The sequence below is a fragment of the Eschrichtius robustus genome, chromosome 3 (assembly GCF_028021215.1).
Source record: "Eschrichtius robustus isolate mEscRob2 chromosome 3, mEscRob2.pri, whole genome shotgun sequence".
Taxonomy (NCBI): Eukaryota; Metazoa; Chordata; class Mammalia; order Artiodactyla; family Eschrichtiidae; genus Eschrichtius; species Eschrichtius robustus.
Genome location: NC_090826.1, coordinates 128,772,268 through 128,842,893, shown reverse-complemented (window position 1 = coordinate 128,842,893; position 70,626 = coordinate 128,772,268). Strand labels below are relative to the sequence as shown.

The following is a 70,626-nucleotide window of genomic DNA, read 5'->3' as shown; positions in this document are numbered from 1 at the left end:
CACAAAAAAAGGAAAAGGGGAAAAATTAATATATCCTGCTCCCAAAGTCCACCTCCTGAATTTGGGATGATTCGTTGTCTATTCAGGTATTCAACAGATGCAGGCACATCAAGTTGTTTGTGGAGCTTTAATCCGCTGCTTCTGAGGCTGCTGGGAGAGATTTCCCTTTCTCTTCTTTGTTCGTACAGCTCACAGGGTTCAGCTTTGGATTTCGACCCGCCTCTGCATGTAGGTCGCCTGAGGGTGTCTGTTCCCCGCCCAGACAGAACGGGGTTAAATGAGCAGCTGCTTCGGGGGCTCTGGCTCCCTCAGGCCGGGGGGAGGGAGGGGTATGGAGTGCCGGGCGAGCCTGCGGCGGCAGAGGCTGGCGTGACGTTGCAGCAGCCTGAGGCGCGCCGTGCGTTCTCCCGGGGAAGTTGTCCCCGGATCACAGGAGCCTGGCAGTGGCGGGCTGCACCGGCTCCCGGGAGGGGCGGTGTGGAGAGTGACCTGTGCTCGCACACAGGCTTCTTGGTGGCGGCAGCAGCAGCCTTAGCATCTCACGCCCGTCTCTGGGGTCCGTGCTGATAGCCGTGGCTCGTGCCCGTCTCTGGAGCTCGTTTAGGCGGCGCTCTGAATCCCCTCTCCTTGCGTGCCGCGAAACAAAGAGGCAAGAAAAAGTCTCTTGCCTCTTTGGCAGCTGCAGACTTTTTCCCAGACTCCCTCCCGGCTAGCACCGAAGCCCGAGCCTCAGCTCCCAGCCCCCGCCCGTCCCGGCGGGTGAGCAGACAAGCCTCTCGGGCTGGTGAGTGCTGCTCGGCACCGATCCTCCGTGCGGGAATCTCTCTGCTTTGCCCTCTGCACCCCTGTGGCTGTGCTCTCCTCCATGGCTCCAAAGCTTCCCCCCTCTGCCCCCCGCAGTCTCCGCCCGCGAAGGGGCTTCCTAGTGTGTGGACTAGGTCCCGTCCCTATTCTTTTGTCTCTGTTATTTCTTTTTTCTTTTGCCCTACCCAAGTACGTGGGGATTTTCTTGCCTTTTGGGAGGTCTGACGTCTTCTGCCAGCGTTCAGTGGGTGTTCTGTAGGAGCAGTTCCACGTGTAGATGTATTTCTACTGTATCTGCGGGAAGGAAGGTGATCTCCCGCGTCTTACTCTTCTGCCATCTTGCCCCTCCCCCCGATGCCTTCTTTATGGTAGCTATCATCAGGGTGGGGAAGTAAGATTTGAAAATAGATACAATATTCTGTGTCAAGTGCTCACACAGAGATATGTCTCATGTACACTTTGCAGTAAAGCATGAAGAAAGAGGTGCTAATTCTGACTTTGGGATGGTAGGAAGGCAACACAGAGGTATACTATTTGCTCCAGGTTTTTTTTTTTTTTAAATCACTCATTTTATGTATTTATTTATTTTTAATTAATTAATTAATTATTTTATTTTTGGCTGCGTTGTGTCTTCATTGCTGCGTGTGGGCCTTCTCTAGTTGCAGCGAGAGGTGGCTACTCTTTTTTTTTTTAACATCTTTATTGGAGTATAATTGCTTTACAATGGTGTGTTAGTTTCTGCTTTATAACAAAGTGAATCAGCTATACATATACACATATCCCCATATCTCTTCCCTCTTGCGTCTCCCTCCCTCCCATCCTCCCTATCCCACCCCTCTAGGTGGTCACAAAGCACCGAACTGATCTCTGTGCTATGCAGCTGCTTCCCACTAGCTATCAGTTTTACATTTGGTAGTGTATATATGTCCATGCCACTCTCTCACTTTGTCCCAGCTTGCCCTTCCCCCTCCCCGTGTCTTCAAGTCCATTCTCTAGTAGGTCTGCGTCTTTATATCCGTCCTGCCCCTAAGTTCTTCATGACCACTTTTTTTTTCCTTAGATTCCATATATATGTGTTAGCATATGGTATTTGTTTTTCTCTTTCTGAGTTACTTCACTCTGTATGACTGACTCTAGGTCCATCCACCTCACTACAAATAACTCAATTTCATTTCTTTTTATGGTTGAGTAATATTCCATTGTATATATGTGCCACATCTTCTTTATCCATTCATCTGTCGAGGAACACTTAGTTTGTTTCCATGTCCTGGTTATTGTAAATAGAGCTGCAATGAACACTGTGGTACATGACTCTTTTTGAATTATGGTTTTCTCAGGGTATATGCCCAGTAGTGGGATTGCTGGGTCGTATGGTAGTTCTATTTTTAGTTTTTTAAGGAACCTCCATACTGTTCTCCATAGTGGCTGTATCAATTTACATTCCCACTAGCAGTGCAAGAGGGTTCCCTTTTCTCCACACCCTCTGCAGCATGTATTGTTTGTAGATTTTTTGATGATGGCCATTCTGAATGGTGTGAGGTGATACCTCATTGTAGGTTTGATTTGCATTTCTCTAATGATTAATGATGTTGAGCATTCTTTCATGTGTTTGTTGGCAATCTGTATATCTTCTTTGGAGAAATGTCTATTTAGGTCTTCTGCCCATTTTTGTACTGGGTTGTTTGTTTTTTTGATATTGAGCTGCATGAGCTGCTTGTAAATTTTGGAGATTAATCCTCTGTCAGTTGCTTCATTTGCAAATATTTTCTCCCATTCTGAGGGTTGTCTTTTCATCTTGTTTATGGTTTCCTTTGCTGTGCAAAAGCTTTTAAGTTTCATTAGGTCCCGTTTGTTTATTTTTGTTTTTATTTCCATTTCTGTAGGAGGTGGGTCAAAAAGGATCTTGCTGTGATTTATGTCATAGAGTGTTCTGGCCAGGCAGATTCTTAACCACTGTGCCACCAGGGAAGTCCTTTGCTCCAGGTTTTGAAGGATGAAAAGGACTCCAGTGGGCAGAGGAGTGGAGGAAGTGCGGTTGAAAGGGAGGAAACTGAGAGGGTCCTTATAAGGGCCAGAGATGGTCCATAGAGGCATCATGACAGCTTGACTCCAAGGAGGGCTTGCTATTCTTTTGCCTCCTAGAGAAAATAGCATGTTCCCCACATGAGGGGACTGCATTACAGTGTCGATTCACTGGATCATATGACCTACATGTTTCCCCACAATAGGTCATTTTCTTTGATTTGTCTCTTATTTTCTCATAGCTCCTAGCTTCATGCTTGGTCTGTACTAGCAGTTGCATAAATATTTGGCAAAGGATTGATTTCCTGTTAGATAAAATGAATTAATTAATCACCTTATATCTTTTTAATTAAAAAAATAATTGAGCAAATATCTTCTGGGTCAGAGATTCCTTCCTCAAAATGACTTTCTATGAAATGTACAACAAATAGAAATTCTCTCCTCAGGTCACCACTGTTACTCAGTGTGGGCCGGATGCAGCCAGCCTTCTCTGAGAAGTAAACACCCCTGGGGCTTTTCATGGGACAGTGGGGTGTTTGTGAGTCAGAGACCTGAGTTTGAAGTTCAGTGTTGGCTAATTGCCAGAAGTATGATGTTACACAAGTAATTTGTTTCTGTGCCTCAGTTTCCTTCTCTCTAAAATGAAGCTAGATGTAGAACCTGTTGTAAGAATCAACTAATGTATAAAAAGCATTTACCACAGTGCTTGGGACATTCTCATTTCCAAATAGATGTTGCTATGTTATTTTTACATCTTCATGAGATTTTTCTTTAATTTGATATTTTTGTGGCTATCTGCCTTGACAATTTTGGGTATATTTATTTGGACTCAGAGTCACTGGGGCAACCAGACATGTATAGCTAAAGGTTGTCTTCTAGCAAGTGAAGGAAATGAGTAGGGAAATGTAAGAATGATGGTGAAAGGGAAAGAGAGAAAAAGAAAAAAGGAGAAAAATAGGTCTCAAAGTCACGCTTAAGGACTTTTTCTTTATTTCTTTAAGTTTTTGCTTCAGATCTATTTGGTGTGTCACCATAGTCTCATTTGAATTGTTCCCCTGTTTGGAAAAGCAAACAGAATACATGAGCACATATACGCTCAAATACTGCCTTCAATGATGATAAAAATTAATGCTTCCAATCACTCATTCAAGTATTGATAATTATATGAAACCAAAATGATTGAAAAATTAATAAGTGCTTTTTAGGAAAAGTATTATCTGCTTTTATTATTTCCTTTAACTAAAAATCATTTCCAGTCAGTGACTGCTGTACTTTAGGCAGAGCGATTGAAAACATAGTAGGAAATGTTATTAGGGTGAAAAGTACACTAATGCCACTGATTATTGGAGTGCTATTTCACATGCTAATGCAAAACTAATATTAAAAATGCTATTCCCCCTTATGTGAATATTCAAAAAAATTTGGCCATTCCTTTGTTGGAGGTTTTAAAAGCAGTGTAACATCATCATCATTATTTTAATGAAGAAAGCCTCCTCAAAGCTGACTAAATATGAAAGAAATAAGTAATAAAAATAAAAAAAAATATGACTAAATTGTTAAAGTGTCACTGGATGAAAGTGAGTTTATAAAAAACATCAAGCAAAATAACTTAAGCAACACAAAATTACTAAATGAGTTGAGAAATCACTGTCAGTTGCATCAAAGTTACCGATTTTTAACCATGGGGTTACAAACTACTGTTCTTTTCCTGGGCCTTTTATGTTGCTGCCTCTACTTCAAAGAAGTAAGATGCAAATATCTAATGTATTGAAGTCAGTTTGAGTGCCCACTTCGGTTTATTAGGATAATATAGGGGGTTAGAACACGAGGCTAGGGCTGTCATTCCCAAAATTGTGTGTAGAGGAACTGAGTTATTTTAAAAATTTGAGGAAAGCACAGTAATACTCCATGTCTGTTGAACACGGAACAAAGCGTTAGCTGGAGGTAGTTCACAGTTTTTATATCAGATAAGACTGTGTTCTATTTGATGATGCGACATGTTTGCAAAGCTGGGTTTTTGACCATTTCAATGTTAAAAAGCGAGTAGTGCACCAAACTTGGTTGAGGTAGAACAGGAAATGAAGGGACGATGTGCGGTCTGATTCCAAGGGTTGAGCAGTGCAGCGCATAGCAGGCATATACACCTCATTATTAAGTAATTGTGGTTATTCAAGAATGAAATAAAAATACTATTTTCCTTTCAATTTGTGTATTATTTTTTTAAACAACTACAAGGTTATTTGAAAAAGAACAAAAATACAAATACAGAGAACAGAAATACATAAGTTGTTTGGACCTGACTACTTAATAAGAGGAACTATAGCTTGGAGGCCCCGTGAAAAAATTACTTACGCACTAAAGATTTCCTTGAACCTGGGAAGTTTGGGAACCTCTGGGTTATAGCCTTTCCTTCTGAGTATATTTTTAATTGATCAGGACACCTTATCTATTGGTGTCAGGAAATGCAAATTATCCTATTTCTAGTGCAGCAGTGTATCGATTAACCAGCGCTTCTTGACTGTTTCTAGTGTGACTCATCTATGCATTTCAAAGGAAACCATCTTCACTGATGTGCTATCAGGCTTGTAGCCAGTCCTTTATTTGTACATTACCCACCCCTCTCTCTTCCTTTTCCTTTCTCTCTCTGTCTCTCTGTCCTATGTTCTCTGTGTCTCTCTGTCTCTCTCTCACACACACACACACACACACACACTTTCTTAGCACACGGATACTGGCACGGACTGCACAATGATACAATATCCTGAAGTGAGCTGTGCATTTCAGGAGTGATCAGAGATAGTAGATTTAGTTGAATGCAGTTAGGGGTGAGTGAGGGTGCCCACTTAGCCCTTGGGAACAAACGAGCACAAACTGGTAAGAAACTCGGGTTAGAGCAGGGCCATGCTCTGGGATTTCAATCTTCCAGCAGCCGTTCCCCACCTCCTCAAGCCTATTCCTAAACACAACCACCTGATAAGAAAAATTCTGCCTGGCTCTGAATTCACCGTACCAGTTACAAGGCCATAGATATTCCCTAGGCTGGAGGGGAAACTAGGAAATAACAAAGGACAGACTTAGTTTCTCCATCTGTAAATCAGATGGCATTCAACTGGATATCTACAAGAGGTTTTTGAAACCCTTAAAGTTTGTAATCTTGTGAATTCAGCTGTGAGTGGAATTAGCAAAAAGAACTGACAACAGTAGGAGAATCAAGAAATTTTGTCATAATGAGTAGAATGGAGCACTTTTAACAACAGGAAAAAAGACATCATGCCGACTCAAAGTAGTCAGATTTGAAAGTGTGGATTGCCTCTCTCTCCCAGCTTGTGTCAGATGCCAACATTTGGTAGGCAAACCCCCAAAGCATTGTCAGACACCATGTCAGAAGCTATTAGTGGAAGCACTTAAGAAAAATGACTGATTTCCCTTTGCATTAGGAATCCAAGTTTTCCCTTTTGATTAACCACTTAGTAGTCTGACCAGCAATGTACTTACCAGTGTACACAGAAGACTTGATAATATCTGACTTTACTGTCCCGTTACAAGTACTCAAGCATTTACCGCTGTCTTTGTACTTTGGGGCAGGGAGTGGCTTTATAGCTCCTCCACAGACTAAGAGAGTGGCGTTCTGGTGAGGTGATTCTGTCCTGAAGCATAATAACAAAACAGGAAAAATCTGGCCCCCACCTCCCTAATCCAAAGGAATCAGAGATTATATCTTATTTACTTTATGTACTTGAAATTCCTGGTGCCAAGTCCTGGCCACAGTTAGGACTCGAGCTTGCAGAAATCTAAATGGATAATCCTGAGCCAGTGTTGGCCTAGGAGTCCCCAGTATACAGGATGAACCCTGTCTAGGAGATAAGGAATGTTACGCAGAATTTGGAACCTAAGGTTAGCCGTTGTTTATATTTTAACTTGATTAATTGCAACAGTGACATGCTACGAGAAACACTGGTGATATGTACTTTAGACTTACTCTTCTCCCTGCCAAACAGAAATTATTTTAAGCAGTCACAGCAGCATCTTCAATATTCATAGATTTCATTCTTCAAAGGGGAGGGAATAAATAAAATAAAGTAATCATGACAACAGCTGCTACACCAAAGATTCACTTTTAAGTGTTTTGATCCATTTCTCATTTAGAGACAATCATTATTATTTTAAAATCATATATCACCTACATTATTAAATTCAATTTTTTCTGTTCATTTTTATTCTTATTGTTTTTTTAAATTAATTTTTATTGGAGTATAGTTGATTTACAATGTTGTGTTAGTTTCTGCTGTACAGCAAAGTGAATCATTTATACATATACATATATCCACTCCTTTTAAGATTCTTTTCCCATATAGGTCATTACAGAGTATTCAGTAGAGTGCCCTGTGCTATACAGTAGATCCCCATTAGTTATCGATTTTACATATAGTAGCATGTCTATATCAATCCCAATCTCCCAATTTTTAAAGCCTTCTTGAGCACAGATGATTGCCCAGGCACTTGGGAAATATGACAAATATATGGGAGGAGCATAGCCTTTGGAGTCACAAGACTGGGGTTTAAATAATGTTTTCACCAGTTACTTTTAATCTCGGGAAAATTATGATAAGCATAACCTCAATTTAAGATAAGCATAATAATACTTGCCTCAGATGATTGTGGTAGGGACTAGATGAGATAATCTCTGTAGAGCTTCTTGTACATAGTACACACTCTGCAAGTGGCTGCAATGGCGATGATGGTGATGGTGATGCCACTGCCAGACCAGATAAGCTGTCTTGATTATTGATTTAGCTCTATACTGGGGGTTGTAGGTCGGTAGCAACATCTTCCAGAATGAAAGACTAGTTATAAGGAAGAATCCTCCTTTGCCATCCTCATTATAATGTGAATGCTGGATTCTACCTCAGTTAAGCTTTTAAAATCTTTATTACTTGAAATTTTGTTACATATCATGGTCCAAGAGTTTTATTTAAAAAAATCTTTATCTTTCTGTAAAGAACAAATGTGAAACATTTGGCTTTGGGAATAGAAAATCAAGGAGCTATCATCTAGAAAAGGAGAGTTAAAATAAAATTTAGTGAAAGGGAACCATCACAGGGAGAAGTTTTGCAAGAAGATGGTAGCTAGCTAAGAGCCTTTACAGGAGAAGAACAAACATTGTACAGCAAGAAACACTAAGGCTAAACCTAAGGAGGAATTTGGCCCTGAGGTGTGGAAAAAGTCATGGACTAATCTCTGAAAGCAGCGGGGTTTTTTTGCAGAAGACTCAAACCAATGGTTCCTAAATTTAATGTGCACAAGAATCCTCCAGGGAACTTATCAAGACTATAGATTCCAGCAGAGATTCTGATTCAGCAGGTCTGAATTATCATTACATCTTATTCAGGAATCTGCACTTCTGTGAACTCCCTGAGATACTCTGATGCAGAGAATATCTCTGTGGATCACAGTTTGGAACAAGCTATCCTAGATGGTTAGTCTAGGATAGTTTCATGTTTCAGGATGTATGGAGGCAAAGGAATAGACTTGAATGAGTCTTCCTTAGTCAATCTCAGACTCTGGAAATGAACTATTTATGTTTTAAAAAGATATCAGAATACTTGGAATGATTTCAAGGGATCATCTCCTTTCTAAAATTTTTCAAGGATATAAATTTAGTAACAATTTTGTCCTAATGGTGCTAGTTTTTCCCCACTGATTCAGCCTCAACCTGACAATTGATTCTCAATCTTCCACTGTAGAAATAGGATAACAACCATAGTTATTTCACCAGGTAGTGGTAATGATGAATGAGTTATGAAAAAACAACTAGGACAATGCTTTGCACATTACAAAGCAGGGATTGGCAAACTTTCCGTAAAGGACCAGATAGTAAAAATTTTAGGCTTTGTTGAGCCATACTGTTTCTTTTGCAACTACTCAGTTCTGCCATTGTAGCTTGAAAGCAGCCACAGACAATAAAAGAATAGGTGTGGATGTGTTCCAGTAAAACTTTATTTACAGATATAGGTAGTGGGCTGGTTTTGACCTATAGGCAGTAGTTTGCCTACTTTTGCTATAAAGTCTTGATAAATTCTATTATTATTATTAATAATATAATGGCTTGCAGATAATCTTTAATAATTAGAAAAGTAATCAGTTTTTAACGAATAACTAAGTATATATGCCCTCTGCAACTTTTTTCAAAGGAATCTGCTTATAGGAGCAATGAAAAAAAAATCTTGTATTTAAATGCCGGTGTCATTTCAAAGGCCTCTTTTTTTTTTTTTTTAAATCGTTTTTTGGAGAATCTGTATTGATAAGTATGCTCCCTTCCAGACTGCCTGCCCCAGTAAATTTTACTTCTTTCACAACTCTCTCTTCTCATCCCTCATGGAATCTACCAAGAGTAGATATGCTTTTTTTTTTTTTAATTGCTATTATTTTATTTTATTTATTTATTTATTTATTTTTGGCTGTGTTGGGTCTTCGTTTCTGTGCGAGGGCTTTCTCTAGTTGTGGCAAGCGGGGGCCACTCTTCATCGCGGTGCGCGGGCCTCTCACTATCGCGGCCTCTCTTGTTGCGGAGCACAGGCTCCAGACGCGCAGGCTCAGTAGTCGTGGCTCACTGGCCTAGTTGCTCCGCGGCATGTGGGATCCTCCCAGACCAGGGCTCGAACCCGTGTCCCCTGCATTAGCAGGCAGATTCTCAACCACTGCGCCACCAGGGAAGCCCCTCAATGGCCTTTTAAAGAGTTTCCACTGACAGGGATTGCCATCACATAGTTCTAGGCACTTGAGAGAGAAATCCAGGCCAATGGGAAGAGTGATGACCACAAAGCCTTTGGAGGAATAAGCGGAGAAATTTGTCTAAATCTTGAGTCTGAGATTTTCCCTCTCTTTGAAGGTCTTGTTCTGGGCTTATGGCACAGTTTAATCTCCCAAAGCACAATTTGTGTAAAGAATGGCTGTAGCGATTGCTTTATAACCAGATGTTTATTATGTTGCTCAATGTCTATTGACATTGAATTGCTTGTGACATTTTTAAAGTTCAGTTTTTTTTTTTTAAAGTTCAGTTTTAAGCAAATGTTTGTCTCTCGTAACAAGCCGGCATGCTTTCTTTTATCAGATGACAAAGATTAAATATTGTTTTGCTTTTTGCCTTGGTTATTTGTATGGTTAGAGCTAAATACAAGGTCCAATCAATCATTACAATACTTTTCATCTACTTGGGAGATACACTTTTCTTCCTCGACATTTGTTTTTTGAAAATGTCAATGATTGTCCTAAATGTTATTATATAGGAGTTTTTATTGTAAATTCCTTCAAACGAATTTTAGATCTAGCTGAAATGTAACCCAAATATTATAAATAAACCTAATCAGATCTTATTTGTAAGAAGAGTGTTGTATTCTATGTAAAGGTCCTCCAAAAGTAACATATATGTGATCATAAATAAACTGTTATTAAGTACTTGATTAATAATGGAGGTTTTTGTAAAAAAGTATATTATGGGGCAAGTCTTCATTTTTAAAGTCAAGCAAACCTGAGTTCCAATTCCAGCTCCATCACAAGATCAGCTGTCTGGTCCTGGGCATGTTACCTAACTCTCTGAGTCTCAGTTTCATCATCTGTAAAATGGGTGTAAGAGCTGCACCCATCTCACAGAATTGTCATGAGAATTAAATGAAATAATACATGCAATGTGCAAATTGTCTGGTCCTTGATAAGTACTCTCTATATATACTGTACATACATATATCTATCTCTTATGGCATGTTTATTTTTATTTTTACAGCAGTGTTTCTGTCAAAATATAAGACAAATATAAGAAATGTGTCTACTTGCTCAGCTTTCAATGTGAGGCCCTAAAAGTCTGTCTGAGCATTGCCATGTTCTAAGTCTATCCTCTCATTTTTTTCTCCAGTACCTTTGAGTGATTCCCCATGAAGCAAATGGCACATGACCTAACATCTGAGAACTTTGTTACCAAATAGAGTCTGGATAAGAAGACTATCAAAAACAACACACAGGAATTTTAATATTTGCCCACACTTAAAATTTTCCAATGATTTAAACCATGGGTGCTTTTCGTTCTGTGTAATTCTGCTATTTTTCCACATGACTCTCCTTTACCAGGGCTTGGCAACACTGTTTAGCCAGTGTTATTTTATTGTCTATTTTGGAGAGTCTAGTGAATTTGAGGGAAGGGTAGAATGGCAAAGAAATTTCATGACACAATTTCAGTTTTACACATAGACCTAAGTCTTCTAACTAACTCTCCACAATTACCTCTCTCACTCTGTTTTTCTCAACTCTAAAATTTAGACTTTAGATTTAATATTTTTTCTTTTAGTCTTTTTTTTTTCTCTTTAAGAGGTACTGACTGATGTGAAAGCCAAAAGCATTATGCTGACATATTAGAACCACTGAAGTTGGAAAAAAAAGGCCACCACAACAGCAAGAAGCCCCAGGATTTTCAACAGGAAGGAAACTTGGAAATTAGATGAAGTTTTTAGAGCCCGTGTCTTTAAAGGCTTCAATATCCTTTGTTTCTGGGTGAAGATGGCACTCCTGGCTCCATTCCATTGCCCAGGTCCAACCAGGCGATACTGATAAGAGTTGTAGGGCCCAAAATAAAGTTTCACAGCCAGTTTAGGCTCTTTTAGCAAGAGAGAGAGGAGGTCTGGCTTTGCACCTATCTCTAAGGCAAGCTCGTCCAAGTAGTCGATGTAACTGGTCTGCAGTATCTGGCTGTTGCTCTCTCCAAACCTTAATGAAGAAAGAATAAAGGACAGATTCACAAAATGTGCTAAGTTATATAAGAACATTAGGTATTCATTAGCTATTGAAAGAATGAAGGAATGAATGAATGAATAAATGAGTTTTGAATAACTCTCCAAGTCTCCTAGCAAGTAAACCTAGTCAGGATTGCTGCAAAGATTCACAAGATAACACAGATGAAAGCATAGCTCAGTGTTTTGCACAGAAGAGACACTTAATATTTGCTTGTTAAATTATTAAAGTACCTTGCACTCTGGCTGGCATATAGTAGATGAATTAGAATTTGAACGTGAGATAACCCCTACACGTGATATAAGGCCCCCAAGTCTACTTTCCTATGTACTTGATCTCTATTGAACTCCATTCCACTTCATCACAAAATGTAAATCCTTGACCTTCACTTCACACCAACTCCTTTCTAATTTGCTTTGATGGGAGTTCCTCCAGCTAACTTTCCAGAGATGCTTAGGCTACTGTCACCACCATTGCCCCCATCCCACTTCCTCTTTACCACAGAGTGTGAGAGGATACAGAATCTAACATGGGCAACATATAAAACAAATAAATTTAGGTCAAGGATAAATGTTCTTGTTTGGTGAAATTACTATTTTTAAGTAGTTGGATCCTAAAGTAGCATGTATAAGAATTTGCTTTTTTAGAAGCAGCTAGGTGGTTCTTGTGAGTAGTTAGATCACTATACTTGGAGAAACACTGTTCTATGTAAAGAATTTTTTAAAATTCTTACAAGTCAATTATTTTTTTATTCCTCTTGATAATGTCTGCCATCATAGTTCTCTCCGAGGGCAAGGTACACAAGCCTAGAAAATAAAAGGTTGGTTGAGTAGTGGGTTTGATTCAATTTCATTGCTTTATCTAGTTGATTGATTCCTACAATCCACTGATTCCTCCAATCAATTGATTCCTACAATTAAATTTTGGCCATTTACCCATGAGATACCGGTCAGGGCTGCTGTGTCGTTGAACTCCAGGGTGCGCCACTCGCATTGAGTTCTATGTGATGTTGCCCAGGGATCTCCAGGCTACAGCGTGGACTCTGAGGTGGGAGTGGGGGGTTAGAGAAGAAGGTGGAGAGGGAAGGTGAGCCTGAGAAGTTGGGAAGCCGTGCCAGATGGCTTGAGCTCCATTCTGAAAGTGGTGGGAAGCCGTGGGGGACAAGATCAGATTTGCCTTTTGGAAAGATTCTTTGAGGTGCTGAATTTTGGAAAATAGGCTCCAGGGAGGTCAGTTTAAAGGCAGCAAGACCAGGGGGAGGGGTAAGATGTGACAGGGTGAGAGAGTGGCATGGACATATATACACTACCAAATGCAAAATAGATAGCTAGTGGGAAGCAGCCGCATAGCACAGGGAGATCAGCTCAGTGCTTTGTGACCACCTAGAGGGGTGGGAGAGGGAGGGTGGGAGGGAGAGAGACGCAACAGGGAAGAGATATGGGAACATATGTATATGTATAACTGATTCACTTTGTTATAAAGCAGAAACTAACACACCATTGTAAAGCAATTATACTCCAATAAAGATGTTTAAAAAAAAAAAAAAAAAAGGCAGCAAGACCAGTTAAGAGGCTGTTGAAGTAAACCAGGTGAGGGAAGGGGTGGCACAAACTGAGGTAGGGCAGTGGGGATAGAGAAAGATTGACGTCAGTTATCCCTGTGGGCTTGTGATTCCGTCCCCTGTCACAGGTGTCCCTGGAACTTCTGACATGCTGAAGAATGGTCAGCGTCCCTGGATATGGCTAGTCATCAGACATCTCAGATTCAATGAGTCCCAAACTGAGCTCATCACTGAAGTCCTCCCGCTCAGACCTGCCTCCTCTTCCATATGCTCCCTCTGGCCCCAGCACTGCTCCCCACCCAGTTTCCACCACCTGAGATCCGCCTTGATCAAGTCACCCTTGAGTCTGCTCTTTTCCTCTAATTTTCCTACATGGAGCCAAGCATTACGTCCTGCTGGTTTGATTCTTAACTATCTCTCTTCTCCACTTTGTTTCTTTGCCTGGCTGAGGTTGTATCACATTTTAGTATAGACGATTACAGCAGCCTTCTCACTGGTCTCTGAGACTCTATTCCTTTCGCCTTTCAAATCTATCTTCCACACTAATATTGAAATAATCTATCAAAAGTGAAAATCTGATCATGTCTGGTCCTTGCTTCACCTTTCATTGGGTCTTCTGGCAGAAGAGCTTTCTTAAATGGAGCCACTAGGTCCTCAGGCAGACTTAATCAGGGTCCCTAAGAGTCCGTCAGATGGTTTATATGTGTAGCTAAATTTGGGAAGAGCTGATATACATTTTATATTCAAGCTCCTTAGCATGTCTTAAAAGGTTCCTGTGTCTTGGTCCCTTCCTCTCTAAGAATAATCTCTCACCCCTCTCTGCCTCACACCTCATGTTCTAGGAATGTCAAGTATCTTGTAATAATTCCTCATCTGCATCACACCTCTGTGCTCTGATTCCCTTTTCTGCACCTGGGAAACCCAGTTATCTAGGAAGTTTTCCTTGACCACATGCCCTTCCTTTATCCAAACTCTGCTGTTGCTAAGCACCCTTTCTCTTTTTCCACACACTCCATGCAGTCCTCTGACAAAGCACATGTCTTATTATCTTAAAATGATCCATTTAAATCTCTCTCTATCCTACCAAGTTCCAGCACAGGGTTACATATTCATTAAGTTTTTGTTGAGCTGAATTGAGCCCTGGATCAGGGAGATAGTAACAGCCTTCTGAGAAGTGCAAAGTGCTACACAATGCTCAGAGAGAAATATTTTAATGATTTTATAGCTTTGTAGGGATCTGTGAGGTTGAGCTGCTTAGGTATTAAGAGTTAATTTGGAGTTAAGTATGGAGTAGGCCCTAGGTCTCTTGATTTGCACATATTCTGAGGAATTTATAAACATCTTACAGGTAAAACTAGGAGTCACAGATGTCTTCCTTCCTTCTGTTCTCTCATTAGTTCAAGAAAAAATAATATTTACTTAACATTATGCCAACTGAAATTCTCTGAATTTTCTAATATTTTAAAGGAATGATTGCAGATATTTATTTTTATCGTATCCCAGTATTGGTTATTTTGTGAATTCTCTGCTAACTTTTTAGGATGTCAGGCTTGTGAGAGCAGCCAAGGTTGGCAACCTCCTTGTTGGCAACCTCCTTTTCTAAACTTGTTATTGAGCAAAATCCACCAGGTGTGAAACACTCAGCCATTCACTTGCCCACTCACTTACCTTTGAAAACTCTTGTTACCCAACGAGCTTGAAGTTCAACAGTTGGGAAAATGGAACCTAGAGGCTGGATAAGACCAATGCATGCAAGGGTTGACTTCTCCAGGTGAGGAGGGAACATGTATTTGTACAGGGAGACCATATTATTCTCTACTTTAACAAGTGGATCTTCGAGGAAGGGAAAAGAGAAGGTATATCCTGTTGCAAAGACAATGACGTCAATGTCCTCCTCCACTGTTCCATCCTCAAAGAGGGCAGAAGTTTCTGTGAGCTCTTTCACTCTTGATTTCACCTTGATGGCTCCGTAGAGTATACGACTTGGAAGATCGTCACTTAGTATAGGCTCTTTCATAAGGTATCTGAAACATGCGGAAGAAAACACTCAAAGAGTATTTAATGAGGGGTCTTGAACTCTCTTGATATTTTATGGGCTTGGCTCTGGGAATAAAGAGGTTTCTCCAATATCCATAAAACTTTCTAACTTGACTAGTTGGGCTACCCCAAGCCTTACTCTCTGACTTTATTCTCATGTCACATATCTCTTCCCTCAACAGATAAGGAAAAACACGTAGATGATGTGGGCAAAACACATTTCAAAAAAAAGAGGCATTCCTAAGGGCTTAGACAAAATGCTTAGACAAGAATTGCCTATGGTCAGTTCCTGAGCATTCCAGTTGTTATTATCCCACTGATATTTCTGTTGTTTTATGTTATCTACCGTTAATTATCTTGATGTTCCATTTAATTTCTATCTGATCATAAGTAAGTAAGGAAAACTTTGTTAAATTCCCATTAGTTTTGAAACTTATTAAGGGATCAGTGTGAAAATTAATGCATAGAATTAAGTTGGGGGATATTTCTTGATCCCAAATATACGTGGAGTCTCTGTATGTATCTGATAGCATGAATGGTGGAGCAAAGTCTGGTTGTATTTCTGGAATTTCCTTTTTTGTAGATTTGAGAACCATCTTGTTAAAAAAATAAGGATACATGGTACATGTATCAGATCTCAGAATATAGCAGCCACGTTGCATTTGTTGAAAGATTGCAAACCTCTTCTGTGTTTTTTTTTTTTTTTAAGGGAAGGAGCCTGTTATCAAAGAAAAATAAACATCCATATTGTTTGCTTGTGTTTATAAGATCAGTGATGTATAACAGATTAATAGGCAGTGAGTATGCTCTCAAAAGCTACCCACAGGAAGAACTCTTATGGTGTACAGAGTTAGCAAAGTATGAATTAGCAGATGTAGAATTTGGATCAGTTTTCCCACCCACCCTCTGAAAGGAAGGTCACAGTCTCTTAAAACAGCCTTTTCCAATGTTGGACAGCTCTGGGTATTAGGAAGTCCTTCCCATGATCCTAGTTCTACTTACTGGAGCAGCTCATAATATTTATACTTCATCTTCTTAAATATTTACTTTTTAAAAGGCATACAGAACAAATTTGGAATTCAAAATCCAGGAGCTACATGATACCCATACTGTTAGGTTGTAGTTTGAACTACCATGTTAGCAATTTGTCTCTTTGCAAAAAGAAACCCCTCTGACATCCTTGATTACCAATGAGTATACCATAAAAAAGCAAAGTAACTCTACTTGTTTTGAGGCATAAGGCCATAATTTTCATGGTTGAACCACCGATTCATCTGTTGTTCCATCACCCATTTTACAACTCTTCGTGGCAGGACATTTCGGAGCATGGAGCTAAAACAGGTGTGGAACACCATGTCCCAGGGATAGCCATCTTCAGAGATACGGCCCATGACCCAGGAACCATGTCTGGTGCTGATAAACACCTGGTGAGCAAAAAAAGGATGCAGTTTAAACTAGGGCATCATCTCTTTTGGGAGGAACCCACTGTGTAGATAATACATCGCATGTATGGCCCCAGAATTTGCTGAAATGCTTTGTTTTAAAGATGATTGACCTCAAAGTGAAGTACCTTCTAGTTTTCACAGCTCTGGGGCAGCTTTATCATGCAAGTGGGAACCAGTAGTACTTATGCTGATAGAGGAAGACTACCATAGTCTTGAGAACTTCATGGAAACATGAGAAAATCTTTGGGCTAAACCAATCATAAAACCCACAAATTTTTGCCATGTTTGAGGTTGTGGTTCAATGCTCCTTCCCTCCTCTTACCTTTTCCATCCACCACAAGTTGTTTATATAGGGAAGGTATACAATTATAGTCCTAGGAAATGTATGATTACAGCCTAATGTCTAGATAGGCACAAATATATGGATCTGTATATCCCCAGAGAGGGAATAACAAGGGAAATCAGCTTCTTCCCATACTTGAAAGAACACTGTTATGTTCTTTTATATATTTTATATATTTATATATTTTATATATTATAACATTTTATATATTTTAAAAGTTAAAAATACTGACTATACTGCTGAACTGAATGAATAAGCATTTTCAGAACTCTAATGGAACACTGATGAACTCATAAAAGTGCTAACAAAACATCAGGATGAAAAAAAAAATTAATTACGTGGGACTGTGTTAACCAATGAGGATGATTATAATTTTTGTGACTTTCTGTTTGAATAATAAAAAAAAAAATCCCACAAGGACTCAGAGGCAAAAAATATACAAATCAATTTTCACTGCAAAGTAAAGGAGCTGTTACAGTGGAGGATTACTGGACTGAATGTCAGTATTATGACATAGTATGAGTGTGTTTCGTGTTTGGTAATTGCAATCATTGTTGCTTTTGTTGTAGTCATCCATTTACAATGCTTGGTGTCAGTTTATTTATCTCTTGTAAAAATAAAATACAGTGTGTGTGTGTGTGTGTGTGTGTGTGAAAAAAAAAATTTCTGAACTTATACTGTGATTCCCATTCTCTTCAAGTGCACTTCTGAATCCCCTTTCAGATGTACTCTTTTTTTTTTTAATGTAGCATTATTTTATTAACTACTGCATAAATTCTAAAAGCATATATGTTATGATTCCTTCCATCAGTTTCTAGATCTTGATTGAGTTATCAGATTTTTAACTTTGAATTTATTTTAAAAATTCAGAGTTTAAAAATCTAACATTTGGGCTTCCCTGGTGGCGCAGTGGTTGAGAATCTGCCTGCCAATGCAGGGGACACGGGTTCGGGCCCCGGTCTGGGAAGATCCCACATGCCGCGGAGCAACTGGGCCTGTGAGCCACAACTGCTGAGCCTGCGCTTCTGGAGCCTGTGCCCCGCAACGGGAGGGACCGTGATAGTGAGAGGCCCGCGCACCGCGATGAAGAGTGGCCCCCGCTTGCCGCAACTAGAGAAAGCCCTCGCACGAAACGAAGACCCAACACAGCTAAAAATAAATAAATAAATAAATAAATAGAGTAGCTATTAATTAAAAAAAAAAATCTAACATTTACTATTCATAGATATTACTTTACATGGAAGTTAATATAGAAGGTAATCAGTTATACATATATATATATCTATTCTTTTTCAGATTCTTTTTCCATATAGGTTATTACAGAGTATTGAGTGGAGTTAGTTCCCTGTGCTATACAGTAGTTCCTTGTTGATGACCTATTTTGTATATAGTAGTGTGTATATGTCAGATGTATTCTTTACCTTGTACACTTATATTTCCCTAGTTTTCAAGGTGTGCATTTATATCTCTTTTCAAATATATATTTTACCTTGTTTACTGTTACTCCCCCATTGACCAAATGCATATTTGACTTGCTTCTTAAAATTTTATATGCCAGTACTTTTACATGCCAGAACTCTATGAGTTCTGCTGTACAAGGCTGTCCTTGATAAACACATAAGATTCACTTACAAGGAAACTGATTCACTTAGGAGTTTAAGATCATGGATTCTAGATCTAGGACTCTGGATCCAGACTGCCTGGGTTTGACTCTCAGTCCCACTACTTGCAAGCTGTGTTGCCTTGGGTGAGTTACTTTAACCTCTCTGTGCCTCCATTTCTCCCTCTCTGTAAAATAGTACCTGCTTCATAGAATTATTGTACAGATTAAATGAGATAATACATATAAAGTACTGAAAATATTGCCTGGCAAGTGATAAGTACTGCTAGGTATTATTATTTTGTAAAATTAGCCTGGAGGAGAGGAGTTTCATATAGTGCCACATATCTGGAGTGAGCCAGAATTTGGAGACAAGTTTTGCTGGGACCTCAACTCCTTAGCTTGTGAAGTAGCACTTACATAAAATGGTATAATGGTATTGAATTGTTGGTCTGTGTGTGGTAATACGCTTATATCCTGATTTTCTCCTGCTGTTTCCCTTTTGTTGACTTGGCAATACTTTGGTTACATATTAGATGATATACTTCAAATATTTCCATGAATGTCTCTTTCCATTACTTATTGTCTGCCCTTCTTCCTTAGGATCAATCCATGTTTCACATTGGAAGCTCTGCCTATTTTATTCATTCTCTTTCTGCTGTCACCGTCTTTACAGCAGGGGAGTCTAATCTGGCTAGCTGTACTAGCTGCAACAGTGTGATATGTCTCAGGATTTAGGATCAGGCTTCTTTCCCTGAGATGCATACTTCAGGCCAAGGGTCAGAGATCTGGTTTTTGGTGAGAGAGTGTGTGGATGACTCAGCACCATCCCATAGTATTTTGAGTGGTGCTTTTGGACTGTGGTAGAGTATGCCATATACTTGTGAACATGAACCTCCTTTAACAGAAGCAGGGCACACTCAGGACTAAGGTGAGTTTAGGCTATAATTTTAAGCTTTGCAGATGCACCTGGTTCTATCCCTTACATACATAGCTCCTATGTATCTCTTCTCACAGAAGGGTTGAGAGTGCATTACTCTGTGTAAGACATTTTATCATAATTATCAATTATGTTATTAATCCAATAAATATTGAAGAGACAGCCTATTTAAAGATTAATGAGGTGAAAGGCACACGAATATAGCAAAGGTGGTTTCTTAATATTGAATCTGGTATGACTGACAGGCTTTTACATGGCAAGGCCCATATAAGGAAATAGACTCTTGCAATCTAAGATTTGATATCTTTGGATCATCTTTTCTAAGTCCAAATCACTGACCTGTAACATGTAGTGGTCTAGTACGGAGCTTTCCTTGGTTGACAGTTAAAAGTCAGCTCCTTTTATCATACTCCCTTCCGCAAGCTTGGCAGGCATTCCCAACAGGAAAGAGACTGGACCTTGTGCCTCCCTACCTGAGTCGGCTCTTCTCCAAGACTTTACAGTTACTGCCTCCTCACTTGTTCTTCACACTGAGGTCTTTTTTTTTTTCTTTTAACATGTTTATTGGAGTATAATTGCTTTACAATGTTGTGTTAGTTTCTGCTGTATAACAAAGTGAATCAGCTATACATATACATATATCCCCATATCCCCTCCCTCTTGTGTCTCCCTCCCACCCTCCCTATCCCACCCCTCTAGGTGGTCAGAAAGCGGGAGCTGATCTCCCTGTGCTATGTGGCTGCTTTCCACTAGCTATCTATGTTACATTTGGTAGTGTATATATGTCCATGCCACTCTCTCACTTCGTCCCAGCTTACCCTTCTGCCTCTCCATGTCCTCAAGTCCATTCTCTACGTCTGCATCTTTATTCCTGTCTCCTGCCCCTAGGTTCTTCATGACCATTTTTTTCTTTTTTCTTTTTTTTTTTAGATTCCATATATATGTGTTAGCATACGGTATTTGTTTTTCTCTTTCTGACTTACTTCGCTCTGTATGACAGACTCTAGGTCCATCCACCTCACACTGAGGTCTTAAAGCTTTGAAAAGTGAAAAGTGGTTTCTTTTCACGAAAAAAGGTGAGGACCTCCTGGGTCTAGTAAATCTCTTTCTGGTGTTAGTGACCTGCTCTGTCCCCAGGGTGGTAATTCTGACAGGTCCCAGTGGAACCCCTTCATCAACCTGCTGGGGAGGCACTATGTTCTTTTATCACATTTGCTACTGGGCATCTTGAGCACTGACAGTGTGAGTCTCAGGACTGGACCGTTTTGCTGGTTGTAGACATGGCCACTGCAAGTCCTGTGTAGCCAGAAGATGCTGGGCTACATCAGAGTGATAGGGCCCCTGGGTCCAGGCCCTGTTGAGAGGGGATGCTTTGGGGAGAGGAACCTTAGCTATTTTCCCATCTTTGCCTAGGTCTGTCCTTCTAAAAGGGTTTTATTTTCTGCCATTCCCAACCACCTCTGTCAGCATTATCTGTATCTTGTAATGTTTGACTCTGGAAGCTAAGCTGTGTCATTCCTGAGCAGGTGCAAAGATAACAGTGGTTGGAAGGCCTCAGGGAGCACCTAAATATCTGTGATTATGGTTGGGAGTCTTACTGTCTATTTAATCTTTCTTTTAATGATTCTTGGAAACTAAGGATTATTTACGTTTCAAATAGAATTCAAATATGCACTAAATTTCTAAAAGGCACTCCCCCAAAGATGAACAGATCAACTCATAAAGCCCCCTGGGTAGAAACAAGGCCTCCTGTGCTGAAAGTCATCTGGTCCAAACTTAAGTGAGGGAACCATAGCCCAGAGAAGTAAAATGACTCACTCTAGGTTACGAGGCTGATTAGTGGCAAAGCTGGGAGATAAACTCTGGCTTCTTGATTTCCAGATTTTCTATGATACCACACTGGGCAACCGAACAACTAATCAACCAATTAATGAGTAATGGAGCCTTAGTTACATGGCTGGGATTTTCCTCTCCTCCACCGTACAAGGTAATCAGGGAACATCTTACCTGAGCAGCCTTCTTACTCAACTCAACTGCAATATCTGAGGCTGAGTTTCCTATTCCAATCACCAAAATGCGTTTTCTTTCAAATCCCTCTGGGTGCTTGTATTGGCGGCTATGGAAATACTGGCCTTTGAACTTCTGGATACCTTTAGGGGGAAGAAAAGAGAAATCCATGAACTATGTCAAGTTAAGTTCAATAAAACTGCACCGTCAGCTTTTCCTTTCTGGGGAAAATCATTTGTTTCATCTCTTCCCCTCTTAGGGAAGTTACAGTATCAAGACCAACTGGCAAACTCAAAGTATGAACCACATAAGAAATGTTAGGTTAAGCATATGGTACAGGACCAAAAGAGTTGATTTCAGAGGCTGCAGCTTAGATATTTATTAGAGAGCAAACAATTGGTTTTGATGAATAGAGCAGAGTGTTGGTTTCCAGCTACCCATTATCCTATTTTGGACTGTACAATGATACTTTATTATCACATAGCATATATTCTTTTAAATGTTTCTTAAACACATTATGAAGTACTATTATCGCAATTGTGTAATAATTAGAATAACATTCATCATTCTTATTTTGTGAAAGCAAACAAAAACTAAAATAAACTAAAAACAAGGCACATTATAAGGTGAAGGATAGTTTCCACTTTGCAGTAAGTCAGCAACTTACTGGACAAGCCTTTTTGAAGATAAGCATCTCTTTGTCTTTTCCCAGGAAAACATGACTTTGTTAAAGTATTTGTGTTTGATGGTGGGTTGCTTGAAAGAGCCTTTTGATCATTAGTTCTCAAAGTGTGGTCCCTTGGCCAGCAGTTTTAGCATTACCTGGGAACTTGTTAGAGAGGCAAATTCTCAGCCTCATACTAGACCTACAGAGTTGGAAATGCTAGGGGTGGAGACGAGCAAGTTGTGGTTTTAAAAGCCCTCCAGGTGATTCTGATTGAGATTTCCATTGCCTTAGATCAGTAAGCCTCAATCCCAGCTGAATATTGAAATCACCTGAGTAGCCCTTAATTGACGGAGGCCTACCCTAGACCAATTGAATCGTTGAAGGTCATTAGAACTTTAAAAGCCCCTCAGGTGGTTTGAATAATGTGGGGATTGGACTGAACCACCGTATCAGATGTTTTCCTGAAGGCCTTGGGAAGGAGATACGCTCTCTGAGGGAAGGGCCTGGGAGGTACCGTCTTTCCCTGTGCTCCCTGAAACCTCACTGTCCTGTAGGAGCACTTATTTCCAGAAACTCTCCCCAGTAACCCTGGCTGTGGGCGTGGCTCTGTGGAAGTCTCCAAAGATGTAGCAAAGTCACAAGGTAAGCACATGGCTGAAAGGACCTCTCCAACAGAGAACCAATTTGGGTGAGAATTCTCTGAAATACTGAGTAATTAGTGACTTTGAGGGAGGCTGGCTGATAATGAAGACCCAAAGAGCTCAATAGAAACAGAGGTGGTGTTTGGAGTCTCTCATCTTTCTAGCTCTATCCTGATCTTAATATTATGCCAAGTTGCAGTAGCTAGGTAATTTTGCCTGACAATCCAACCTGAATATAAAATACCTGGACACCTACTCCCCAAAGCTGGGGATCCCCACAGGCCTCACCTGGAAATGACTCCAGTGGGAGGTGAGGGAGTATGTGATGACCACTGCAGACCATGACTGCGTCAAAGACAGCACTTTGCTCCTTGCCGTTGCTCTCGGTAACAACCACCCATTGGCCAGTGGATGAGAAATCCGGGCATTTTTTCACACTGAGGACGGTTGTCTTGAACCGAACACAGAGAAGGCATCATTGAGAATTACTCTGGTATAACAGGGACCCTGTCCAGTGCCCTGGGAGTGGAGATGGGTAGAGTGCAATGTCTGATTCCATTTAGGTCCCGTCTGAATCCATTTCAAGCCACTTAAGGCAAAGACTGCTAAGTGCGCCCAGCTGCTTCTTCCTTGGCAGGTGCTACCAAGGATGTGCTTTGTGCGAGAAGCCTGACTCAGCAGTAGTTACCAGTGTCAAGGACTGAATAAGGACTTGAGAGAGACCCAGAAAAAGCAAGACAGCGTCTGGGCAAGATACAAAATACATGTTCATCATTCAGGTGATTACGCAATCAGTATTTATCAAGAAGCTTTAAAAGTGTTGACCTCCGTGTAGACTATTAGAGAAGATATTCCATGTGAAGCAATTTGCATAGCGCCTGGCACAGTGACATCACTCCATGAATGGTAAGTTCATATTTATTATTTTTAAAACATCATGCTAGCAGTATACTTCATGATCTCATTTGGATGAAATAATTTATCAGTTCATGATTTTTTAGAATGCCATTTGCTCTCTGGAGGGTTATGAATTTTTAAAAGTGTACATAAATGTGTGTGTCTGCTGTATTTAAGAAGCAGTGTCAAAGGAAACAAAGCTTTTCTCACTTCTAGAGGAATGGCATGCTTCTCCTCTTGTTGGCAAGTGTTTGAGTCCCTTATACATACATTTCAAATTTTCATATATTTTTCAAAATGCTGGGTTGGCAGTGTTTGAAGCTGTTCCAATTAAAAAATGTATATGGAATATTAGTATAAAGCTTATGAAAAGGCTATAAAATGTCTGGGCATTTTCAGTTGAAAGATTCAGATTTGAAGTTCTGGGTAGTATATTCTCTAAAGTACTGTGGATTCTTGCTATTTAAAATGTGGGTTGAGGACCAACCTTCAGTATCACTGGGGAAGTTATTAGAAATGTGACTGACCTGAGCCAGTTCACCCCTCCTCAGGCGACCTGGTGGTTTTCCCCTCCCGGGAGGTCACCATATTGATACAGAACTCAGTGAGGACACCTCCTTTTATAGTTTGAGTTGAGTTCCATCATCTTATGGCTGTACTAACTCAGAGGCCAATAAACAGAAGTGAGTTTTCCTAAGCCCTCTCCAACCTCCAGAAAACAACCTCAGTAAAATCATAAACAAGAGAAATGGAAACTGGGGAAAAACTACATTAGATAGAATGTGATATTTTAATGGTATTTACATATATTGATGTCTATCAAATCAACTATTACAAATTAATGTACTACAAATCTGGAACAAAACTAAAGTTACTGGGAAAATGAGCTGTGTTAAAAAAAATAAGTTCCACTAACAGTTATTTATTCAAGGCTATAATTTAAATTTTATTTCCTAGGCACAGTTACTAGTTTTCAGAGTGTAGGTTACTGATAAAAATTCAGGATGTTTAATGAGAATATTGTTTTTTATCTTGTTGATTATTTGTTTTCAAGGAAACACAGGAAAGGTAGTTATAATTGTATTTCAAAATGGTCTGGTTATTCTTTTGTTGCTAAAGAATGCATCAAAAAATTAGCCAAAATTGTTTCTACAGGCTTCTGAGATGAATGGAGAGCTGTGAGTTTATTTAGTACATTTTTCTAAGAAATTTCATTTTTATGGGGACGGTAAGAAAATGAAATAACAATGTGGTATTGTTTTTCATATATCCTTTCAAAGGAAATGAGGCTAGGAGTCCGCAGTGGTTATAGGTATTAAATGCAGTTTCACCGTCAATGTAATCATTCAAGTCATTAATTTTAACGGATGTTTTTCTTCTGTTAATGTATATAATCTATAATATCAGGGGTAATGACACTACTTTTTGGGTTTTCTACTGTGCTGTTGTTTTTCAGAAAATAATTGAATTAGAATGCTTTGTTTTATTCCCAATTTCTTTCATTATCAGAGTAACTTCTCTATTTCAATGTGAGCTAAACCAATGTAGAGAAAATCATTCTTTCCCCAAAATACAATACCTGGAACTGAATATATTTTAGTAGATCAAACTTTTTGACAAAAATCCTGAAGTATTCCAGGAGCTTAGAATTGTGCAGGAACTTTGGAAAATCTTCAGGCATTGGAAAGTCACTGAAACAGGACATTTCTTTGCTGGTGTTGGTGATGACAGATTGATAGATACTCGCTAGGCCATCTTCAATATCTTCCTATTGAAATAAAAGAGTGATAATCCTGTATTAAAAAAAAAAATCCCTTGGTTTCCTACTCTTCTTCCAAATCTAACCCCTGCGTGACATGAACCTCTTTCATTGCTGTAGCATGACTGAAATGTCTGCCTGATGAGGTGCAGCATATGTACTTCATCATCCTGTGCGATATGACCTGGCTGGGGCCTTCCAGTGTTGTTCACTGGAGGGGCTATTGCCATTGGTGGGATCGGGAGTGGGGGCGGTCCTTCTTCTGACACGTTGCAGGATATTTAGCATCCCAGAGCTCTACCTGTTTAATGTCAATCATTGTGACAACCAGCCCTCTTCTGAAATTCCCCTTGGGGAGGCCATACCCATCTTCCACCTCTTTAGGAACCAATAAACCCTGGGACACTGGTCAGAGACTACAATGGAGAATTTCCATTAAAATGAGTACTTTGGGGGGCAGGAAGGTTTTGCATCTTAATTTGAATCCTCCCCCGCCTTTATTTTATGCTTTATGTGAATCAACCTTCCTCAGGTGACAAAGGTAAGTAGTATGAATGCCAATCAAATCTTAAACTTGATTCTAAAGGTTATCGAGTATGCTTTGGTAAATCAGGAGGCAGCACATGCTATGGTTGAGTTTATAATTCCCTCTGCAAAAGTGCTCTGCGTAATGATTTAACGTTAAATCATACAAGAGCCAAGTACGGTGATTCAGTGTCTGTGAAATCAGCATGTTATCAAAGAAGGTTTTATAAGGAATTTAAATAATGTCACCCAAGAACTCCTCAATAGATGCTTCTGCATATGCAGAGACTAAGCATAATCCAGGCAAACAGTAGTTGCTGTTATGACTCAGTACCAGGGTAGGAGGTAAAGAAATGGAAAGGTTGTAGGAACTCATAAGTTAATTGAAATAAGTTACTTCATCTTATATAAATGGCATTATAGCCTCTTTCACAGAATAGTGAATAAAGGAAAGTAAATATTCAACTCTGATCCCACCACTGCAATAAATCAGTTGTATAGGTTGCTTTCTCATCATTATTCATAGAAAATCATTACTTTCCTGCCAAATCTTTAGATCAAGACTCCTTACATTTTTGCAACACTTGAAAGAGGCAGCTTGGACTGGCAGAAGGAGCCTGGTCTTTGAAGTTAGACAAAGTTAGGTTTGAGTTCATCTCTTTCAGACTGTGTGAGCCTGGACCCGTCAGTACCCCTGAGCTTCAGTCCTCTCATCTGTAAACTAGGGAGGTACTAGGTGCTCAGTAGTATTGCTTATGGTGACTGAGGAAGCTATAAGCTTCAGCAAAGCTGTCGGTTACACCTCCCTGCTCACCACAGTAGAAGAAAGGCAACGAGGCAGCTGCTCTGACACCAAAGGAAGTGATACAAGTACACTCACCATCACATCTGAGTTTTCTGATATTTCCTTTACAAGAGGCTGTACTCAGTTTCAAAGAGTTAAAAAAGATTAAACTGTGGGATCTTGTGTCTGTTATCAACAAATCTCCTTATATGTACTGGGCTTCGCTGTGTCCAAATTTCAGAGATTACCCGTACTAACATGAGTTACCACAGCTAAGATAATGCTTACTCTCAGATCATGCCATTTAAGAGCAATAAAAAGTCCAAGTTTGTAAAGATCCTTCCTCATACATTTCACACGCTCTCTTTCTTCCTCATTCATTCATGCATTCGTTCCCTCATGTCTGCCGTAGGCCAGGAGTCAGATGCCTTTTTTCCATGAGCAAGGTGTTTAACCTTCCTAGTCCAGAATCAAGGCTTAGATGATAACTTTGTTACAGCTTTAAGTGGCTTGGTAAACATTAGTCAGATTAGGGTATGCCAGCTTTCTGGGTGATTAATTTGGTGTGGTGTTATTATTAACTGTATGTACATATTAGAAGGCAAAGGGGGTTTGTATTCGAATCTGAAGTGCTTTCTGTCTCATATACGAGGATACAATGATCTGAACTCTGGATGAATAAATCATAGTATTTTTATTTTCAAACACTAGCTTCAAATTGCATAATACAATTGTCCCTTAATATTCACAGGGGATTAGTTCCAGGAACCCTTGTGGATACCCACATCCACGGATGCTCAAGTCCATTATATAAAATGGTGTAGTACTTGCACAGAACCTATGCAAGTTACGTAAGGCAGAATCCTCATTTTCTCCTGTAAAATGGGGTTCTTCAGTTGTTTCAACATTAAACAATCATTATGAAGCTTTGATGAGATTAAAGTGCTTATTAGCACAATGCCTGACTCTAAATAACTGCTCCATCCATGTTTGCCTCTATTGCCATTATTACCGGTCACTAGAGTTAGTCTTACTAAACCCGTCATAGTTTCAAAACAGCTAAACTAAGATCGACTAGAGCCAACATGTTAGTTTTTTCAAGTGCTTTAAATTGGCTTTAAAATGTGGTTGGCTCCTCTGTCAGGTCAATCTTAAGGGGATTTCGAGTGATGAGAACTGGTTTGATGTCTCAGCCCCTATGGTAATTTCAGAGCCAGGGCAAGGCTCTCCTTTGGGGATTTTACTTGTGTAATTTGACACAATTGATGATGACATCACAATTCTTCTTCTGAAGATCAAGTAATAATCTTTATCATTGGGTTGATTGGTATACAGCTGTGAAAAAAAAAAAAGCTTTGTGCTCATGTGTTCTTCTTCCTGTGTTGGCTGAAGTAGATGTCTATATGTTTAGACAAATCTGGGTAAAATTGAGTTTGCCCAGGGTTATAAAGGGAAGATGATTCTTATTAATAAACAAATGTATATCAACTATATCTCCTGTTCAGGCCCTGAGCTTGGAGTTAGGCATAAGATGTAACCAGGACACACAGCTTCTATCTTTATGGAGCTTACTGTTATATTGAATTAAAATCAATTTGGACTTTGAAGATGGAAAGTGGAGACAGAATAAGATGAGAGGCTTTGCTCAGCCAAGTCAAGGACAGGAGACATAGCTTTCAAAACAAATAAATTTAACTCACATATTTACTTAAAATACAAGCACTGCCTAAAAATGACAGTTAAGCACAAATACAGATAAATAGCCTGAATTTCCTAGCAAATAGAGTTTGCTACAATTTGCTTGTTTAAGATAAATGGTCATATGATAAGCATTTTCTTAATATAAATTTTTCTGAAGGTCAGAAGACTATATAGCAAAGCCAAGTTAGTTCAGACAATACTGATTTGGAATTTATGATCTTTTGATTGTAGGCTGGACTGAAGTTTATCTTTGACTCTATAAAAATAAAAAGTTGTAAAAACTAAATTAAGTTTAAGAAAGATTATAAGGCTAATATTTAATCTACTAGAGGGAGCAACTTACAAAGCAAAAATATTCACTTATTATAAATGTAAATACAAAATCTTATAAATCTTAGTCTTTTTCATTATGAAACATAATTATATTGACCTCTACCAATCAATAGTTTGTTCTCACGGCTAGTTACTCTAACCAGTTTGGAAATAAAATTTATTTCTTTGAAAATATTCTCTCATTCCATATTTTCACTCTTTCAGGTGGACTTTATAACTATCTGCTCCATTGTTTGTAATAAGTGTAATTGAAACTCTTTTTACTTCCTTGTCCTACAGTTAGAGGCAAAATTGTCATTCCCACATGCTAGTCTAGTTGCATTAGAAGAATTCAGGGGAGATTTGAAAAATATAAAGTGTGAGTAGGTCTGGTTTGGGCCCAGACATCCGTATTTTACAAGCGCTTCCCAGCTGATTCTTATGCACAATGAACATTGGGAAACACCATCTTTATTAGGGTGTCACTGCATTCTGCCATCTCTCCATTAGGTTGGTACTTCCCTGATCTCTGGCCTTGATCACTGATAGAGCCCCCTAATTAAACTCCCTGACTCAGATATTGCCCACTTTCTTCACTGACTTCAGGGTAAACAGTACACTTGTTGGCATGGGACACAAGGTCCTCACAGTGAGACCCTGGCTATTCTCGCCAGCCTCATCAGTTATCACTCAGCCACTTTCATCCTTCTTTCCAGCCACATCACACAACTTTCTATTCTCTAAGTGTATCCGGTTTCACAAGCTTCCATACCTTTGCACATGCCATTTGCTCTGCCTAGAACACTTTCTCCATATTCATGTATCTGATCTCTGAACATTGTCAAGACAAATAAAAGCATCACACCCTTTAGGAAGCTTGCCCTATTCTCTGCTGAGTGAGATTGCATGCTTTCCATAACATTTAGTGTATCAGCCCTTACACATTTGCACTCTGTAGATTTGCTTTAGTTCTACCCCGCCAGCCCCCCACCGACACCCCACTGAAAAATGAGCCCTTTGATGGCAGGGATGGTGCATTTGGGTCTTTTTAGTAGCTAGTACATGCCTGGTGCGTAGTATGCAATCAGGTAATATGTTTGTTGAATGAGTGAAAGAAGTAATGTTAACTGGAAGCTTTTTTCCCTCATTGCAAACAGGACTTAATGATACTAAAATGGACGTTTGGAATAAGTAAATGGTTTTGCTGATAGTATGCTATAAACTTTGTTTTGTTTTATACATGAAAATGTTATGATTTTGCTAATATTATGCTATAAACTTTATTCTGTTCATGCAAACATTACATCTTTAAAAATACTAGGGAAAACTAACCAAAGTATGTCTTAAACAGCTGGAGAAGAGGCTTAAGAACCATGGTATTTTATATTTGGTTGTCTGGAGAGTTACAAATATCTAACATGTTAAATTTAGTTCTATTAAATGGGTAGCAGTGTACAAAAACTTATATTGAATTATGCTGTGATAGATTCTTTGGATAAATTTATCTAAGGGAACTTCTGAAAGTAAAACAAGGGTAAGGTGGTTATCTTTTCCGGGAAGGAAATGGCTCTTTGTTCTAAGCTAGTTCTATATGATGTTAAACTGAACATGCCAGTTGAAACAGAAGAAAGGCTGTGAGGCATAGAAAAAAATAGATGAACTACATGTTAAGTCAGTGTGGAAATGGCACCATATGGGAAATTCCATTTGGTGATATCCCACGTGCCTTCTTCACAGTCTTATCTTTCTATTATCAACATTTAAATCAATGACTTTGATGGAGACAAATACAGGTGATCAAAGTTGTATATACCCAAAGCATGGAGGCATAGAAACTTAACACAGGATTGAAACTTCAAATAAATGCTTAAAATGAAGTATAGTTGATTTGCAATATTATATTACTTTCTGGTGTACAACATAGTGATTCAATATTTTTATAGATTATACTCCATTTAAAGTTATTACAAAATAATGGCTATGTTTCCCTGTGCTGTACAGTATATCCTTGTTGCTTATTTATTTTATACATGGTAGTTTGTGTCTCTTAGTCCCATACCCCTATCCTGTCCTTCCCTGTTTCCTCTCCCCACTGGTAACAACTAGTTTGTTCTCTACATCTGTGAGTCTGTTTCTGTTTTGTTATATACATTTGTCTGTTTTATTTTTCAGAATCCACATATAAGTGATAACAGAGTATTTGTCTTTCTCTGATTTATTTCACTAAGCATAATACTATCTACGTCCATCCAGGTTGTTGCAAATGCCAGAATTTCATTCTTTTTTATGGCCAAGTAGTATTCCATTGTGTATATATACCACATCTTTATCCATTCATCTCTTGATGGACACTTTGGTTGCTTCCATATTTTGGCTATTGTAAATAATGCTGCTATATACATTGGGGTGCATGTGTCTTTTTGAATTAGTGGTTTTTGTTTCTTTGAATATATACGCAGGAGTGTAATTGCTCAATCATATGGTAGTTTTATTTTTAATTTTTTGAGGAACCTCCATACTGTTTTCCACAGTGGCTGTACTAGTATACATTCCTACCAGCACTATACAAGGGTTCCCTTTTTTCCACATCCTTGCCAACATTTGTTATTTGTGTTCTTTTTGATAATAGCCATTCTGACTGGTGTGAGGTAATATCTCACTGTGGTTTTAATTTGCACTTCTCTGTAGATTAGTGATGTTAAGCATCTTCTCATGTGCCTGTTGACCATCTGTGTGTCTCCTTTGGAAAAATATTTATTCAGGTCTTCTGCCCATTTTTTAATTGGGTTCTCTTGAGTTGTATGAGCTGTTTATATATTTTGGATATTAACCCCTTATCAATCATATCATTTGTAAGTATTTTCTCCCATCCAGTAGGTGTCTTTTTGTTTTGCTGATGGTTTCCTTTGCTGTGCAAAAGCTTTTACGTTTTATTAGGTCCCATTTGTTTATTTTTCCTTTTGTTTCTTTTGCCTTAGGGGACAGATCCAAAAAAATATTGCTGTGATTCATGTCAAAGAGTGTTCTGCCTTATGTTCTTTTTCTAGGACTTTTATGGTTTCAGGTCTTACATCCATTTTGAGTTTATTTTTGTATATGGTGTGGGGAAATGTTCTAATATTCTTTTACATAGCAAACTTGACAGAAGGTTGAAACTTCAAATAAACACTCTTTGACTAAAGATAAAACCAACTGAATAATGTTTAACATGCACAAATGTGAATTCCTACAAATAGGATTAAAGAATTAGTTGCACAAAGATAGTGACCCAAGTCATCACTGATTCAAATGAAAAACACCCAGGGGTTTTAATTGATCCCAAGCTTAGTATAAATCATTAGAATTATGTGAGACAAAGTGTGATGGTAAACCAACATAAGTTTAATCTCACTATTTTGGCTGGTTCTAAGACCTACCATCTACCACTTATTAGTCACTATAGGCAAACCACTTACCTTTGGCTTTCTCACTTTTCAGTTGGAATTAATAATAACTAATGTCGGAGAGTACTGTGAGTATAGAATGAGATAATTCATATGAAAATAATTATATAAATGATAGCTTTAATTTTGCGAATACTGAAAAAGCTGGTGCAACAGTAAACTGTTTTAGCAGAGGTGTAGCATTCAAACCAAGGGAAGCATAAGCTATAGTGGGAATGTGTCAAACGAATTGATTATAAATTTTTTGAGAGCAGTGATTATGTCTGATTCACTCTCCATTGTCTAAAGCAGTGCTAAACACCTCTTTGGTTCTGAAAAAAGTATATGTTGTGGAGATAAACTGGTTTGGAAGATTGGATCTTGGGGGAGTCACATTTTAAGAGAGAAAGTGATATTTCAGATTGAATCTAGAGGAAGAAAACCAAGATGAAGAGACGTTTAGAGACTATTACACGAGAAGTAATTAAAATAACTGAGTATATGTAGCTGGGATAAAGACATATTTATATCCAAATGTAAAAAGGAAAGAAAAAACTATGTATATTGGTAAGTTCTGTATGAGCATAGGTATCAGGAACAGTAAAGGAAGCAGAGCAGGTTAGAGGCTGAAGGAAGAACATGCTTTCCTCTCTCAATACCTCAGTAAGGTTATTAAGTGTGAGGGCTCAGGAATCCTACAGACCTTCACTTTTATTCTTTTCCTACTACCTACGTTCCCTTGTGCAAGTTGTTTATCCCAAACGTTAGTTTTGTCTTCATGTGTAAGTGACGATAATCATAACACCTACGTCCTAGGACTACTGTGAAGAAAAATGAGATGAAGCATGGCAAGTGCTTCCCATTGCTGGAGAAATTGCTAAAATATATGTTAATTACCCACCCTTCCCATGTTCCAAGGCGGCCACTAGGGGGTGTCAGAGAACTGGTAACCACTAGTTTGTTCTCTATATCTGTGAGTCTATTTCTTTTTTGTTATATCCACTAGTTTGTTTTGTTTTTTAGATTCCACATATAAGTGATATCATACAGTATTTGTTTTTCTCTCTCTGACTAATTTCACTTAGCACAATACTCTCCAAATCCATCCATATTTTTGCAAATGGCAAAATTTTATTCTGTTTTTATGGCTGAAGAGTATTCCATTGTATATATATACCACATCTTCTTTATCCATTCGTCTGTTGGTGGATACTTAGGTTGCTTCCATATCTTGGCAATTGTAAATAATGCTGCTATGAACAGTGGGGTGCATGTATCTTTATTGAATTAGTGTTTTTGATTTTTTCAGATAAATACCCGGGAATGGAATTGCTGGGTTATATGGTAGTTCTAGTTTTAGTTTCTTGAGACACCTCCCTACTGTTTTTCATAGTGGCTGTACCAATTTACATTCCCACTAACAGTGTATGAGGGTCCCCTTTTCTCCACATCCTTGCCAACATTTATTATTTGTGCGTGTGTGTGCACGTGTGTCTGTGTGTGTTTAATGATAGACATTCTGACAGATGTCTGTATCCTTCCCCAGGTTAGGGTAGTTTTCAACCATTATTTCTTATTTATTTATTTATATTATTATTTTTTAATATTAGGTTTTTTTAAACATCTTTATTGGAGTATGATTGCTTTACAATGGTGTGTTAGTTTCTGCTTTATAACAAAGTGAAACAGCTATACATATACATGTATCCCCATATCTCTTTCCTCTTGTGTCTCCCTCTCACCCTCCTTTTCCCACCCTCTAGGTGGACACAAAGCACCTAGCTAATCTCCCTGTGCTATGCGGCTGCTTCCCACTAGCTATTTATTTTACATTTGGTAGTGTACATATGTCAATGCCACTCTTTCACTTCATCCCAGCTTACCCTTGCTCCTCCCCCTGTTCTCAAGTCCATTCTCTACGTCTGGGTCTTTATTCCTGTCTCCTGCCCCTATTTTCTTCAGAACCATTTTTTTCTTAGATTCCATATATATGTGTTAACATATAGTATTTGTTTTTCTCTTTCTGACTTACTTCACTCTGTATGACAGTCTCTAGGTCCATCCACCTCACTAAAAATAACTCAATTTCACTTCTTTTTATGGCTGAGTAATATTCCATTGAATATATGTGCCACATCTTCTTTATGCATTCATCTGCCAATGGACACTTAGGTTGTTTCAGTGTCCTGGCTATTGTAAATAGAGCTGCAATGAACATTGTGGTACATGACTATTTTTGAATTATGGTGTTCTCAGGGAATATGCCCAGTAGGGGGATTGCTGGGTCATATGGTAGTTCAATTTTTAGTTTTTAAGGAACCTCCATACTGTTCTCCATAGTGGCTGAATCAATTTACATTCCCACCAACAGTGCAAGAGGGTTCCCTTTTCTACTCACCTGCTCCAGCATGTATTGTTTGTAGATTTTTTGATGATGGCCATTCTGACTGGTGTGAGGTGATAACTCATTGTAGTTTTGATTTGCATTTCTCTAATAATTAATGATGTTGAGCATCCTTTCCTGTGTTTGTTGCCATCTGTATATCTTCTTTGGAGAAATGTGTGTTTAGGTCTTCTGTGCATTTTTGGATTGGGTTGTTTATCTTTTTGATATTGAGCTGCATGAGCTGCTTGTATATTTTGGAGATTAATCCTTTGTCTGTTGCTTCATTTGCAAATATTTTCTCCCATTCTGAGGGTTGTCTTTTCATCTTGTTTATGGTTTCCTTTGTTGTGCAAAAGCTTTTAAGTTTCATTAGGTTCCATTTGTTTATTTTTGTTTTTATTTCCATTTCTCTAGGAGGTGGGTCAAAAAGGATCTTGCTGTGATTTATGGCAAGGAGTGTTCTGCCTATGTTTTCCTCTAACAGTTTTATAGTGTCTGGACTTAGATTTAGGTCTTTAATCCGTTTTGAGTTTATTTTTGTATAAGGTGTTATGGAGTGTTCTAATTTCATTCTTTTACATGTAGCTGTCCAGTTTTCCCAGCACCACTTATTGAAGAGGCTGTCTTTTCTCCATTGTATATTCTTGCCTCCTTTATCAAAGATAAGGTGACCATATGTGCGTGGGCTTATCTCTGGGCTTTCTAACCCATTCCATTGGTCTATATTTCTGTTTTTGTGCCAGTACCATACTGCCTTGACTACTGTAGCTTTGTAGTATAGTCTGAAGTAAGGGAGCCTGATTCCTCCAGCTCTGTTTTTCTTTCTCAAGACTGCTTTGGCTTTTCGGGACCTTTGGTATTTCCATACAAATTGTGAAATTTTTTACTCTAGTTCTGTGAACAATGCCATTGGTAGTTTGATAGGGATTGCATTGAATCTGGAGATTGTTTTGGGACTATAGTCATTTTCACAATGTTGATTCTTCCAATCCAAGAACATGGTATATCTCTCCATCTGTTTGTATCATCTTTAATTTCTTTCATCAGTGTCTTATAGTTTTCTGCATACAGGTCTTTTGTCTCCCTAGGTAGGTTTATTCCTAGGTATTTTATTCTTTTTGTTGCAATGGTAAATGAGAGTGTTTCCTTAATTTCTCTTTCAGATTTTTCATAATTAGTGTATAGGAATGCAAGAGATTCCTGTGCATTAATTTTGTATCCTGCTACTTTACCAAATTCATTGATTAGCTCTAGTAGTTTTCTGGTAGTATCTTTAGGATTCTCTATGTATAGTATCATGTCATCTACAAACAGTGACAGTTTTACTTCTTCTTTTCTGATTTAAATCCCTTTTACTTCTTTTTCTTCTCTGATTGCTGTGGCTAAAACTTCCAAAACTATGCTGAATAAGAGAGGTAAGAGTGGGCAACCTTGTCTTCTTCCTGATCTTAGTGGAAATGGTTTCAGTTTTTCACCATTGAGAATGATGTTGGCTGTGGGCTTGTCATATATGGCCTTTATTATGTTGAGGAAACATCCGTCTATGCATACTTTCTGGAGGGTTTTTATCATTAATGGGTGTTGAATTTTGTCGAAAGCTTTTTCTGTATCTATTGAGATGATCATATGGTTTTTCTCCTTCAATTTGTTAATATGGTTTATCACATTGATTGATTTTTGTATGTTGAAAAATCCTTGCATTCCTGGAATAAACCCCACTTGATCATGGTGTATGATCATTTTAATGTGTTGTTGGATTCTGTTTGCTAGTATTTTGTTGAGGATTTTTGCATCTATGTTCATCTGTGATATTGGCCTGTAGTTTTCTTTTTTGGGGAGATCTTTGTCTGGTTTTGGTATCAGGGTGATGGTGGCCTTGTAGAATGAGTTTGGGAGTGTTCCTCCCTCTGCTATATTTTGGAAGAGTTTGAAAAGGATAGGTGTTAGCTCTTCTCTAAATGTTTGATAGAATTTGCCTGTGAAGCCTTCTGGTTCTGGCCTTTTGTTTGCTGGAAGATTTTTAATCTCAGTCTGAATTTCAGTGCTTCTGATTGGTCTGTTTATACTTTCTATTTCTTCCTGGTTCAGTCTTGGAAGGTTGTGCTTTTCTAAGAAATTGTCCATTTCTTCCAGGTTGTCAAATTTATTGGCATACATTTGCTTGTAGTAATCTCTCATGATCCTTTGCATTTCTGCAGTGTCAGTTGTAAGTTCTTCTTTTTCATTTCAAATTCTATTGATTTGAATCTTCAACCTTTTTCTCCTGATGAGTCTGGCTAATGGTTTATCAATCTTGTTTATCTTCTCAAAGAGCCAGCTTTTAGTTTTATTGATCTTTGCTATCATTTCCTTCATTTCTTTTTCATTTATTTCTGATCTGATCTTTATGATTTCTTTCCTTCTGCTAACTTTGGGGGTTTTTTTGTTCTTCTTTTTCTAATTGCTTTAGGTGTAAGGTTAGGTTGTTTATTGGAGACATTTCTTGTTTCTTGAGGTTGGATTGTACTGCTATAAACTTCCCTCCTAGAACTGCTTCTGCTGCATCCCATAGGTTTTGGATCATCGTATTTTCATTGTCATTTGTTTGTAGGTATTTTTTGATTTCCTCTTTGATTTATTCAGTGATCTCTTGGTTATTTAGTAGTGTATTGTTTAGCCTCCATGTGTTTGTATTTTTTACAGATTTTTCCTGTAATTGATATCTAGTCTCATAGCGTTGTGGTCAGAAAAGATACCTGATATGATTTCAAATTTCTTAAATTTACCAGGGCTAGGTTTGTGACCCAAGATATGATCTATCTTGGAGAATGTTCTATGAACACTTCAGAAGAAAGTGTATTGTGTTGTTTTTGGATGGAATGTCCTATAAATATCAATTAAGTCCATCTTGTTTAATGTATCATTTAAAGCTTTTGTTTCTTTATTTATTTTCATTTTGGATGATCTGTCCTTTGGTGAATGTTGGGTGTTAAAGTCCCCTACTATGATTGTGTTACATCATAGTAGCATTAAGGCTTTTAGCATTTGCCTTATGTATTGAGGTGCCCCTATGCTGGGTGCATAAATATTTACAATTCTTTTATCTTCTTCTTGGATTGATCCCTGGATCATTATGTAGTGTCCTTCCTTGTCTCTTGTAACATTCTTTATTTTAAAGTCTATTTTATCTGATATGAGTATAGCTACTCCAGCTTTCTTTTGATTTCCATTTGCAGGGAATATCTTTTTCCATCCCCTCACTTTCAGTCTGTATGTGTCCCTAGGTCTGAAGTGGGTCTCTTGTAGACAGCATACACATGGGTCTTGTTTTTGTATCCATTCAGCCAGGCTATGTCTTTTGGTTGGAGCATTTAATCCTTTTACATTTAAGGTAGTTATCGATATGTATGTTCCTATTACATTTTCTTAATTGTTTTGGGTTTGTTATTGTAGGTGTTTTCCTTCTCTTGTGTTTCCTGCCTAGAGAAGTTTCTTTAGCATTTGTTGTAAAGCTGGTTTGGTGGTGCTGAATTCTCTGAGCTTTTGCTTGTCTGTAAAGGTTTTAATTTGTCCGTCAAATCTGAATGAGATCCTTGCTGGGTAGAGTAATCTTGGTTGTAGGTTTTTCCCTTTCATCACTTTAAAGATGTCCTGCCACTCCCTTCTGGCTTGCAGAGTTTCTGCTGAAAGATCAGCTGTTACCTTTATGGGGATTCCCTTGTATGTTATTTGTTGTTTTTCTCTTGCTGCTTTTAATATTTTTTCTTTGTATTTAATTTTTGGTAGTTTGATTAATATTTGTCTTGGCGTGTTTCTCCTTGGATTTATCCTATATGGGACTCTGCACTTCCTGGACTTGACTGACCATTTCCTTTTCCATATTAGGGAAGTTTTCAACTATAATCTCTTCAGATATTTTCTCAGTCCCTTTCTTTTTCTCTTCTTCTTCTGGGACCCCTATAATTCGAATGTTGGTGAGTTTAATATTGTCCCAGAGGTCTCTAAGACTTTCCTCAATTCTTTTCATTCTTTTTTCTTTATTCTGCTCTGCAGTAGTTATTTCCACTATTTTATCAGCCAGGTCACTTATCTGTTCTTCTGCCTCAGTTATTCTGCTATTGATTCCTTCTAGAGAATTTTAAATTTCATTTATTGTGTTGTTCATCATTGCTTGTTTGCTCTTTAGTTCTTCTAGGCCGTTGTTAAATGTTTCTTTTATTTTCTCCATTGTAGTTCCAAGATTTTGGATCAACTTTACTCTCATTTCTCTGAATTTTTTTTCAGGTGGACTGCCTATTTCCTCTTCATTTGTTGGTCTGGTGGGTTTCTACCTTGCTCCTTCATCTGCTGTGTATTTGTCTTCTCATTTTGCTTAACTTACTGTGTTTGGGGTCTCCTTTTCACAGGCTGCAGGTTTGTAGTTCCCATTGTTTTTGGTGTCTGCTCCCAGTGAGTAAGGTTGGTTCAGTGGGTTGTGTAGGCTTCCTGGTGGAGGGGAGTGGTGCCTGTGTTCTGGTGGATGAGGCTGGATCTTGTCTTCCTGGTGGGCAGGACCACGTCCTGTAGTGTGTTTTGGGGTGTGTGTGAACTTATTATGATTTTAGGCAGCCTCTCTGCTAATGGGTGGGGTTGTGTTCCTGTCTTGCTAGTTGTTTGGCATAGGGTGTTCAGCACTGTAGCTTGCAGGTCATTGAGTGGAGCTGGTCTTAGCGTTGAGAAAGAGATCTCTAGAAGAGCTTTTGCCATTTGATATTACGTGGAGCTGGGAGGTCTCTGGTGGACCAATGTCCTGAATTCCACTCTCCCACCTCAGAGGCTAAGGCCTGACACCCAGCCAGAGCACCAAGACCCTGTCAGCCACATGGCTCAGAAGAAAAGGGAGAAAAAAGAAAGAAAGAATAAAATAAAATAAAGTTATTAAAGTAAAAAAAAATATTAAAAATGAAAAAAAATGAAAAAAAATTGAGAGAAAGAAAGAAGAGAGCAACCAAACCAAAACAAATCCACCAATGATAACATCTGCTAAAAACTACATTAAAAAAAAAAAAAAGGACAGACAGAACCCTAGGACAAATGGCAAAAGCAAAGCAATACAGACAAAATCACACAAAGAAGCATACACATACATACTCACAAGAAGAGAAAAAGGAAAAAACATCTATATTAAAAAAAAAAAGGTAGAAGAGAGCAACCAAATCAACAAACAAATCTACCAATGATAATAAACTCTAAATTCTAAACTAAGATAAACATAAAACCAGAAACAAATTAGATGCAGAAAGCAAACCCCAAGTCTACAGTTGCTCCCAAAGTCCACCGCCTCATATTTGGGATGATTTGTTGTCTATTCAGGTATTCCACAGATGCAGAGTACATCAAGTTGATTGTGGAGATTTAATCCACTGCTTCTGAGGCTGCTGGGAGAACTTACCCTTTCTCTTCTTTGTACGCACAGCTCCTGGGTTTCAGCTTTGGATTTGGTTCCGCCTCTGCGTGTAGGTAGCCTGAGGGCATCTTTTGGGAAGTCTGAGTTCTTCTGCCAGGGTTCAGTATGTTTTCTGTAGGAGTTGTTCCACATGTAGATGTAGTTTTTTTTTTTTTTTTTTTTTTTAAAGAAATTCACGTTCTTTTATTTATTTATTTATTTATGACTGTGTTGAGTCTTCGTTTCTGTGCGAGGGCTTTCTCTAGTTGCGGCAAGTGGGGACCACTCTTCATCGCGGTGCGCGGGCCTCTCACCATCGCGGCCTCTCTCGTTGCGGAGCACAGGCTCCAGACGCGCAGGCTCAGTAATTGTGGCTCACGGGCCCAGTTGCTCCGTGGCATGTGGGATCTTCCCAGACCAGGGCTCGAACCCGTGTCCCCTGCATTGGCAGGCAGACTCTCAACCACTGCGCCACCAGGGAAGCCCGTAGATGTAGTTTTGATGTATTTGTCCACGCCTTATTCCTACACCATCTTGAAGGCCCCTCCCATTATTTCTTCAAATAAATTTTTGTGCTGTTCTCTTTCTTCTCGTGAGATGTCTGTAAGGCAAATGTTACTCCACTTGATGTTGTCCCATAGGTCCCTTAAGCTATATTCACTTTTTAAATTCTTTTTCTTTTTGCTGCTCTGTTTTGGTGAGTTCCACTACCCTGTCTGCCAGAACATTGATTCTTTCTTTGTTTCATCTAGTCTGCTGTTGAAACTCTCTAGTGTATTTTTCAGTTTAGTTATTGTATTCTTTGGATCTTTGACTTCTGTTTAGCAGTTTTGTACATTTTCTGTCTCTTTGCTGAAGTTCTTGCTGTGTTCATTCATTCTTTTCCTGAGTTTGATCAGCATCTTTATGACCATTACTTTAAATTCTTTACAGATATATTATTTATGTCTGTTTCATTATGTTTTTTTTTCTGGGGTTTTTTTGTTCTTTCATTTGGAACCTATTCCTCTGTCTCCTCATTTTGCTAGGCTCTCTGTGTTTGTTTCTGTGTATTAGGTGAAACAGCTATCTCTCCCTGTATTGAAGGAATTGCCTTATGTAAGAGATGAAACTTATCATTTAATCTTGCCCTAACTCTTGGTTGTCTCTCAAGCCTGTCTGAGTGTCTAAGCAGTCTGATCTTTTTCTTGATAGGTTCCGTTTGTTGAGGTGCCAAGACTCTCTCTCTGAATTTTTTTCAGACTGTGGGGCCCAGATCACAATCCCCCCTGCTAGCCTCCAGAGACAAGCACTCTAGTGTCATCCACTCTGTGGTCCACACCTGCTCACAAGCTTTGGTGGGGCCCTGGGAGTGGCATGGGTGCAGGGTACCATCTGGCCAGCTTTGGTAGGAACAAAGGAGCCGTGCAGGGGCAGGGTGCATCCAGCAGTGCTAGTAAGGTAGGGGAGAATGCAAAAATGGTTCTGGCTGGTGCCTCCGTCTCCAGTGATAGTCCCAACAAGTTTCTGCTCCTTTGGCAGATGCTCTAAGACTAGCAAATGAAACCCTTTCACATATAGTCTAGGCAATTCCTACACTGCTGCTTTTGTGCTGGGTCCCAGGGTGAGTGAGTCTGTGACTGAGCCCTTTAAGAGTAGAATCTCCATTCCTACAAGTCTAATGTTCTCTTAGATGCAAGCCCTGTTGCTTTTCAAAGCCAGATGTTTTGGAGGCTTGGCTCTCCAATGCAGGTCCCAAGGGTTAGGGAACCTGGTGTGGGGCACAAACCCCTTGCTCTTCAGGGAGAAGTGTTCTATTCATGAGATCCCTTCTGCTTGTGGGTTGCCCTGCCAAGGGTAAGATGATGATGTCTTTGCCTCTCCTACCAGTCTCAATGTGGCCCCTTTATCCTTTGTTGTGGAGGAGCTGCTCAGCTAATTCTCAGGTCTCTCCCAGAGGGAGTTGCTCCACATGTAGCTGTGGATTTGTGGTGTACATGGGAGGAGGTGAGTTCAGAATCTTCCTACACTGCCATCTTGTACCACTTCAACCCATCAAATCTTATTTTTGACAGGCCACTCAAAACAAATCTTACTCTTCTGCTTCCAAGTTAATGATAATTAAATAAGGGACATTTGGCTCTTCAATATTAAATACCAAACCAGGTAATAAAACAAAGCAATGACAAATTTATCATTAAACATAAATTTGTTGAAATTTCACGTTTCTTGCTTAGGTAAAAAAATCTACCTGGGGAAAAAAAATCCCAAATGGAATCTACATGTGAAACCAGAGTCAACAAAGTAACACATTGTTGGTTAAGACAGAAATGACCATTTAATCATATCACCGTCTCAGGTAAAGCTATAATGATTCTAACGATCAGTTGTTAGTAAGAAATGAATGTGATTCAAGTTGTTTTTCCAGTTTCTTCTCAGCAAAGTTACCTGTTCTCTATAAGGATCAACATCTCCATCATTACCTCTGAGTATGCTTGAATGGTTGAATAAACAGATTTTTTGGTTTGGTATTTGAGCAATGTTTGCTGAACTTATCTCATCATAGGATTCATTTGGGACTCTTGTTAAAAATAGATTCCCCTCCTCAGAAGATTTTGATTCAATAAGTCTGGGCTGGTGTTCAAGAATCAGTATCTTTGGGGAGACCTTCACGATGGCAGAGGAGTAAGACATGGAGATCACCTTCCTCCCCAAAAATACATCAGAAATACATCTACATGTGGGACAACTCCTACAGAACACCTACTGAACACTGGCAGAAGACCTCAGACTTCCCAAAAGGCAAGAAACTCCCCATGTACCTGGGTAGGGCAAAAGAAAAAAGAAAAAACAGAGACAAAAGAATAGGGACGGGACCTGCCCCTCTGGGAGGGAGCCGTGAAAGAGGAACAGTTTCCACATGCTAGGAAGCCCCTTCACTGGCGGAGACAGGGGGATGGGCATGGGGGAAGCTTCAGAGCCACAGAGGAGAGCACAGCAACAGGGGCGCAGAGGGCAAAGCGGAGAGATTCCCTCACAGAGGATCAGTGCTGACCAGCACTCACCAGCCCCAGACACTTGTCTCTCACCCAACAGCCGGGACTGGTGGGGGCTGGGAGCTGAGGCTCGGGCTTCTGAGGTCAGATCCCAGGGAGAGGACTGGGGTTGGCTGTGTGAACACAGCCTGAAGGGGGCTAGTGCACCACAGCTAGCTGGGAGGAAGTCTGGGAAAAAGTCTGGACCTGCTGAAGAGGCAAGAGACCATTGTTTCGGGGTGTGTGAGGAGAGGGGATTCAGAGCACCACCTAAACGAGCTCCAGAGATGCGTGCAAGCCACGGCTATCAGCACGGACCCCAGAGACAGGCATGAAACACTAAGGCTGATGCTGCAGCCACCAAGAAGCCTGTGTGCAAGCACACGTCACTATTCACACCTCCCCTCCCAGGAGCCTGTGCAGCCTGCCACTGCCAGGGTCCCGTGATCTAGGGACAACTTCTCCAGGAGAACACATGTGCACCTCAGGCTGTTTGTAATGTCACGCTGGCCTCTGCCGCCACAGGTTGGCCCCACATTCCATACCCCTCCCTCACCCTGGCCTGAGTGAGCCAGAGCCCCCTAATCGGCTGCTACTTTAACACCATCCTGTCTGGGTGGGAACAGTTGCCCTGAGGCAACCTACACGCAGAGGCGGGGCCAAATCCGAAGCTGAACCCCAGGAGCTGTGCGAACAAAGAAGAGAAAGGGAAATTTCTCCCAGCAGCCTCAGGAGCAGTGGATTAAATCTCCACAATCAACTTGATGTACCCTGCATCTGTGGAATACCTGAATAGACAATGAATCGTCCCAACTATGAGGTGGTGGACTCTGGGAGCAACTGTAGACTTGGGGTTAGCTTTCTGCATCTAATTTGTTTCTGATTTTATGTTTATCTTAGTTTAGTATTTAGAGTTTATTATTATTGGTAGATTTGTTTATTGATTTAGTTGCTCTCTTCCTTTTTTTCTTTTTATATATAGATATATATATTTTTTTCCTTTTTCTCTTTTTGTGAGTGTGTATGTGTATGCTTTTTTGTGTGATTTTGTCTGTATAGTTTTGCTTTTACCATTTGTCCTAGGGTTCTGTCTGTCCCTTTTTCTTTTTTCTTTTTTAGTATAGTTTTTAGTGCTTGTTATCATTGGTGGATTTGTTTTTTTGGTTTCGTTACTCTCTTCTTTCATTCTTTCTTTTTTCTTTTATATTCTTGCTTTTTAATTTCTTTACTTTTAATAATTACTTTTTATTTTAATAACTTTATCTTATTCTATTTTTTTCTTTCTTTCTTTGTTTTTTCTCCCTTTTCTTCTGAGCCATGTGGCTGACAGGGTCTTGGTGCTCTGGCTGGGTGTCAGGCCTGTGCCTCTGTGGTGGGAGAGCCAAGTTCAGGACATTGGTCAACCAGAGACCTCCTGGGTCCACGTAATATCAAACAGTGAAAGGTCTCCCAGAAACTCCATCTCAACGCTAAGAGCCAGCTCCAGTCAATGACCTACAAGCTACAGTGTTAGATACCCTATGCCAAACAACTAGCAGGACAGGAACACAACCCCACCTATTAGCAGAGAGGCTGCTTAAAATCATAATAAGGTCACAGAGACTCCAAAACACACCACTGAATGTGGTCCTGCCCACAAGAGAGACAAGATCCAGCCTCATCCACCAGAAGACAGGCACTAGTCCCCTCCACCAGGAAGCCTACAAAACCCACTGAAGCAACCTTAGCCACCAGGGGCAGACACCAAAAACAACAGGAACTTTGAGCCTGCAGCCTGCAAAAAGGAGACCCCAAACACAGTAAGTTAAGCAAAATGAGAAGACAGAGAAACACACTACAGATGAAGGAGCAAGGTAGAAACCCACCAGACCAAACAAATGAAGAGGAAATAGGCAGTCTACCTGAAAAAGAATTCAGAGAAATGATAGTAAAGATGATCCAAAATCTTGGAAATACAATGGAGAAAATACAAGAAACGTTTAACAACGACCTAGAAAAATTAAAGAGCAAACAAGCAATGATGAACAACACAATAAATGAAATTAAAAATTCTCTAGAAGGAATCAATAGCAGAATAACTGAGGCAGAAGAACGGATAAGTGACCCGGAAGATAAAACAGTGGAAATAACTACTGCAGAGCAGAATAAAGAAAAAAGAATGAAAAGAATTGAGGAAAGTCTTAGAGACCTCTGGGACAATATTAAACACACCAACATTCGAATTATAGGGGTCCCAGAAGAAGAAGAGAAAAAGAAAGGGACTGAGAAAATTTTTGAAGAGATTATAGTTGAAAACTTCTCTAATATGGGAAAGGAAATGGTCAGTCAAGTCCAGGAAGTGCAGAGAGTCCCATACAGGATAAAACCAAGGAGAAACACGCCAAGACACATATTAATCAAACTATCAAAAATTAAAGACAAAGAAAAAATATTAAAAGCAGCAAGGGAAAAACAACAAATAACATACAAGGGAATCCCCATAAAGGTAACAGCTGATCTTTCAGCAGAAACTGTGCAGGCTAGAAGGGAGTGGCAGGACATCTTTAAAGTGATGAAAGGGAAAAACCTACAACCAAGATTACTCTACCCATCAAGGATCTCATTCAGATTCGACAGAGAAATTAAAACCTTTACAGACAAGCAAAAGCTAAGAGAATTCAGCACCACCAAACCAGCTTTACAACAAATGCTAAAGAAACTTCTCTAGGCAGGAGACACAAGAGAAAGAAAAGACATATAATAACAAACCCAAAACAATTAAGAAATGGTAATAGGAACATACATTATCAATAACTACCTTAAATGTAAATGGATTAAGTACTCCAAGTAAAGACACAGACTGGCTGAACGAATACAAAAACAAGACCCATGTATATGCTGTCTACAAGAGACCCACTTCAGACCTAGGGACACATACAGACTGAAAGTGAGGGGATGGAAAAAGATATTCCCTACAAGTGGAAATCAGAAGAAAGCTGGAGTAGCAATTCTCATATCAGAAAAAATAGACTTTAAAATAAAGACTATTACAAGAGACAAAGAAGGACACTACATAATGATCAAGGGATCAATCCAAGAAGAAGACATAACAATTGTAAATATTTATGCACCCAACATAGGAGCACCTCAATACATAAGGAAAATGCTAACAGCCATGAAAGGGGCAATCGACAGTAACACAATCATAGTAGGGGGCTTTAACACTTCACTTTCACCAATGGACAGATCATCCAAAATGAAAATAAATAAGGAAACACAAGCTTTAAATGATACATTAAATAAGATGGACTTAATTGATATTTCTAGGACATTTCATCCAAAAACAGCAGATTACACTTTCTTCTCAAGTGCTCATGGAACATTCTCCAAGATAGATCATATCTTGGGCACAAATCTAGCCTTGTTAAATTTAAGATAATTGAAATCATTTCAAGTATCTTTTCTGACCACAACGCTATGAGACGAGATATCAATTACCGGAAAAATCTGTAAAAAATACAGACACATGGAGGCTAAACAATACACTACTAAATAACCAAGAGATCACTGAAGAAATCAAAGAGGAAATCAAAAAATACCTAGAAACAAATGACAATGAAAACACGACAACCCACAGCGTATGGGATGCAGCAAAAGCAGTTCTAAGAGGGAAGTTTATATCAATACAATCCTATCTCAAGAAACAAGAAACATCTCCAATTAGCAACCTAACCTTACAAGTAAAGCAATTAGAGAAAGAAGAACAAAAAACCCCCAAAGTTAGCAGAAGGAAAGAAATCATAAAGATCAGATCAGAAATAAATGAAAAAGAAATGAAGGAAATGATAGCAAAGATCAATAAAACTAAAAGCTGGTTCTTTGAGAAGATAAACAAAATTCATAAACCATTAGCCAGACTCATCAGGAAAAAAAGGGAGAAGACTCATATCAACAGAATTAGGAATGAAAAAGGAGAAGTAAAAACTGACACTGCAGAAATACAAAGGATCATGAGAGATTACTACAAGCAACTGTAGGCCAATAAAATGGACATCCTGGAAGAAATGGACAAATTCTTGGAAAAGCATGACCTTTCAAGACTTTCAGCAAGAAATAGAAAGTATAAACAGACCAATCACAAGCACTGAAATTGAGACTGTGATTAAAAATCTTCCATCAAACAAAAGGCCAGGACCAGATGGCTTCACAGGCGAATTCTATCAAACATTTAGAGAAGAGCTAACACCTATCCTTCTCAAACTCTTCCAAAATATAGCAGAGGGAGGAACACTCCCAAACTCATTCTACAAGGCCACCATCACCCTGATACCAAAGCCAGACAACGATGTAACAAAGAAAGAAAGCTACAGGTCAATATCACTAATGGACATAGAAAAGAAAAACAAATACCCTATGCTAACACATATATATGGAATCAAAAAAAAAAAAAAGGTTCTGAAGAAACTAGCGGCAGGAGAGGAATAAAGATGCAGACATAGAGAATGGACTTGAGGACATGGGGAGGGGGAAGGTTAAGCTGGGACGAAGTGAGAGAGTGTCATGTACTTAAATATGCTACCAAATGTAAAATAGATAGCTAGCAGGAAGCAGCCGCATAGCACAGGGAGATCAGCTAGGTGCTTTGTGACCACCTAGAGGCGTGGGATAGGGAGGGTGGGAGGGAGACACAAAGGGAGTAGATATGGGGAAATATGTATATGTATAGGTGATTCACTTTGTTATAAAGCAGAAACTAACACACCATTGTAAAGCAATTATACTCCAATAAAGATGTTGAAAAAAAAAAAAGAATCAGTATGTTTAAGAAAGTCTCTAGGCATGTTTTATGATTATATACATCTGAGAAACCCAATGTTAAAAAAATTCCTTTTGGCATAAGATTCAGTTTGAACTGGGAAAGCACACATGGTAGATGTTCTTGCCATCCCCTTGACTGGTCAGCTTTTAGCAAGAGCCCTTTGGATGATCTCTGCTGGTGTGAGAGTCTGCTTTCACATATTCAAATTTTTCACTCCTGTCTGGAGTGTTCCCACTTGTTTTAACTTCTCACTTGGATGTACCTGATACATAATCCTAAAGTCACTGCTGTTGAGGTCTGAAACTTTTGTTTAACCATTTTGAGCAGGAATACAAGTTAGGGTTATAATTAGGGCCTTAGCTGCTTGGGAGTCACAGAGACCCAGGTTTGAATGTCAGTTCCTGCAGCTGTGTGGCAAACCACCTAACCTCTCTCATTTTCTGTTTGCTTGTCTATAAAATATAAATATAGTTATTGTAGCTAATGTTTATTGTATTCTAAGTTCTTTACATGAATTATCTCCCTGTATCTTTAAAACGGTACTATGAGATAATCATACTTTTCTGTTGCCCTCATTAGACAGCTGAGAAAAGTAAGACACAGGAATGTAAATAACTTGCCCAAGATGTCACACACCTAGGAGGTGGCAAGCTAGTTACTTATGTAAAAGATTATGGGAAGAAATATTTATAAATCTTCATAGCTGTCTATCTTTGTATTTTTCTAAATTTTATACAAATTCTGAGGGACAGCTAGCATTTCCAATATTTGGGTTTGGCTAACAGAATAAAATTAATGAATAAAATATATTCAACAATATACTTAAAGAGTTCTCAGAGTTACACTAGAGTGTCATCAAAAAGCCAAGCAAACAAATATGGTTTGTTTGTCAGAAAAAAAGTCAGCAGTAATAAGAGCTCACTCTCTGAAAAAGCAAGTGCTCAATGGTTAGAATAGAAGTGGTGTCTTGAAAAGAATCCCTGTCACTTATGTTTTGTAAAATGCTCTCTAATATCAGTGTATTGCTTTGAGAATAACAAAAGTATGGGCTACATACAGGACAATTGCTAGGTCCATAAGAAGAGATTCCTTCACAGCCTGGGTTGGCCACCTGGGTTAGGATAGTAATGACCTGGGAGAGACACCAGCCTATTTCTTTAGTTCCTGTATAGCAGCATGAAATACATTCTATCAAAGTTGCTTAGGAAATACCTCAATAAGGCCCATCAGTAGTATGATTCACCCTACAGTAGCAGCACAACTTATTCAAGAAACAAGATCTCACTTACTTTGAACCTCCACAGCCCTCCAATATCTTCAGTCTTCTCAAAGCAAGTGGGTTCGAGTCCCTCATCCACACAGCACTTCAGAGATATCAGGCCACTGACCCCAGCTCCAATCACTGCCACCTTCTTTGCCATGGTATCCTGTGAAGGAGTTGATGAATTAATGCTGCTTCACTGAGGCAAAAGGTAAGACAGTCCTTATGGTGTGGACAGTAATTGGCTTTGAATGCTGAAGCAGTGTAATTTAATAAGCAGCACTAATTGAATAAAATGCCTTACCAGTCAAATCCCAGTCTCCTCTTTCTCTTGCAAGAAGCCAAGTTGTGTCATGGACTTTGCTGCAAACCCCGTTTACGACGTCTTTTTAAATGGTTTAACATTTAAAAGCAACCTATCTAACAAAGCCAACAGATAACATATTACTAGGGATATGAGCCAATCTTCAGTTACGTTTTTCAGAGTGCTGAGCTTTTCCGTTTCAGCCGCTCTCCCCAGCTATCATCCTTACCTCCGTTTTTGCCTTTTGTTGCCCTCTCTGACAGTAGTCTTCTGTGTTGGTTGTGTGTTGGGAAGTAATCAGAAACGTTTGAAGAGCTGAAGGAGGCTGTGGGAAAGGGGAGGAGCTTGCACTCCTCTGGCATTCTGCCAGCTGAAACTCCAAGGCCTTTGTTAGGAGTCCTGAAATTAAGCAAGAGGCTTGTATTCTGAGGTCCAGGGTAAGGATGGAACATCTTTACAGTAACAACATTGTACACGTACCCATATATCATACAGATAGTAAAAATCCTTTTAATAATGGATTTAACCAATGCTCATTAACGAGTTTGTAAATATGGACAAATAAAAAGAAGTCAAAATTATCCCTTACCCCACCATACAGACATCACTATAACCACTGTTGACATTTTTGTATTTCTTTAATTTATATATATATACATACACACAAACAAAAATGGAATCATACTCTAAGTATAATTTCCAACTCGAGTTTTCACTTTACAGTATAGTGATAACTTTATATCTAGAGCAACATTTTTTAATGGCTGTATGATTTCCATTTTGTTGATGAATTAATTTCCCATCTAACAAATACTCGTTTCTATTTGTTAGGCACTATTTCTGACATATCACTGTGCCTGGATGAATGATCTCATAGAATTTACATTCCTAAAAGAATTTTTATTTAAGTATAGTTGATTTATAACGTTGTATTAAGTTCTGCTGTACAGCAAAGTGATTCAGTTATACATATATATGTATATATATGTATAACTGAATATATATATATATATATATTCTGGAATTTACAGAATATATATATGTATTCTGGACTTTACATTCTTGTTCTGACCTGGCTTTCTTAGACTTGATGACTTCTGGATCTTAGCTTACTGTGCTTACCCGTTCCTAGATTGCTTACCCTACCCAGACCCATACACCATCTTATGTCTCTGCTTGTGTATATGCTGGCTTGGATGAATCTAGTAGGACTTCTAATATCTTCCTGTTCATTGCTCTTTTTTGCCTTGATATAGAACTGGCTAACTTACCTTTGCCTACAATCTCAGTTACTAGCACTACCGTTAATTAAGAAAACTAAATCTAGAGGCTATAAAGCACATGTGTACCTTAGATATAGTCTAAATGATGAAAGTAAAGGATTTTGTTCTCCAGCCAACAAGACCAGTGGACCTAAGGACACTGAAATATTTTAATGCAAATTCATTCAACAAACATTTGTTGAACACCTCCTAGGTGCCAGACAATTCCTAAGTGCGGTAGACACAGCAGTGAACAAAAGAGTCAATACTCCTTTCCCTTATGGAGCTGGCTTTCTAGTGGAGGAAGCCAGACAAGCAATCAGTAAGACAGAATAAACGAGTAGCTGGTGATGCGTGCTGTGGAAAAAAATTAAACAGAGAACTAAGGTCTGGAGTGGAGAAGTGAAGCGTAGTTTGACATTTTAAAATAAGGTATTCAGGAAACATCATTTTCCTGATATTTCCAAAACTGAATTTGGTCACAGTAGAAGGTTTTCTTTGTCTAATAAATAAATCAACTCTATAGCAAGAGTAAAAGACACTTCAAGGGCAATGGTCAATGACTAAGAAACAAAAGAGCTGAACATGTTTCTTAATTAAAGAGGAAAAAAGATAAGCCACTTCACTGACATTGGGTCACAGATTTTGTAACTAATCTATGAACAGTTTTCCAATTATGTCTTCACTCTCCCTTCTCTAGTTAATTATGGTCTCGATAAAAGTCCTGTAATAATTTTACCTAACAAACGAAACACCCAGATACGCTAGCAGTTTTTTAAACTGATTGAACACTTGGGAGATGAATGAACTCTTGTGCAGATGGTCTGGTTCTCCCCCAGTAGGTAACCTATCTGGAGATATTAATACCGTTTTGTGTCCAATTGAACATACACCTATGTTCACAGCATCAACCATCAGCTTGGGAGCAGGCATCTTCTTGCCACTGGCACCAGCTGAGGAACTTGCTCAACAGACATTCCTGGCTGGCAAAGGGTACTTAGGTATGCCGAGGGCCAACAAGCCTCCTGGGGAGAACGGGTATATCCACAAACGAACCATAAAGCACCTGGCCAATTTTCTATTAGTGGACCTTTAGATTCCTTCTAAGTTTTTGCTATTATGAAAATGCTGTAATGAACACTATTTAGGTATATCTCTTCCACACTTACCATATCATATTCTCAGGATAAAAACCTAAAAGGGGAATTGCTGTATGAAAGTATATGCCCATTTGAAAGTCTACAGTGCTCCTCAAACTTTAAAGCATAAAACGCTTGGAGACCTTATTAAAATGCAGATGTGGATTTAATAGATATGGGATGGGTCTGAGAGTCTTCATTTCTAACACGATTCCAGATGATTCCAATGCTGCTGGTCCTTAGATCACATTTTGAATTGCAAGTTTCTACTATATTTTGACAAGTTGTCTTCCAGGAAGTGGATACTTTCTAATAGTATTTTATGTTTACAAAGTGTTTTAAAGTGTAAAAATACTTTTACATACATTAATTCATTTGGTTAGCTCAGGACCTAGGCATTATTACCCATCCTTGTCTTATGGATATGGAAACAAACTTGGCTTGGCTACTAGGAAGTTTAAGAATAACCAGGATGGTAATGAACTTCTTAAAACCTTGTCATAAGGAGCCACTGAAGAAACTTTTGATGTTTAGCCCAGAGGATATATATTGAAAAATATATTATAATTGCCTTCAAAATGGCTGTTACATGGAAAAGGTCATATAAGCCAATTTTGGGTAGACACAAAAGTCTATTCAGGATCAAATCTGTCAATGTTACAGAAAAGCTGTTTGCCTCAATATAAGGAAGAATTTTCTGGCTAACAATGCTGTGCAAATATGGAAGGGGCTGTTTTGTAAGGTAGTGAATTCTCTATCACTGTAAGTATTGAAACAGTTAGAAAACCGCTTGTTAGTACATAATAGAGGAATTCAGGCAGAGTGTGATAGTGAAGTAAAGTTGTCCTAACTGCAAGATTTTAGCATCTGAGATCCTGGATTCTGTCATTATCAACTGTAGTTTTTTTTTTAGTTTTTAAAAAAATATATATATATTTATTTATGGCTACATTGGGTCTTGGTTGCTGTGCACGGGCTTTCTTTAGTTGTGGTGAGCGGGGGCTACTCTTCGTTGTGGTGTGCGGGCTTCTCACTGTGGTGGCTTCTCTTGATGCAGAGCATGGGCTCTAGGCACACGGGGCTTCAGTAGTTGTGGCATGCGGGCTCAGTAGTTGTGGCTCACGGGCTCTAGAGCGCAGGCTCAGTAGATGTGGCTCACGGGCTTAGTTGCTCCACGGCATGTGAGATCTTCCTGGACCAAGGCTTGAACCTGTGTCCCCTGCATTGGCAGGCGTATTCTTAACCACTGTGCTACCAGGGAAGTCCCTATCAATTGTAGTTTTAAGATAGGCACAGAGTTGCTGAGAAGACTTTGGATTGGATTTGAAAGTATACTGGTTATTGTAAAGGAATGGGAGGCTGTTGGCACTATGTACCCCTCCACATGGCTGGGGTCCTGGAGTCACCTCCTGAGCCATTCCTGGAATGTTCTAAGCTCTCTTGATTATGGCTTCTCCCACGAAAACAATGTACATATCAGCCTTGGCATCTCTTTCTCTTTCCAGTTTTACTTTTTATTACATATTTCAACAGAAAACTTCTTAAAACCATGTGTCACTCCCTGAGAACAGGAAGCACAGAGCCAGGAGAACAAGTTTTCTCATTAAGTTGCTTTAGACCATTAGGTAAATGACAAGCTAAACTAATCTTATTATCCCTTGACTATGACCCAGTTTTATTGTTTGGATGAACCCATCTGTATCTCCTGTGTGATGTATATAGTCCCATCATTTCTATATGCTCTATATTTTCTGGGGCAGTTCTCTTTTAAAATAATCCTCCTGGAGCTTCTGGATTAAGAGAATGAACCAAGCAAGCATATTTACTACCCTTTCCAAAATCTCACTGAAGTGGTAGGAAAGTTATACAAACGAATAAATACATGACAGGTCTGAGAAAAGGAAATGCTCTTTGGACCAGATTTTTTAAAGTTTTATTGGGATATTGCTATATAATTCATTTATTTAATTTAAATAGTATAACCATTCAACTATTTAATTCAATGGTTTTTAGTATATTCACAGAGTTGTTCAACCATCACCACAATCAATTTTAGAACATTTTCATCACGCCCCCAAAGAGCTCCTGTACCCAATAGCAATCACTGCTCAATTTCTCTCCACATAGCCCCACCCCCAATTAGGCAAACAGTAATTTACTTTCTATTGCTATAGATTTGCTGATTCTGAATATTTCATATAAATGGAATCATATGATCTATTTTTTTCAGGTGTGAATGACTTCTTTCACTTAGCATAATGTTTTTAAAGTTTACTCATATTGTAGCATATATCAGTATTTCATTCCTTTTTATTGCTGAATAATATTCCATTTTATGGATACCACACTTTATCCATTCATCAGTTGATGGATGTTTGGATTGTTTCTGCTTTTTGGTTATTATGAATAATGCTGCTATATGGATTAATGTGTAAATTTTTTGTATGGACATATGTTTTCATTTCTCTTAGATACATATCCAGGAGTAGAACTGCTGGGGCATATGATAATGTTATGTTTAGCATTTTGAGGAACTGCTAAGCTGTTTCCAAAGCAGCTATAACATTTTACATTCCTACCAGAAATTTATGAGGATTCCAATTTCTCCATAATCTCTCCAACATGTGTTATTATCTGTCTTCTTGGTTATAGACATCCTAGTAGATGCAAAGTGGTATCTCATTATGGTTTTGATTTGCACTTTCCTAATAGTTAATGACATCAACTGTCTTTTAAATGGCCGACTCTCTTGGCCATTTGTATACCTTCTTTGAGAAATGTCAATTCAGATTCTTTATCCGTTTCACCTTTTTATTATTGAGTTGTGAGAGTTCTTTACATATTCTAGATGTAAGTCCCTTGTCATATACATGATTTGCAAATATTTTGTTCCATTCTGTGAGTGGTCTTTTAACTTTATCGATGGTGTTCTTTGAAGTGCATAAATTTTAATTTTAATGAAGCACAATTTATCTATTTTTCTTTTTCTTTTGTTGCTTGTACTTTTGGTGTTGTAACTAAGAAGACTTTTCCTATTTGTGGACCAGATTTTCATGAAATTTCTGGAAGATGGGATTTAGATGAGATTATCTTGACAGACCAGAGTACAATCCATAGCCCAGAGCACATGGGAGAAGGCTGGCACAGAGATGGGAGGTATCTTTACCAGTGGTGGCTGTGAGAGGCTCTATCATACATATCATTTATGTAGTGCTTATTATTTACTTATTGTCTAAGTTTTACAGAGATTAATTTAATTGATTGTTAAAACAATCCTATGAGAGAATAAATTTTGTTAACTGCATTTTATGAGTGAGAAAGCTGATACATCAAAGAATTAAGTAAAATGCTGAAAATCACACAACAAGGAGAGCTTTGAATCCAGGCCATCTAAACCTTCACAATGTGTGCTCTTAATCACTACATCAAATTACCTGTAAGCCCTAAGCACAGAGGAGGCAGGTGTAGGGAGTGGAGTACATTGTGGGACATTAATCAAGGTAATTAAATGAGGGTCTAAGTAACAGCTGGGCTAGTTCTTCCTTCATGTTTCTGCTCATCACAGAAACATGAATAGAGACTGGGAACAGCAGTATTTGCCTCCAGGATTCATTATAATTAACAGAATAAAATTCTAAGTCCTTAGAAAAGTATGTTCATTCTCATAATCTACCATATCCTGGTATTCTTCCTAGACTTCATTCCCACATAACTTGTTTTTCATTTCCTCAAACTTAGCCTTTTGCAAAGGGCCTCAAAGCTGTATAGTCTGACAATTTTTGTTTTTAATTGGAATATTTAATCTATTTACATTTAATCTATGTCTACCATTTTACCATTTATATTCTACTTTCCTTACCTGTTCTGTGTTTTTCTCCTTTTGTGCTTACTTTTGAATTAATAAAACGTATTTATCCTTCCTCCCCAATTAGCTTATTTGTTAAATTATCTTCTGATATTCTTTTAGGGAGTTTCCCTAGGGGTTACAATATGCGTCTTTGGCTTCTTAAAAATATATATACATATTTTTATACTACTTCCAAGACAATAAAAGGTCTACATAACTCTCTATTTATTACCCTCACACCTTTTGTAGTCCTGATGTCATGTATATTTAATTCTTCATGTTTTTAATACCTCACAAGACATTTTCTTATTGCTTCATGCAGTCAATAGTCATTTAAATTTACACACATATTTACCTCTTCATTCCTTAGTATTTCCATGCTTCCATCTAGGATCATTTTCATTTGCCCGAAGTACTCTAATTTTCCTTTACTGTGGGTCTGCTGGTAACTATCTCAGTTTCTTTATTTTGAGTATGAATTATTTTACCTTCATTTTTGAAAAACATTTTAAAAAGGTATAGAATTCTAGATTGGCAGTATTTTTTCTCCCAGCACTTAGAAGAAATTATTCTATTTCTTTTGACTTCCATCATTTCGATTGAGAAGTCAGCTGTAAGTCTTACTATTGTTCCTTTGACGGCAATACATCCTTTTTACTCCTGTGACTGGTCTGAAAATTTTCTCTTTGTATTCAGTTTTCATCAGTTTTACTATCGGGTACATAGACTACCTCTCTGGGGTACTCTGGAAGGCAGTTAGGCTGGGTTTGGCTGACTAAAAGCCCTTTAGGCGTCCCAGTCAAAGGTCTGCAGTATTTGCCAACCTCCCTTTCCCCTTGAACTTCAGTCTTTGCCTCCCTAGCTCTTTGGGATTTCCAAAAATTCAGCCTCTCAGTTTCTGCTTTCTAAATGGTACCTGCCTCAAACAACTAGTGAAGCTGACTGTCTGGCTCACCCTCAGTGAGCTTTCCTTCCTTTCAGGATCTTGATTCTTGCTACCTTGGTAGCTCTCTGATATTTCAAACAAATATTTTTTTAAAATAATATTTTATACAGTTTTTCTAGTTGTTATTAGTGGAAAGACAGGACAAATACAAGCTAGCCAGTCATAGCTGGAAGACATCCATACTTTTCAGCTATTTCTAATAGTTTCCTAGGTTTCTATCTCAGTCCAGAATAAAAAATTTATTTTCTTCTGCTCTGTCTCTTCATCTTCAGAACATCCTTTTGCTGATGACTTTTGTGAGATAATGTCTTTGTTGGCACAGCTGTTCTTCATTGTTGAACTCTGTGTGTACTCTCACTTTGCAACAGCTTTTCTCTGAACCACTACTGCACTACAGATAAAGATGTAATTTTATTTTTAACATTTATAAATATATTACAGAATTACAAAGGTATAACTCATACTCATGTACTCACTACCTAGTTGAAGCCCTCTTTGTAACCTCCCTAATTTTATCCTTTTCCATGCCTGCCAAAGGTAACCAGTCTGTTGAATTTATTCTTTATATTTTTTGTGCATTTCTTTATACTTTTACTACATATGCATGAATAAAAACATTATATAATATCATAAAAAGGTATCACACCATATACATTTTCATGCAACTTGTTTTTTTGCTCAATGTTATCTTTATGAGATCCACGTTTTCTAAATATAAGCAACTTTATTTCATTTATTTTCATCATGGGCGAATTCCTTGATATAAATAAATTACAGTTCATTTAGTTCTTCTCCATTGATGAATATTTAGATTATTTCAGTTTTTCTCTATTACAAACAATATATTCTTGTATTTATTTACTTGAGCACCTGTGCAAGAGTTTCTCCAGGGTACCTGCCTCACTGTGAAATGGCTAGATTATAGCATATTCATATTTTCAACTTTGCTAGATGTTGATAAATTGTTCTCCAAAATGTATGTACCAATTCGTACTCCCTCCACAAATGACTAATTCTCCTTGATCCTCATTCTACCTGGTACTTGGCATTTTCACACTTTTTTTGGCTGATATTAAGGATGTGAAGTGATATTTCATTATGGTTTTAACTTACATTTTTTGGATTCCTAAGTGATATGAATTATAAAAGGCTTGGAGATAATAGTACAATATAAAGTTTAAGTTATAGTTGATATTAGAATTGTCTTCTCTTAAAACCGATAATATTATTGCCCAAATCAGTTCTCAGAGTCCCTCACCAGGTTGACTCTGCTTAGCTTATAGCAGAGACAAACCTTAAAGCCCAGGCCTGGCTGCCTCTAAAACCCAGAGAGCACAGTCACCCTTGTCTGCCACACTCGCTTCTTGGGGATTATCCCATTCTCAGTAAAACTGACAATAAGAACTTCATACTCTCTGGGGAAAATCCATGCCCATGAAGAAAGGCATGTCTCCATGATCTGAACAAACCATAATAATAGAATGAGAGTATAACTGAATAATAGTTGACTGTTAGAATGACAGTAGAGACATCCGAAAGTTGCAGTGATGGGCCCTCAACACTATGTGGGTGACCCCAAATGTGGGGCATGTTGTGCTGCCTAGGCCAATATCTTTCTATTCAACTCTTTATCTCTCAGGGAAAGAGTGCCTGAATGTTCCTTTTTACTGTATTCTCATTTCTACTTTTGTATCTTGGAAACCAAATTAGAAATAAACACAAGCTTACATACATCATTCAGCAAATGGTTTTAAGCATTGGTTGGTCTAGTTCCAGATTTATGAAAAATCAAAACAAACAAAAAATAATGCCAAACATCTCACTAGGTCTGAAGAATCATGGCTTTGCTAAAACATCCAACTTTTATTTCTAAACATAGTTGAATGTATGTGAAATGATTCATGCACAAGATTATTCACTGAAGGAAATAGCAAAACACTGGAAACAAAAAAAATTTCATCAATGGGAGACTGGTTCAATGAATCACAGTTCATCCATACAATCAAACAATACACAGCTTTAAAAAGAGTGAGAAACTTCTCTATATACTTCTTCCCAAGATTTGTTACTAAGTAAAAAAGCAAGGTACAGAACAGTATACATACCATGCTATACTTTGTGTAAAAACAAAAAATAAGAAAATGCACTTTAAGAGGAACCAAGATGGCTGAGTAGAAGGACGTGCTCTCACTTCCTCTTGTGAGAACACTAGAATCACAGCTAGCTGCTGGGCAATCATCAACAGGAAGACACTGGAACTAACCAAAAAAGATACCCCACATCCAAAGACAAAGGAGAAACCAAAATGAGACGGTTGGAGGGGCGCAATCACTGTAAAATCAAATCCCCTAACTGCTGGGTGGATGACTCACAGACTGGAGAACACTTATACCACAGAAGTCCACCCACTGGAGTGAAGGTTCTGAGCCCTACGTCAGGCTTCCCAACCTGGGGGGTCTGGCAACGGAAGGAAGAATTCCTAGAGAATCAGACTTTGAAGCCTAGTGGGATTTGATTGCAGGAGTTCAACAGGACTGGGGGAAACAGAGACTCAACCCTTCGAGGGCACACACAAAGTACTGTGTGCATCAGGACCCAGGGGAAGGAGCAGTGACCCCAGGGAAGACTGAACCAGACCTACCTGCTAGTGTTGCAGGGTCTTCTGCAGAGGCGGTGGGGGGGTGGCTCTGGCTCACCGTGGGGACAAGGACAATGGCAGCAGAAACTCTGGGAAGTACTCCTTAGCATGAGCCCTCCCAGAGTCTGTCATTAGCCCCACCAAAGAGCCTGGGTAGGCTCAAGTGTTGGGTTGCCTCAGGCCAAACAACCAACAGGGAGGGATCCCAGCCCCACCCATCAGCAGTCAAGTGGATGAAAGTTTTACTGAGCTCTGCCCAAAGGAGCAACAGTCAGCTCTACCCACCACCAGTCCCTCCCATCAGGAAATTTACACAAGTCTCTTAGAAAGCCTCATCCACCAGAGGGCAGAGAGCAGAAGCAAGAAGAACTACAATCCTGCAGCCTGTGGAACAAAAACCACTTTCACAAAAAAATAGACAACATGAAAAGGCAGAGGGCTATGTACCAGATGAAGGAACAAGATGAAACCCCAGAAAAACAACTAAATGAAGTGGACATAGGCAACCTTCCAAAAAAAAAGAATTCAGAATAATTATAGTGAAGATGATCCAGGACCTCGGAAAAAGAATGGAGGCAAAGATCGAGAAGATGCAAGAAATGTTTAACAAAGACCTAGAAGAATTAATGAACAAACAGAGATGAACAATACAATAACTGAAATGAAAACCACACTAGAAGGAATCAATAGCAGAATAACTGAGGCAGAAGAACGGATAAGTGACCTGCAAGACAGAATGGTGGAATTCACTGCTGCAGAACAGAATAAAGAAAAAAGAATGAAAAGAGATGAAGGCAGCCTAAGAGACCTCTGGGACAACATCAAATGCAACAACATTCTCATTATAGCAGTCCCAGAAGGAGAAGAAAGAGAGAAAGGACCCGAGAAAATATTTGAAGAGATTATAGTCAAAAACTTCCCTAACATGGGAAAGGAAATAGCCACCCAAGTTCAGGAAGTGCAGCGAGTCCCATACAGGATAAACCCAAGGAGAAAGACGCCGAGACACATAGTAATCAAAGTGGCAAAAATTAAAGACAAAGAAAAATGATTGAAAACAGCAAGGGAAAAATGACAAATTACATATAAGGGAACTTCCATAAGGTTAACAGCTGATTTCTCAGCAAAGACTCTACAAGCCAGAAGGGAGTGGCATGATATACTTAAAGTGATGAAAGGGAAGAACCTACAACCAAGATTACTCTGCCTGGCAAGGATCTCATTCAGATTCAGTGGAGAAATCAAAAGTTTTACAGACAAGCAAAAGCTAAGAGAATTCAGCACCACCAAATCAGCTCTACAACAAATGCTAAAGGAACTTCTCTAAGTGGGAAACACAAGAGAAGAAAAGAACCTACAGAAACAAACCCCAAACAATTAAGAAAATGGTCATAGGAACATACGTATCAGTAATTACCTTAAATGTGAATGGATTAAAAGCTCCAACAAAAAGACACAGGCTAGCTGAATGGATACAGAAACAAGACCCATATATATGCTGTCTACAAGAGACCCACTTCAGACCTAGGGACACATACAGACTGAAAGTGAGGGGATGGAAAAAGATACTCCATGCAAATGGAAATCAAAAGAAAGCTGGAGTAGCAATACTCATATCAGATAAAATAGACTTTAAAATAAAGAATGTTACAAGAGACAAGGAAGGACACTACATAATGATCAAGGGATCAATCCAAGAAGAAGATATAACAATTATAAATATATATGCACCCAACATAGGAGCACCTCAATACATAAGGCAACTGCTAACAGCTATAAAAGAGGAAATCGGCAGTAACACAATAATAGTGGGGGATTTTAACACCTCACTTACACCAATGGACAGATCATTGAAAATGAAAATAAATAAGGAAACAGAAGCTTTAAATGACACAATAGACCAGATAGATTTAATTGATATTTATAGGACATTCCATCCAAAAAGAGCAGATTACACTTTCTTCTCAAGTGCACACGGAACATTCTCCAGGATAGATCACATCATGGGTCACAAATCAAGCCTCAGTAAATTTACAAAAATTGAAATCATATCAAAGCACCTTTTCTGACTACAACACTATGAGATTAGAAATGAATTACAGGGAAAAAAACGTAAAAAGCACAAACACATGGAGGCTAAACAATACGTTACTGAATAACCAAGAGATCACTGAAGAAATCAAAGAGGAAATCAAAAAATACCTAGAGACAAATGACAATGAAAACAAGATGATCCAAAACCGATGGGATGCAGCAAAAGCAGTTCTAAGAGGGAAGTTTATAGCTATACAAGCCTACCTCAAGAAACAAGAAAAATCTCAAACAATCTAACCTTACACCTAAAGGAACTAGAGAAAGAAGAACAAACAAAACCCAAAGTTAGCAGAAGGAAAGAAATCACAAAGATCAGAGCTGAAATAAGTGAAATAGAAACAAAGAAAACAATAACAAAGATCAATAAAGCTAAAAGCTGGTTCTTTGAGAAGATAAACAAAATTGATAAACCATTAGCCAAGCTCATCAAGAAAAAGAGGGAGAGGACTCAAATCAATAAAATTAGAAATGAAAAAGGAGAAGTTACAATAGACACCTCAGAAATACAAAGCATCCTAAGAAACTACTACAAGCAACTCTATGCCAACAAAATGGACAACCTGGAAGAAATGGACAAATTCTTAGAAAGGTATAACTTTCCAAGACTGAAACAGGAAGAAATAGAAAATATGAACAGACCAATCACAAGTAATGAAATTGAAACTGTGATTAAAAATCTTCCAAGAAACAAAAGTCCAGGACCAGATGGCTTCGCAGGTGAATTCTATCAAACATTTAGAGAAGAGCTGACACCCATCCTTCTCAAACTCTTCCAAAAAACTTCAGAGGAAGGAACACTCGCAAACACATTCTATGAGGCCACCATCACCCTGACACCGAAACCAGACAAAGACACTACAAAAAAAGAAAATTACAGACCAATATCACTCATGAATATAGATGAAAAATCCTCCACAAAATACTAGTAAACAGAATCCAACAACATATTAAAAGGATCATACACCATGATCACGTGGGATTTATCCCAGGGATGCAAGAATTCTTCAATATACACAAATCAATCAATGTGGTACACCATATTAACAAATTGAAGAATAAAAACCATATGATCATCTCAATAGATGCAGAAAAAGCTTTTGACAGAATTCAACACTCATTTATGATAAAACTCTCCAGAAAGTGGGCATAGAGGGAACCTACCTCAACATAATAAAGGCCATATATGACAAACCCACAGCAAACATCATTCTCAATGGTGAAAAACTGAAAGCATTTCCTCTAAGATCAGGAACAAGACAAGGATGTCCACTCTCACCACTATTATTCAACATAGTTTTGGAAGTCCTAGCCACGGCAATCAGAGAAGAAAAAGAAATAGAAGGAATACAAATCGGAAAAAAAGAAGTAAAACTGTCACTCTTTGCGGATGACATGATACTATACATAGAGAATCCTAAAAATGCCACCAGAAAACTACTAGAGCTAATCAATGAATTTGGTAAAGTTGCAGGATACAAAATTAATGCACAGAAATGTCTTGCATTCCTATACACTAATGATGAAAAATCTGCAAGAGAAATTAAGGAAACACTCCCATTTACCATTGCAACAAAAAGAATAAAATACCTAGGAATAAACCTACCTAGGGAGACAAAAGGCCTATATGCAGAAAACTATAAGACTCCGATGAAAGAAATTAAAGATGATCCAAACAGATGGAGAGATATACCATGTTCTTGGATTGGAAGAATCAATATTCTGAAAATGACTGTACTCCTCAAAGAAATCTACAGATTCAATGCAATCCCTATCAAATTACCAATGGCATTTTTTGCGGAACTAGAACAAAAAATCTTAAAATTTGTATGGAGACACAAAACACCCCGAATAGCCAAAGCAGTCTTGAGGAAAAAAAACAGAGCAGGAGGAATCAGACTCCATGACTTCAGACTATACTACAAAGCTACAGTAATCAAGACAATACGGTACTGGCACAAAAACAGAAACATAGATCAATGGAACAAGATAGAAAGCCCAGAGATTAACCCACGCACCTATGGTCAACTAATCTATGACAAAGGAGACAAAGATATACAATGGAGAAAAGACAGTCTCTTCAATAAGTGGTGCTGGGAAAACTGGACAGCTACATGTAAAAGAATGAAATTAGAATACTCCCTAACACCATACACAAAAATAAACTCAAAATGGATTAGAGACCTAAATGTAAGACTGGACACTATAAAACTCTTAGAGGAAAACATAGGAAGAACACTCTTTGACATAAATCACAGCAAGATCTTTTTTGATCCACCTCCTAGAGTAATGGAAATAAAAACAAAAATAAACAAATAGGACCTAATGAAACGTCAAAGCTTTTGCACAGCAAAGGAAACCATAAACAAGACGAAAAGACAACCCTCGGAATAAGAGAAAATATTTGCTAACGAATCAACAGACAAAGGATTAATCTCCAAAATATATAAACAGTTCATTCAGCTCAATATTAAAGAAACAAACACCCCAATCCAAAAATGGGCAGAAGACCTAAATAGACATTTCTCCAAAGAAGACATACAGATGGCCACGAAGCACATGAAAAGATGCTCAACATCACTAATTATTAGACAAATGCAAATCAAAACTACAATGAGATATCACCTAACACCAGTCAGAACGGCCATCATCAAGTCTACAAACAGTAAATGCTGGAGAGGGTGTGGAGAAAAGGGAACCCTCTTGCACTGTTGGTGGGAATGTAAATTGATACAGCCACTATGGAGAACAGTATGGAGGTTCCTTAAAAAACTAAAAATAGAATTACCATATGACCCAGAAATCCCACTACTGGGCATATACCCAGAGAAAACCATAATTCAAGAAGACACATGCACCCCAATGTTCATTGCAGCACTGTTTACAATAGCCAGGTCATGGAAGCAACCTAAATGCCCATCGACAGACGAATGGATAAAGAAGTTGTGATACATATATACAATGGAATATTACTCAGCCATAAAAAGGAACGAAATTGAGTCATTTGTTGAGATGTGGATGGATCTAGAGACTGTCATACAGAGTGAAGTAAGTCAGAAAGAGAAAAACAAATATATTAACGCATGTATGTGGAACCTAGAAAAATGGTACAGATGAACCGGGTTGCAGGGCAGAAGTTGAGACACAGATGTAGAGAACAAACGTATGGACACCAAGGGGGGAATACTGTGGTGGGGTGGGGATGGTGGTGCGTTGAATTGGGCGCTTGGGATTGACATGTATACAGTGATGTGTATAAAATTGATGACTGATTAAAAAAATATACATTTTAATAAAAAAAAAACAAAAAAAAAAACATTTGTATAGGACAGATTATGGGAAGTAGTCCTGCCTTTTTCAATATTCAATTGTTATTAAAACCATAGTTTGGAATGAATTCAGTGCTTCACTTTTGCTTGTTGAGCAAGTAGAACATGACTCCTGCATTTGAATCTGGCACTTACAGACTTATGACAGGGCTGGTATCCATCACTGTGAGTGAATAGTGGTCACACTGGATATATGCCAGAGGCAGTCAGTGATCTGAAGTCTGCTCCAGAGGGTAACAAATGAATTATATGTCTAAATAGGTATTAAAGAGGAGACTGGGTATTGTGGAGAAAACACAAACATCTATCAAGGGTTGAATTAGGAGATCTATAAAATCCCTTTGAACTTTAAAATGGTGATTATATGAAGACAATATCTATTGTTTCAAGGAAAGCAAGAAAGAGATCTTAAACTGGAAGCCCCTGAAAGCTGTGCTCACTCAAGTTTTATCTGGCCTGTCCAAGGCTTAAAAAATGTTGCTAAACATTAAAAATCCAGAAAATAACAGATACAGATATCAATACTAAGCTTACTAAAAATTTTAGAAAATCTGGTTGTGCTGGGCCTGCATTTTTTCCTCTTCAGTTTATTGGAATTTGGAATTATTGAGAAGGATCAGTGTTAACTCATTATTTATTTATTTACTCATTTATTTATTTGCCATGCCACACAGCTTGTGAAATCTCAATTCCCCAACCAGGGATTGAACCCAGGCCATGGCAGTGAAAGTACTGAGTCTTAACCATCCTAACCACTGGACCACCAGGGAATTCGGATGTTAACTCTTATTGAGAAGTTTGGTAGAATTCAGCTGAAGCCGTCTGGTCCTGGACTGTTGTTTGTTGGGAATTTTTAAATTACTGATTCAATTTCATGACTGGCAACTGGTCTGTTTATATCTTCTATTTCTTACTGATTTAGTCTTGGGAGATTGAACATTTCGAGGAATTTATTCATTTCTTCTATGTTGTCCATTTTATTGGCGTAAATTGTTTGTAGTACTCTCTTAAGGATCTTTTGTATTTCTGTGGTGTCAGTTGTAACTCCTCCTCTTTCATTTTTTTCATTTGGGCCCTCTCTCTTTTTTTCTTGATGAATCTGGCTAAAGTTTTATCAATTCTGTTTATCTTTTCAAAGAACCAACTCTTAGTTTCACTGATAAATTGTTTTTTTAGTCTCTATTTCACTTATTTCTGATCATTTCTTTCCTTCTATTATACTAACTTTGGGTTTTGTTTGTTCTTCTTTTTCTATTTCCTTTAGGTTTAGGGTTAGAGTGTTTATTTGAGATGTTTCTTGTTTCCTGAGGCAGACTTGCATCACTATAAACTTTCCTCTTAGAACTTTTTTTGCTGCATCACATAGATTTTGGATTGTTGTATTTTCTTTTTCATTTGTCTTCAGGTATTTTTTTAATCTCCTCTTTGATTTCTTCAGTGACTCATTGATTGTGTAGTAGCATATTGTTTAACCTCTGTGTGTTTGTGTTTTTTTTCTTGTAGTTGATTCCTAATTTCATACTAGTGTAGTTGGAAAACATGCTTGATATCGTTTCAGTCTTCTTCAATTTATTGAGACTTGTTTTGTGGCTTAGCAAGGGATCTATCCCAGAGAATGTTCTATGTGTGCTTCAAAAGAATGTGTATTCTACTGCTTTTGGATCAATGTTCTACATATATGTATTAACTCTGTATGGTTTAATGCGTCATTTCAGGCCAGTGATTCCTTACTGATTTTCTGTCTGGCTGATCTGCCCATTGATGTAAGTGAGGTGTTAAAGTCCACAACTGTTATTGTGTTGCTGTCAATTTTTCCCTTTATGTTTGTTAATATATGCTTTATGTGTTTAGGTGCTCCTATCTTGGGTGCATATATATTTACAATTATTATATCTTCTTGTTGGACTTGTTGTCAAACCCAAGTTTATGTGCCCAATGCAGAGTGGGGCCAAACAAACAGAAGTGGGGTTTGAAGCAGAGGAAGTTTTATTGCAAGGGTCAAGCAAGGAGAACAGGTGGTTCATGCTCAAAAGACTTGTATTTCCAGATGGTTTTTGGGGAAGAGTTTTTAAAGGCAATATTTGGGGTGATGGCTGCATGATGTATGACTTTCTTCTGATTGATTGGCGGTGAGGTAACAGGGTGGTGTTCCAGGAATCTTGTGTTTAGCCTGAAGTTACCATCCTCCACCTCACCTCCCTAATTGGTAACAGTTTGAATCTGCCCTTTGGAACTCAGGGATGGTTTAGGAGGCTGAAACCTTTTCTCCTATAAACAGGAAATGGGGGAAACAAAGGATTTTGTAACCAGGAGGGCCCCACAGGGTCCTGCTCTTTCAATCCCCCCTTTTCTTTGATACTCCTCAATCTTGAGGGTTAACAGTTGTGGGACTGTAAGCAGATAGGTTAGGGGGTTCCCAGAGAAAGAGAACCAGGAATGGCTTTCTTGACATGAGAGAAGGCATTTTGGCCTAAGACATTTTGTGGTCTAAGCCTGGCTACAGTGCTTACCCTTGAACAGATCTCAGTATTTAATGATCTTAAGGGAAGTAAGGGAATGCAGAACAAAGGAAAAGCAGGCAAGAAACAATAGTTCAGCAATAAAACAGAGTCCTAGTTCCTCCTCAAAGGATATTCATGACAATCTGATCAGTCTTTGAGTACTGTAGGAACTAAGGCTCCCACTCAGGTGGAGGATGGAATGATGATGTTGACCCTCCTGACTTCAATCAACTAAAGCTTGGACTCTGTCCGCCTTTTCCCCAATTCTATGCTGAATTCTCCCCTACTCAAGCCCCTTCATGAATATGCATGTACCCTTAGCTTAAAACTTCCCCAATTTTGCTGTTTGAGGAGACACTGTTTTGGGAAAGATCCCTGGTGTTTTCCTTACTTGCTGTAAGTAATAATAAGTCCTTCCTTCTCCTGACCTTTGGCATGGTTGTGTCTTTTGGCTCAACACCACCCAGAGGCAAATCCAGTTTTTGGGGAACAGGACCAGAAAGGGGATAAAATTTTGAATAGGGAGGTTAATCATAAACTCAGCAGAGGAGCTAGGTTTTAGGGGGAGTTGGTTTCAATCCCCACTCCTGTTTCAACCTTCACTCAGTCTTTGAGGGAATGGGGTGCTGACTGTTCTGGCTACATCCTGCTGAAACAGGACACAGTTCTGCCTCAATTTGTGGAATGGACACCAAGGAGTTGGAAATATTCATGAATTCCATGTCTTGGATCCGAGTCTTGTGATTAAGATCTCAGTCCCTTGGTCTACCATTTTGTAGCTACAGAGCCAATTAGACATGGGAAGAGAGGTGACAACCTGAGCTTTAATAAACCTTGGACAATAAATCTTATTCCCTGAGGGATTCAGTAAAATAAGCCTGAAAACCAGTCTGGGCTTGGCACTTTGAGGTAGACTTGTTGTAGCCAACAAAAATTTTCTCATGAGAATTCATGTTTTCCTGATCCATTAATCTGTGTATTCATTTGAAATAATAATATACTTATAATATTGTATCTTTACACTATATTTAAACACCTGACAGAACAATTTTCCCCCCAGATTTGTCTTCATCAAAATTTTCTAGATTGCTCTTTTTTATGAATTATTTCAGATTAATTTTGGAATTGTCACTTTATTTATTTTTTTTAAATGTCACCCCACCCCTACCATCACTCTTTTTTTTTTTTTTTAATTTATTTATTTTTGTCTGCGTTGGGTCTTCGTTGCTGTGTGTGGGCTTTCTTTTTTTTAGTTGCGGTGAGCAGGGGCTACACTTCATTGCCGTGCATGGGCCTCTAATTGTGGTGGCCTCTCTCGTCTTGGAGCACCGGCTCCAGGTGCGTGGGCTCTAGAGCACAGGCTCAGTAGTTGTGGCGTGTGGGCCCAGCTGCTCTGCAGCATGTGTGATCTTCCTGAACCAGGGCTCGAACCCATGTCCCCTGCATTGGCAGGCGGATTCCTAACCACTGCGCCACCAGGGAAGCCCCTGGAATTGTCACGTTAATGAGCAATTTGTTGGGTTTACAAACTCCTCAAAACTCCTTTCTTTGTATTTCAGCATGTTACTCGTTCCTGGTTTCCACTCCTGTCTTTCTAATTACTTCTTTTTACTTTCCTTCTTTTACTTTGCCAACTAGGGCTGTCTTCTTATTTTCTTTCGATTCTACATCTTTTCCCTGGCTGATTTCACTCATGTCTTTGGCTTCAACAAGTATTTTTACCCATGCTAATCTTTTTTTTTTTTTAATTGGAGTATAGTTGCTTTACAATGTTGCATTAGTTTCTACTGTACAACAAAGTGAATCAGCTATATGTATACATATCCATGCTAATCTTAAACCTCTTACTTTTGCTTTGTAGATCCATACTTCCAATTGCCTTTGGGACATTTTCACAAGCATTTCAAATTTAGCTCACCCTAGCTTATCATCACTGTTTTCTAATCCAGATCTGGTCCTTTGAGATTATTTAGTTCAAGTGGAAGAGTTAATATCTCTTAGGTTCCCAATGGAAATTGTAATGTCATCTCTGACTCTACCTTTCCATTTACTCAACACATATAGGTAGACACTAATTGCAACCGTTCCACTTTGAATTTAGCCTCTCATCTCCAATATCACCACCACTGCATCAGTTTAGGTTAGGGGATTACCATTTTTTTTTTTAATGTCTGAAACATTTATATTAACATATTTCCATACATATTTCCATACAAATACAAATATAAGATTTTTAGAAATTTCATGTAATGTCTGAAACATTTATATTAACATATTTCCATACAAATAACCCAATGAAAGTTTAGTATTAGTTGTTTTGTTTTGTTTTTTTATACTGCAGGTTCTTATTAGGCATCAATTTTATACACATCAGTGTATACATGTCAATCCCAATCGCCCAATTCAGCACACCACCATCCCCACCCCACCGCAGTTTTCCCCCCTTGGTGTCCATATGTCCATTCTCTACATCTGTGTCTCAACTTCTGCCCTGCAAACTGGCTCATCTGTACCATTTTTCTAGGTTCCACATACATGCATTAATATACGATATTTGTTTTTCTCTTTCTGACTTACTTCACTCTGTATGACAGTCTCTAGATCCATCCACGTCTCAACAAATGACTCAATTTCGTTCCTTTTTATGGCTGAGTAATATTCCATTGTATATATGTACCACGACTTCTTTATCCATTCGTCTGTTGATGGGCATTTAGGTTGCTTCCATGACCTGGCTATTGTAAATAGTGCTGCAATGAACATTCGGGTGCATGTGTCTTTTTGAATTATGGTTTTCTCTGGGTATATGCCCAGTAGTGGGATTGCTGGGTCATATGGTAATTCTATTTTTAGTTTTTTAAGGAACCTCCATATTGTTCTCCATAGTGGCTGTATCAATTTACATTCCCACCAACAGTGCAAGAGGTTTCCCTTTTCTCCACACCCTCTCCAGCATTTGTTGTTTGTAGATTTTCTGATGATGCCCATTCTAACAGGAGTGAGGTGATACCTCATTGTAGTTTTGATTTGCATTTCTCTAATAATTAGTGATGTTGAGCATCTTTTCATGTGCTTCGTGGCCGTCTGTATGTCTTCTTTGGAGAAATGTCTATTTAGGTCTTCTGCCCATTTTTGGATTGGGGTGTTTGTTTCTTTGATATTGAGCTGAATGAGCTGTTTATATATTTTGGAGATTAATCCTTTGTCCGTTGATTCATTTGCAAATATTTTCTCCCATTCTGAGGGTTGTCTTTTCGTCTTGTTTATGGTTTCCTTTGCTGTGCAAAAGCTTTGAAGTTTCATTAGGTCCCACTTGTTTATTTTTGTTTTTATTTCCATTACTCTAGGAGGTGGATCAAAAAAGATCTTGCTGTGATTTATGTCAAAAAGTGTTCTTCCTATGTTTTCCTCTAAGAGTTTTATAGTGTCCAATCTTATATTTAGGTCTCTAATCCATTTTG

The 70,626-nt window shown here is 38.5% G+C and overlaps 1 protein-coding gene across 1 annotated transcript; it reads right to left on the bottom strand.

Annotated features, from left to right (window-relative positions):
• Window positions 1-11,228: 11,228 nt before the first annotated feature.
• Window positions 11,229-49,271, bottom strand: FMO2 (flavin containing dimethylaniline monoxygenase 2). The gene is made up of 8 exons (XM_068538378.1): window positions 49,137-49,271; window positions 25,322-25,510; window positions 23,134-23,296; window positions 21,538-21,680; window positions 16,427-16,626; window positions 14,834-15,189; window positions 12,338-12,410; window positions 11,229-11,580 (listed from the first exon to the last, which is right to left on the bottom strand). Exons 1-8 carry the CDS (start codon window positions 49,266-49,268, stop codon window positions 11,229-11,231), a joined length of 1,608 nt encoding a protein of 535 aa, XP_068394479.1. The 5' UTR covers window positions 49,269-49,271.
• Between the last annotated feature and the right edge of the window lie 21,355 nt (window positions 49,272-70,626).

Coding starts and splice junctions, on each gene's coding strand:
- FMO2 (XM_068538378.1), bottom strand. CDS start 49,268: ATGGCAAAGAAGGTGGCAGTGATTGGAGCTGGGGTCAGTGGCCTGATA. Junction 16,627..21,537: donor TGAGTAAGAAGGCTGCTCAG/GTAAGATGTTCC, acceptor TTTGCTCACCAG/GTGTTTATCAGCACCAGACA. Junction 15,190..16,426: donor GGCCTTATGCCTCAAAACAA/GTAGAGTTACTT, acceptor CGCATGTTTCAG/ATACCTTATGAAAGAGCCTA.